Genomic DNA, 71,911 nt, shown 5'->3' on the forward strand with positions numbered 1-71,911 from the left:
TCATTGAAATTATTGTCCTGATGCTATTAAACAGTACTGTCAAACAGCTATAAAGTTTATTTGTTTGATTGTTATGATTCATTGAAATTATTGTCCTGATGCTCTTAAAAGTCAAACAGCTATAAAGTTTATTTGTTTGATTGTCATGATTCATTGAAATTATTGTCCTGATCCTATTAAATAATACTGTCAACAGCTCGTAATATTTATATATATTTGACTGATACGATTCATTCAAGTTATTGTCCTTCAAGACAAGTGCTGTAAACAATATTTATATACTTAGATTCAATAAATCTGATTTCATATAATAATTTAAAGCAAATTTCATACCAGCAAAATTTTGTCTAACAAAAAGTAAGCGAACTTTTTGTTTATATGCGGCCTTGTTCCTCATCTTTGTATTAACTCTTTTCCTCTTTGAGAAAACTTTCTATTAACTCTTAAATCAATGCGGATGGATATCCATTATCAATGAAACTTAAGCGATTATACTTAATTTTAAAGTGATTAATTAGTAATGTATGTAAAAATTAATTGAAATGTTAATAAATTTAGATTAAAAAATATAATAATTGAAAATTAATTAATTTCAGTACCCTCCTTTCAATCAGGCACCCATGATACCTTTATCTTGGAAACATAATGGAGCCTATTATGAAAATCAAAGAATATAACTATTTTATTAAGAGAGCGTTTTATTTATAATTTTTATTATAATTACTTAATTATCATAAAAATTATATAAAAATTTATTGTTTATAAATATAAATTTTATGTAAAATTTTTATAAATTTTACACAACTTTAAATTATGTTTACTTAATTATATCATAATTATTATAAGTAATATATTCTCTCTACTAAACTTTGGACCAACTCCAATATTCTTTCTTAATTAGCTTTTCCTTTTTAATTTCATATTATCATAAAAATAAAACATTAACTTAATTTACATCAGTTGTTAGTATATTTATTATTTTTATGCTGTGTTAATAATTTTTTATTTTTAAATATTATTTATGTTTTTTTTTCTTAATCTTTTGGTTTTTTTACAACTTATATATTTTCATGAAAATTGAAGTTAAAATGATATATTCTCAAAAAATTTCTGCTAACTCCCCGAACACTCCTAAACCTTTTCTCAGCTTCCTATACGCCTCCTTTTCTCTCAAATCAGTAGCTTTGCTCATTGTTTGTTCTGTGTGTCCTTCATTCTGTTCCAGAGGTCCATTTTATAGGGATTGATCAGGAGTTTCTAATCAATCTCAATTTCTCCTTGGACGAAAATTCAATCTTTGAATCCAATCTAGACTCTTCTGATTGAATTCCCATTCACAATGAGATTCTTCAACTTTCAATCACAGCCATCAAAAAAAGAAAACAAAAAAATAATAATACTAATCAGATAATCAGGAAAAAAAATCAGATAAAATTAATAGATAATTTTAAAAAAATAATAAAAAATAAAATAAGATAAACCCAAAAAAAAATAATAATGATATAATAATAAATATATAACTATATAAATAAAATACAAAAAAATAAATAAATAAATAAAGATATACATATGTTAATACATAATAATAATAATAAATAATAAAATACTTAAAATACAAAAGGAAAATAATAATAATAATACAGGATAAAAATTGAATTGGGCCTTATCCATTCAGGCCATGCCCAATTGATCTGGGCCTGGACCTAATTAGGTGTCTACAGCAATGACTCCATATCTTCTTTCATTACTTTTAACTAGTGCTCTCTATCCGGAGTAGCTTACACATCTTGAAAGCTTTCTGGCTCCCCTTCACTGATAACTAAAATAAAATCTAAACTTGGATATCTGGTAGATGGCCTGCGCTCTCTAGTAGATCTCCTGGACTGAGACCCTACATCACTTGATGTCGAAAGTAGCTCCCCCTACTTAACACTCTCAGGTAGAGAGGATTGCTCTCCCTGTTCAAAACTAATAGCATCTGGCTCATCACCAACTGTAACTGGCTCATTCATATCCTCAAGTTCTGTTTCTTGCTCATTTTTACCATCTGTGGCTCTTTCTTGTGAAATCTCTGTCGGTGTTGAAACATCACACTCAACAGTAACCTGTGTAGTCTTCTTATTTTTCTCAAAGTCTGCTATGGTTTCTTTTTCATGAAAGACCACATCTCTGCTTCTAACTGTCTTTCTCTTTACTGGATCCCATACCCTGTAGCTAAATTTCTCATCATCATATCCTACAAACACACACTGTGTAACTTTACTGTCAAGCTTTGATCTCTGCTTTTTCGGCACATACATGAATACTTTACACCCAAAAACTTTTAAGTGAGAGTATGAAGTATCTTTCCTTGTCCACACTCTTTCTGGAATGTCAAAGCCCAAAGGAACTGATGGTGACCTGTTAAGTAAATAACAAGCTGTGTTGACTGCTTCACCCCAGAATGATTTTGGTAATTTTATCATCTTTAACATACATCTGACTTTTTTCATAATGGTGCGATTCATTGTATTCTTCACCATTATCAGTTCGAATACACTTCAAGGATAATCCTGTCATCCTCTCAATCATGGCATAAAATTTTTAAAAATACTGCAGTACCTGACTTTTGTATTTCAACATATACACCTAAGTCTTACATGAAGCATTATCAATAAAAGTAACAAAATATCTGCTACCACCTAATGACTCAACTTCAATGAAACAACATACGTCAGAATAAATTAATTTCAATAAATTAATTTCAATCTATTTTCTTTTCTTTGAGAACTTTTACGAAAAGAAACTCTATGATGCTTACCAAACAAACAATAATCACATGAATCGAAAGACATACCTTTGGTCAAGGAAATGAAAAACTGTCTTGCCAAAACCTGTAACCTTTTTTCACTCATGTGTGCCAGCCTCCTGTGCCACAAGTTTGCTGAAGCATCATTTTCAACGATATTTACCTAGTATCGTTCAATTGCATCCATGTCTTATACATTATGCAGCATAATTTTCTCCTTGCAACTACCATAGATCCTTTGAGAAGCTTTCATTGTCCATTCTTTTGTCGGCTTTCATATTCCTCCTTATCAAGGACATTAATAGCTAGTAAGTTCATTCTCATATCTGAAATGTGTCTGACATCCCTCAAAGTCAACATGCAACCTGTACTAGTTTGTACAACAATATCATCAATCCCAATAATTTGTGACACACTCTTGTTTCCCATCTTGGTACAACCAAAATCTCCTACTTTGTAAGTTGTAAACAACTCTCTTAAAAATATAATGATATGCCGCTCCTATGTCAACTATCCACTCAACGTCGGGATCACTAACATGATTACAATCACCATGTGTACAAATTAAAGTAACTGAATCATTATTTGAATTCGTTGCTGTAACATTGTCATCATCTGAACTCTTATCTTTCTTATCTTTTCGCTCTTGCTTTAAGATTCTACAGTTTCGTTTTATATGACCTGCCTTACCACAATGAAAACACTTTACTTTACCTCTAGACTTGGATCTATGTTTAAACTTACCACGACCTTTTGAGTCCTGGCCTCTGTCGATATTTTTATCCCTGTTCTCTGTGACTAAAGCTTGATTTTCAAGATCTACATCTTTTCATCTTACTTCTTCATTAAGCATACTATTTTTTATCATCTCCAACGTCACCTTATAATCAGGAGCTGAATTGAGAACAGTCACAACTAGAGTATTCCAGCTGTCTGACAATGAACTCAAAAAAAATAACACCTTCATTTCATCATCTATCTTAAGCTCTATAGTAATCATCCGATTAAATATATCTTAAAAATTACTCAAGTACTCTATCCCTGTATTATAAAATTGTAAGCTTTTTAACAAGCATAACTTTATTCATACCTATTTTTCTCTTATAAAATACTGTCAATTTTTTTCAAATAATGTGAACATCTGATTCCTGCGTTACATGATAAAAATACGTTGATATTAACCCATTTTCTGATTGTAACCAACATCTTTCTACCTAACTTCTTTCAACTTTCATCTTTCATATCTGCTAGTTTAACCGAATCATCCAATACTAACTCATACAAATCTTTACAGTATAGATGATCTTCCATCATAAACTTTCAAATTGAATAATTCGATGCTGTCAATTTTATCATGAAACATGTATCACCATCCATGATCTCAAACAGAATTTACTTCTATTCTGGGTTACTTTTGTATCGATGTCTCAAAATAACCATTGCTCTGATACCACTTGTTGCACCTGAAGCAATAATTACAACAATACAAAAATAATAAATAACAATCAATAATCAAATACGCAAGAAAAATAAAACACACCAAGATTTAGTGAAAAATCTTTCAGTGTAGAGAAAAAAAATCACAGACCACCAGAAAAATCTTCACTATCAAATAATAGTTATACAAATTCTTTTCTAGCTAAAACTAAAACTAATCAATAACTAGAAAAACAATTAGAAAAATCTCACCAAATAAGTGACTCAACAAATATACCCTGAATTTATTCCTAAAGAGCTTCAAACCCGTTATTCACTGTTCAAAATGTAAAATTCTGAATCATAAATCTCTTGACAAGATTTTAACTCAATCGAAATACGGATCGACTTCCGTTCAACCAACTCTCCCTTCTCTTTTTTCTCTCTATTTTTTTTTTACTTTTTTTCTTTCTCTACTTGATTTTCGACACATACCTAAAACAATCCCACCACTTTTTTATTAAGTAACTATGGTTCTATGTAAAATAAAAAATCAAAACCCATAACCTTTACTTGATCCAAAACTACTTACATGAGATTGAATCTCATTTTCCTAACATGATGGCCATCCCACCACTTGTGCCCTAAAATTAAATGTGCCCTCAAATTTAAGTTACTAGATCATTTTAAATTTACCAAAACATTAATCATATTGGTCATACGAATGAAATAACAAAAAATTATTGGAATTCCATTCTGATTTTCCTTTATTTTTTGAATTTTATTGTAAAAAATATTATTATCAACTTTTGAGAAGGTGAATGTGGTAATACTTTTGACATTTACCAAAGTTTGGTAGCTTAGCTGTGGACTATCTTAGGCACTTTCCTGTTAAAAACTTTGAATTATTGTTTGGCTGTTAGGAAAAGTAGTAGAGATTCCACATGTTTTGTTCTTTTCCCTCTTTTTCCCGACAAACAATCGAAGCCATAAAATATCAAAATTAAACTGTTTTTTCACTTTACAAGGCCAAGATTCAATGGACACTCATCTTCTTCAATTCCAAATTAATATTCAACAATTGAAAGAAAAAAAAAACCCTAAAAACAAGAAATTAATTTCACTGAAAAATAAATTAACTGATGCATATGCAAATGCATGCTCACTTCTTGATTTCATTATTAATCAAATGAACTTTCATTCTAAAAGAAATGAAATGGAAAAAAAAAAACAAACAAAAAGACGAAAAAAAAAACAAATATTGAGAAACAAGATAACCAAGAAAAGATATGGGTAGCTTACTTTGCAGGGGGCTTTGCAGGGTCAGTACATAGAGGAGCAACAGAGCTCTTCTCCTTCATCTTCTCAGTTTCGTTCGCCATCGCCTCCTTAGTTGTTGAAAGGTTAAGCTTCAAATCAACAGTCTCCAAAAACCCTCTTTTTCCATTATTTTTGGTCGTTTCGCCATCATTTCCATTGCCTCCGGGCAACCCTCGGAGATCTTTGGTTCAGGATAATTGCCAAAAGATGTGGCTTTAACAAGCGAAATAATTAATATTTTAATAAAAATATAGATATAAAATAAAACTGAAAAAAAAAAACAAAAAGTAGTATCTCAAAACAGTGAATCCATTGAAAAAGAAAATATGTAAAAAAAAATAATAAAATGCCAATGGTGAAAAAAAGTGGATCCTACTTTCTAAAATATTTTATAATTAAATATAAAAATTAAAATTAAAAAAAATCATGACTCCTCCGATTGAAAATTTTTTATAAAAAAAATAAAATAAATAGATAAAAAATAAAAATAAATTAAAAAAATCTACAGGTGCAATTAAACAGTGCTATCAACAACTGTAATGTTTATTTATTTTATTGTCATTATTCATTGGTACTTGATTGGCATGTTTCATTGAAATTATTATCCGTGACAACAAGCACTGTCAAACAACTGTAAAATTTATTTATTTAATTGACATGATTCATTGAAATTATTGTCCTGATACTGTTAAACAGTACTATAAAACAATTGTAAAATTTATTTATTTGGTTGTTACGGTTCATTGAAATTATTATTTTTATTTGAGATTTAAACGAATCGAGTTGAGTCGAAATAATAATAAGTTTGAATTTGATTCATAATTTGGAGTTCGATTCATAATTTGAAGTTCGATACTCGATTCAAGTTTGATCGAATTTTACTTTTTAAATTCGAGTTTAATTCGTAATCGAATTCAAGTTATTCTCATTCGCTCTGAGTTAAAGAGAGAAGAGAAAGAAAAAATAAGAAAAAAACAGAAATAGGCTTTTTATAGGCCTTTCAAAACGATATCGTTTTGGATGTTTGAACCGAGTTCGACCCGCGCATGATCTGGGCGCTGACTCGAGCGTCAACCCGACCCGTTTCACAGGTTTTCCTTTTTATTTTTCTTTTTATTTTCTATTTTAATTTTGATTATATTTATTTTGTATTGATTTTTATGTTGATTTTTTTATTTTTTTATTTTTTCATGATATTATTGTTATTATTATTATTGTTATTTTATATTAATAATTCTTAAAATAAAAATAAAACTAAAATAATATAAGGACTTAAAAATATAATATAAAAAAATTAGTAATAACTTTTTTAATGAAAATAAAATTTTTATTACAAGCAAAAATATTATTTAAATTTCACCAAAGTGTTTGGATAATTTTAAAAAAAATAATTTTTGCTAAAAAAATAAATTATAAAAAATGATAAATAAAATAAAAATAAATTGTTTAAATAAATCTTTTAAATGTAATTTTAAAGAAAGCTAAAAGTGTTTAGTTTTCTTTAATTATTACAAGTAAAAATAATTTTTTTGAATTTCACCATAGAGTTGAGATAATTCAAAATTATTTTTAATAAAATAAAGATTGATTTAGACAATGTAAAACAATAATAAAAATGAAAATAAAAAATAAAAACAATTAATATTTTGAATTTTTTAAAAAAGAAATAAAAATTAAAGGAGTTCGATTTTCTTTAATACGAGTAAGATATAAATATTTAGATTTCTCTAGTGAAAGGATAATCTAATTTCTTTTTTATAATAAAAATAATTAATAAATAATAAAAAGTTTTTTTTAAATAATCATAATAAAAATTAATTAATAAATTCCTTTAATTATAAAAAAAATGATTTTATTTAAGATCTTGTCAAAAGGTTGAGGTGATTCTAAAATTTATTCAAAACTTTTAGGATTTCACCGAAGAGTCAGGATAATCTTAAAACTTGCTTAATAAATTTTAGGAACTCACCAAAGAATCAGGATGTTCTTGAAATCATTTTCGCAATAAATAAATAAAATATCTTATGACGAGATTTCAAAAATTTTGTAAATGATCAATTTTCTCAAAATATTTTTTAAATAATAATTTTTTATAAATTCCACCAAAGCGTTGAAGAATTTATAGAATACGTAATAACAATAATAATGTTGATTTCATAATAAAAATATTTTTTTAAAAAATAAATTTTAGGAAATTAAATTTAAATAAAAAAATTATATTACCAAAATTAAAGGATTATACATATTTAAGTGGTACCGTTCTTTGAACGGACGATGTGAAGGTGGTAATACATTTCTCATTCATAATCGTGTTTTCGGATTTAATCATGATTTTGTAAATCTAAACTTTTTTTAGTAAAATATTAATTAATTTTAAAATTTTTATGAAAAAATAATATTTTAAGTAATCAATCATACCTTATAAAAAATTAATGACGATTTTAAAATTTTTTTTATCAAATCTAACGTTTGAATCTTCCGAACGAAAATCATTACGACATGAATAAGTTTATGAATGTCAAATACTTAATTTTGATTGATAAAAGAATAAAAACAATATATAATGTTCAAAGAATTTTGTCGAATTAATTTGAACTAAGTCTTTGCCTATATATATTTTATTTATAAAATATATTTTTGATTATTCAATTTACATTTATTAATAAAAACATAAATATTCATAAAAAATATTCCTATAATAAAACGCGAGACACATTCTAGAATTTATTAAAAGGGACTTCCCTTCTCAAGAAGCGAAAGGAATTTTAAATTATTAAGTTGATTCATTTAATGACATTTAAAAAATAATATCAAATAGGTTTAGGTTTTAAATTCAAGTACTTACAATTTTTTTTTTATGTTTTTTTACATAAAAATAAAAATAAAATACGCTAAGCTTCCGTTTGGGTAGGAAAAAAAAATCTTTGGATAAGGACAATTGCCCCTCACATGGCCCTAACAGGCGAAACAAGTGAGCATGTTTTTCATGCATGAAAGTCCGGACACCGTTGCCCTTAAGTCTTGGTGAAAAGTCTCTGTCCAAGTTGCATGGAAAGCTCCAACTGATTTTTTTGTTTTTTTGTCCACCAAATAAAGATTCTCTGATTTCTTAAGTCTTTCTCAACCCAGTGGGGCTAAAAAAACCCAACACTGTAATTTAATGTTAGAACCTACTTGAAAGGAAAAAGAAAGGGAGATCTTTGGTTCAGGATAATTGCCAGAAGATGTGGCTTTAACAAGCGAAATAATTTAATATTTTAATAAAAATATATATAAAAAATAAAACTGAAAAAAAAAAACAAAAAGTAATATCTCAAAACAGTGAATTCATTGAAAAAGAAAATATGTAAAAAATAATAATAAAATGCCAATGGTGAAAAAAAGTTGATCCTACTTTCTAAAATATTTTATAATTAAATATAAAAATTAAAATTAAAAAAAATCATGACTCTTCCGATTGAAAATATTTTATAAAAAAATAAAATAAATAGATAAAAAAATTAAAAAAAAATCTACAGGTGCAATTAAACAGTACTATCAACAACTGTAATGTTTATTTATTTGATTGTCATTATTCATTGGTACTTGATTGGCATGTTTCATTGAAATTCTTATCCGTGACAACAAACACTGTCAAACAGCTGTAAAGTTTATTTATTTAATTGACATGATTCATTGAAATTATTGTCCTGATACTGTTAAACAGTACTATGAAACAATTGTAAAATTTATTTATTTGGTTGTTACGATCCATTGAAATTATTATTTTTGATTAAAGATATAATTGAGTCGAATCGAATAGTAATAAGTTTGAGTTCTATTTATAATTTGAGATTCGATACTCGATTTGAGTTTGGTTGAATTTTATTTTTTAAGTTCGAGTTCAATTCGTAATTAAATTCGAGTTATTTTCGCTCGTTCCATTAAACTCGATTAATATGTAAAAATAAATTCGATTCGTATACTCTATAAGAGTTCGATTATTCATGCTCGAATTCGAAATATTTTATTAATTAAAATAATAAAAATATATTTAAATATAAAAACTTGATTAAGCTCACGAGTTACTCGAGTCGAATATAAAAATACTCGAATTCAATTCGATCGATAAATCGAATTATTCGAGCTCGAACTCGACTCGAAAATAATCTAATCGAATTCAAATTTTTTTCGAATCGAATCCAAATAACTTACGAGTATTAATATATCATTTACACTTTTATTTTTGACAAAAAATATAATTAAATAATTATAAAATTTATTTACTTGATTGACATGATTCATTAAAATTATTGGCCTGATGCTATTAAATAGTACTATTCAACAGCTGTAAAGTTTATTTATTTGATTGTTATGATTCATTGAAATTCTTGTCCTGATGTTAGTAAATGTCAAACAGCTATAAAGTTTATTTGTTTGATTGTCATGATTCATTGAAATTATTGTCCTGATGCTATTAAATAATACTGTCAAACAGTTGTAAAATTTATTTGTTTGATTGTCAGGATTCATTGAAATTATTATTCTGACAATAAATACTGTCAAACAGTTGTAAAATTTATTTTTTTGATTGTCATGATTCATCGAAATTATTGTTCCGATACTGTTAAACAGTACAGTACTATGAAACAACTGTAAAATTTATTTATTTGATTATCACGATTCATTAAAATTATTATCCCTGACAATAAATACTGTTAAATAATTATAAAATTTATTTATTTGATTGACTTGATTCATTGAAATTATTGTCCTGATGCTATTAAAGTCAAACAGGTGTAAAATTTATTTATTTGATTGCCATGATTAGTTGAAATTATTATCCTTACCATAAATACTGTCAAACAGCTGTAAAATTTATTTATTTGGTAGATACAATTCATTGAAATTATTATCCTGGTGCTGTCAACAGCTTGTAATATTTATATATATTTGATTGATACGATTCATTCACGTTAAAGACAAGTGCTGTAAACAATATTTATATACTTAGATTCAATAAATCTGATTTCATATAATAATTTAAAGCAAATTTGGCAGGTTTTGGAAAGGCAAAATTATTAATCTGCATTTGGCAGTGTTTGGTGGAAGATAATGTTTTTAATTAAAAACACAAAAAAAAAAAAAAAAGTATTCATACCAGCAAAATTTTATCTAACAAAAAGTAAGCGAACTTTTTGTTTATATGCGGCCTTGTTCATTATCTTTGTATTAACTCTTTTCCTCTTTGAGAAAACTTTCTATTAACTCTTAAATCAATGCGGATGGATATCCATTATCAATGAAACTTAAGCGATTATACTTAATTTTAAAGTGATTAATTAGTAATGTATGTAAAAATTAATCAATGTCTGAAATGTTAATAAATTTAGATTAAAAAATATAATAATTGAAAATTAATTAATTTCAGTACCCTCCTTTCAATCAGGCACCCATGATACCCTTATCTTGGAAACATAATGGAGCCTATTATGAAAATCAAAGAATATAGCTATTTTATTAAGAGAGCGTTTTATTTATAATTTTTATTATAATTTTATAATTACTTAATTATCATAAAAATTATATAAAAATTTATTGTTTATAAATATAAATTTTATGTAAAATTTTTATAAATTTTACACAACTTTAAATTATGTTTACTTTATTATATCATAATTATTATAAGTAATATATTCTCTCTACTAAACTTTGGACCAACTCCAATATTTTTTCTTAATTAGCTTTTCTTTTTTAATTTCATATTATCATAAAAATAAAACATTAACTTAATTTACATCAGTTGTTAGTATATTTATTATTTTTATGCTGTGTTAATAATTTTTTATTTTTAAATATTATTTATGTTGTTTTTTTTTTTCTTAATCTTTTGGATTTTTTACAACTTATATATTTTCATGAAATTTGAAGTTAAATACATTGATAATATATTATATATTTAAATTTATATATAATATATTATCAATGTATAATATTTTACAGGTTGATAAATGACATAATAAAATGTTATTAAAAATTAATTTTAAATATGCAGTTAAGGATAAAGCATATTTGTTTTTTATTTTAAAATTAAATTTTTATAAAATATTATTATATGTTAATTGACAATGATAATACAAGAAATATAAATTCTATATATATCTTATCTTTCACTATGTTTATAACAATTACATCCTATAAATACATTAATTTCTTAAAATGACAACGGGTTAAATGCAGAGCAAAGGAATAAATAAAATAAAATAAAATAAAAAGAAAATGAAGTGTTATTGGTCAGATGATACACATGTCTCACATAATCACATGCAGTCTCCATCATCCTACTCCTAAGGACAAAGAAATTTTGGATATAAATAGGTAACGTAGGTGGTTGTGGTAAGTAGGTGGATGTTGTAAGCAAGCACAAGAGTGACAAACACCAAGAGAGCAAATTCAAAGATTTAGCGAAACATGGCTTTGGCCTTAACATTGGCATTGCCAAGGTATATCGTCCTCAAATCCAATGACAAGAGCGATTACTTGGGCTACATCCGTGATGATGGGGAGTCTAATGGGTATATCCGCTTCATGGAAACTGAGGCTGTGAGTCCATATGCAAGATTTGAAGTGGAGACTGCTAGCACTAATGGCTTGGTGCACATAAGGAGCTGTCAAAACAATAAATATTGGGTACGAACCAAAAATCTTTCCATCACTGGAAAACCAGCGGAGCAATACTGGATTACTGCAACCGCCGTCAAGCCGGAGGAAGACCAATCCAAGGAGTCGTGCACATTGTTCAAGACTATCTCTGTAGACCCTGCAACAAATACGGTTCGAATTATGCACGTCCAATCAGGATGCTATTTATGCTTATGGGGGTTAAACAATAAAAAATTTGATCGCTGCGTGTTGGCAAATTACAAAGTTTATGATCATAACAGCCTTGATATCTTCACAATTATTGATTGGCAGTCGCTGGTGATTCTCCCTAGATACGTGGCATTCAAAGGAAATAATGGTGAGTATCTGTGTCTTCGTCAGATTCAGGGTTACCCATATTTGCAGTTTTCAACTAATGATATTGGTGATTCAACCGTGCCATGCGAGGTTTTCAACACTAATGATGGAAATGTCCGCATCAAGACCATTTCTTCCGATAAATTTTGGAGGCGCAGCCCAAATTGGATTTGGGCGGACTCTAATGACATCAGTAGCAACAACAAGGACACCGTGTTTCGCCCCGTAATAGTTAACAATACGACAATTGGTCTTCTTAATTTGGGCAACAATAACTTCTGCAAGCGCCTCACAACCGAGGGAAAGACTAACTGCCTTAATGCAGCAGTCCCCAGTGTTACCAAAGAGGCCCTGCTAACGGTGGAGGAGCCTGTCTTGACAAGGGACATTTATAATGTCAAATATGGTTTTGATAATTCTAGGGTCTACGACGAAAGAGTCCTCCTTGTTGCCAAGAATACTGCAGATAACCATACCCAGCAATCTAGCACTTTAGACGTCAAGCTTTCCTACACAGATACCAAGACTAGTTCGTGGAAGACTACGTTTTCGCTAAAGTTAGGTATGAAAACCACCATCGTCATGGGCGTTCCACTCATTTTTGAGGGAAAAGTTGAATTATCCGGTGAAGTTCAATCAGCTACCGAGTGGGGAGAGACCACGACATCAACCGCTATTGTGGAAGTTGTACACAAAGTTACTGTGCCTCCAATGACTAAGGTGACGGTATATCTAATTGCAACAAATGGTACGTGTGATGTTCCCTTCACATTCATGCAAAGAGACACTCTTTATAATGGAGCCACTGTTACGACTGAAGTGCAAGGCGGCACCTTTACTGGTTCTAATTACTACAACTTCCACTTTGAAACCAAAGAAGAGAAGATCACGAACTGAGAAAATACTCAAAACTCCTCTTGGGCACAATTTGGGAATTACAAGGATTGTACGTGCTACGTCTGTGTGTGTGTGTGTGCTGTATCCACTAAATAAAATTGTGTTTCCTTGGTGGAAGCAATGCTTTTTATCTTATTATTAAACTACAATAAACATGTAAGCTGCATGCATAGCCCTGTGGCATATCATGTACTTTAATTTGAGAAAAAATAAATCTACGTGTGGTGTTATTTTATGTGATTTGGATATTATTTTGTGTTTGTCTTTTATGGTAAAGAAATAGATTAAAATTGTAAATTTAGCACATTAATATGAAATAGGTTTTAATTTGATAAAGAAGATGAAGTAAAATAATTTACAAAATCCATTACAAGTGAATAATTAAGAATTAAAATTGATATTGTTGTCCTTGAGGCTCAAACAAAATTAATTTGTATTTCCGTATTATCATGTAAAAACTTGCTATGAGTTTGGTTGAGAATATGTTACCGCTGTGGTTTTTCCCTTTAAGTTACATTTTTTTTAGAGCATTGAAAATTATTATAGAAACTATTTTATGTATATTTCCCTTATTATTTGAATTCTAAATTTTATTTTGTAACTGTTTTATTGATTCAAATTCTTCTAGACCTATGCCTATTTTTTTTAATCAAATCATATATAATATTATATTACAGCATATTCACATGCATGGTAAAGTTTGCTTGCATGTAATCTTATGTAGACAATTTATAGTATTGACACATAAATATATAATCAACTTTCACTTTAAATTATTTTTTAGTGTATAAATTAAGTTAAGAATTATAAAAAAGACTTTCTTTAATAAGTTAAATAAGATCATAAGTCAATAATAACATATAATACTTATAATTATTTTTTATTTGCATTACAATAATAATTTTTTAATGTTTTCATATGTCCTACGATATATAAAAAATAATCAAAACTAAAATAGATGAAATTAATATTTCTTATATAGATGGTGAATTTAAACTTTTGTTTGGGGTTAGGTTGACATTATGTAAATAAGATAATAATATATGACAAAATACTCATTAACCAAGTAATTAATTTTTAATTTAAATATTGATAACTTTAAAAACAAATTAAATTATTGATGTTTTTTACCATAAATATGCAAAAAGAAATAATTAAAACAAAAATATTTTCCCTAAATTTAAAATCACATATATCTCTTCTATTTTTTAAAATTTTTAAATGCTTTATTATTTTTTAAATTCAAAAAACACATATCACTTTAAGTCTATTAATAATTAATAATTTGTTCTACATCATTTTTCTCCGTATTCAATTTTCCTTTAAGATTTATATTGTTTTCGTAATTTTATTGTTTATTTTATTTAGATGGTTTCTTCTTCTAACATTATTTTTATTCAATTTTTTTTGTTTGTCATACATTTCTTGATTTATTTTTTTAATATTTTGATTAAAATCATAATTTAAAAAAAATATGTCGATACTTCTTTTATTATTTAATTGATCATTCAATATTTATGTTCTCCTAAAAAACTAATATTATATTTATATTCAATTTTTTTTTTACTTTTTGATCCATATCTAATATCTCTTATTTTTCACATTTATTTTCAACATTTTGATCAAGATAATAATAGTAAAATTTAATTTTCTTATGACATGTTAATTGAATATAGATTTATATTTTATATTTTTCATAAAATTTTAAACTTAGATATAATTGTAAGAAAAATATAAATTTTTCAGTGTAAACTCATATTTAAATAAACAAAATAATCCATGTATTGCATGGGTTACAAACTAGTAGTGTTATTATTGCACTTGTTGAAAAATTGGTGATAAATTTAGTTTATCATCTTAAATAGAGTTAAAATTTTAGCTCTCATCTCAAAATACAAAGATAGGCCTATAACTTAAATTTACATTAATTAGACCCGATAATTTTAAATTAGATATAATGATTTAATACGAAAAAAAAAAAAAAGAAAACGGTAGGGTTAAAATTAACAAAAACTTATATATAGATTTGATAAAAGCTAAAAAAATAAATTTTTTATATCTGATGTGTCAAAACAAATCGTAACTCAATAATTTTTATATTTATACAAATCAAACATAATTATATGTATATACAATTTAGTAGGACGAATAGTAATTACAAAAAATATGCAGTCATATGTAACTTAAAACATAATCCTTAAGAAAAACTGATTAATTAAATCTACTTGCTTCACAAAGTCAATCGACATTCCAATTTGGTTCACAAAATCTACTTTCAAGTTCAAATTCTTTAATGCACCCAATTAAGATATATCATGAAATTTATTTTATACGAAGCAAATATACTCCGTATTATTGATACTTTGTTTTTGCTATTTGTCTTTTGTTTTTAATTATTTTTTGTTTTCTCACAATAATTTATTCAGAAAAAAAAAATAAAAAATGAATAGCAAAAGTATCAATTGATCGAAGTCTTAATTAGTTATAAAAACATATAGTAGTATATATAGTACTTGATCATTACTTGTTGATTTTTTGCATGAAGTATATATTATCAATTTGAATCTATTTAAAATAAGTCATTTCTCTTTCAAAGCGTTATGATTGGTAAGAGCTACAGTAACAACCGAAAGGTGCTTCTTGAGAAGAAATGTCTATAGCTTAGACCATAGCTAGACTAGGCAATCATGCCAACAAGCGATAAATCCTAGTAAATTGCAATAAATCTATGTCAAGAATGTTTAGACCAACAAATTTTCCTGTAAATAGGAGATAACAAATTAATGCATGTTGTATGAAAATGTGAAATTGTTTGCTATATGCAAATTATTTTTTATGTATTGTTTTTCCTTTCAAAATTTTCAGCAAAGATTCAGAAGATTCTTTCCAGAGGGAGTAGATATGCATCGTATGTGAGTTTACACGAGAAAGCATGCATTCTATGTCAGCAACAAACAAGCCATGACATTCTTCACAATAATAGATGTGGTTTTCTGAAAATCTTTCTTCCTCGCAAATATCGTAATAATATTCTACTGATACATCCTCAACAAATGAATCCTTAATAATAAGTGGCTGAATGTGATGTTCTGCACATTCAGACGAAACCTTATGTCAGCCTCTGTGCAGAAATAGAAGGGCTCGGTACAAATTTCGAGACATCTAAACATGAAAAGCCTGTATAGATCAATTTGAATTATATACATCAAACCGAATTTGGCAACTGTCCCAAAATATAAAAATGAATTATGTGAGCATTCGAAAGTTATGTTTTAGAGGCTGACTCAAAGTATTAAGGCATGTAGGATGGAGATGTAAATGACAGTCGAAACAACTATAGCTGATGCCAACGAATTCGAAAGTGCAGGCATGGCAGATTTTGGTAGAGTGTCGACCAAATGAAGCGGGTGTGGTCATGCATCTTTTTTGGAAATCGAAGACAAGATTCATGTAAAGCATAAATGTCATCGCTTTCTAGGATAACAATAAGCCAGCCAGACCAAAGATTGTTAGTTAGCAATAACTGCAGTCCACCTTCCTTGCATTGTCAAGTATCAGCATGTGCTCATGACTGAAATGGGATAGCATTTTTTTTTTTTTTTCTCCACCTTGTCTTTTAGCCTTGGGCTTTGATTTCTAGGCGTACTGACCAATCTTGCACATTTCACATCGAGCTTGAACTAACACTCGAAGCAGATGTAAACGAAACCATCCGAAATGTCCCCCAAATTCATCGCATATAAAGCGCTTTGATTTGTTTAAAGGAGATTCAGTAGAAGGTTTAGAGGATCGGTGCTGGGGAAGAAGAGGATGAAACACCTCAGGGACAAATACAATTCAGTGCATGTTTTGTTTAGGTAATGTCCACTTTCTTTACAGATATAGGCTGGACTACAAATTTCCATCTTGGAAGCCTGGAAGCCAGGATTTTGATCATCTTCCTCAAGTACCTCATGAAAATTCAACGGGACTATGGTTGAAATGTTGAATTTGCATCTGAAATTAACACACACACACACACACACACACACGCAAAAAGAAAGAAAAAAGGAGACAGTTATTCTGTTTTGAGTTTCTATGTTTAGAAAAGAATAATAGTTTTTGTACCCAAGCATTCAACCTAAAATCAATTGAGAGGCCTACTTGATTTAAGGCAAGTGGACTGTCTCTTTAAAACAATCTAATTATTGTTGGAATTGCTCTATGCAACATAGCTTGTAAAGCCATTTTTGTACATTACAGTAGTATCATCAAATTGCCTCAAGAGTTGGGCGAAAATTATACCGTTGTCTGTGATGCTGCACCGTAAGTTGTCGATTGTTGTAAATACTAGTATCAATTTTTTCACAAACCTCAAATGAAAATTCTGGATTGCCCCGCCCTGATTCATCTTGTTCCATTACTTTCTCCACCGAAACTTCGCCATCCACCTTGTGGGAGGTCGCCGCATGGTCAAATTTCGTTTTTATACGTTATTTCTTCATGTTTTTATCCTTAACCCATAAATCTTCTTTACTTAACTCAAAATAAAAGGATATTATGCGTTTAACATCTCTTGAACTCTCATCCTCTAAAAAACTAATTAATTAGCATTTATGCTATCTAAACTAATTCTTAGTTAACCTAAACTAATCATCATATTAATAATATATATGTATAGGATACTGCCTACATTAATCTTCCGCATGTGGTCTCTAGCTTAGGTTACTGGTTTAAAATTCATCTTGCTTATCGAGAAGCCCCTTTTAATAGACATATATAACCATTACCTGAGTGTTGTACACAAGCGTAACAGCTCCATGGTTGGCACGGAAGCTTATGTCGCTGAACAATATGAAAATAAAAAATAATAGAGGGAAATTTTCTGCTTAATCTTTATAGCTTTTAATGAATTAAAATTGGAATGACGTACAAATAGGTGGTGGTTTTTTTTTTTTAAATAAATGTTGATTTTATTTACCAAGAAGTAGGGAAAATAAAATTTGCTGTCAAAAATTGTACATTCACCAATTATAAATCAGGACGAATGGATAACAACTATATTATATGTCTAACAAAACTAAATTTGTATTCGAATGTAGTATTCAATTGAGTCAAAATTATATAATCCGAATCAACAGATTTAACAATACAATAAAACACGTTTTTAATAGTTAATGTTTTCTACTTATATCTTTTAGTGTTACGTTCAATTCATATGAAATAAATGTGTACGTGTCACGGATCGAGACTTAAATTTCGAACCTGCATGATTTTAGGATTCGGACATTCATCCTTTTGGTGTCTTGAATTAGCCTACCTGTCAATGCACCTCACAAAAAAAAGGTAGTATGAACCATTTTAGACCCCAGTGACCTTCTTATTATATTTGTTAGGAAAATGGGATCCAGTCCCATGTAAGTGGTTTTGGACCAAGTAAAGGCCATGGGCCTTGATCTTTTATTTTACACAGAGCCCTAGCTACTTAATAAAAAAAGAGGTGGGGTTGTTTTGTGTGTGTGTCGAAAACCAAGCAGAGAAAGAAGAAAAGCCAGGAAAAGCAGAGAGAGAAAAAGGAGAAGGGAGAGTTGGTTGAACGGAAGTCGATCCGTGGTCCGATTGAGTTGCAACCTTGTCAGGAGGTTTATGATTCAGAGTTTGACATTCTGAACGGTGAAGATCGGGTTTGAAGCTCTCTAGGAACAAATCCAGGGTGTATTTGTTGAGTCACTTATTTGGTGAGATTTCTCCAATTGTTTCTCTAGTTGTTGATTAGCTCTAGTTTTAGCTAGAGAAGAACTTTGTATAACTATTATTTGATAGTGAAGATTTTTCTGGCGGCCCGTGGTTTTTTCCCTCTACACTGGAGGGTTTTCCACGTAAATCTTGGTGTGCTTTATTTTTCTGCGCATTTGATTATTGATTGTTGTCTATTGCTTCTGTATTGTTGTGATTATTGCTTCAGGCGCAACAATATTTGATATATGATTTAAAACTCTTCCTTAAGTCCGTGACATACGCACTAAACAATTATTTTCAAGTTAAATGGAGACGTGGGTTTCTAGAATTTAAACCTCCTTTAATGGCTTTCAAGTAAAAAAAATTATTTTATTGGAAAATTAGAGAAAGGATGTTCACGCAAACAAGGCAACTTAAAACTGAGTGAGTAAAAGATTAAGTGTGATCTGATTTTGGATCTAAACTAAGACTGATCAGAGCTACGTTAGTAGGACATTATCTCTTTGTCGTTACAATAAATAGTAAATTTTAAAAAAATTATATTAAATTTAAAAATCAATAATCAAGAGAGATTATTAAAAATGAGATCCAAATTTAAATTTTACAAAAAAAAATTGAAATTTTATCAATACAATGAGTCAAATTAAGAACATATTATCATTGTGGGCCACTTCCATTTTTTAAGTACAAAAAAAATTATTTAAAAATAAAAAATTATATTTATTAAAATTTGAATTTAAAAATAATATTTTAAAAAAATAATTATATTAATCAGCTTAAGTAAATATCAAATTTCATTCTACCCATCTAAAACAACTCTCCCAAACTTTATTATTCCCAAAGGAAATAACTGATCTTCATGCAGGTATCACCCGAAAACTCTTCCCATGCTTTGTCTCCAAAATACAACCTGACGAAATGCCGACACGTGCGTACGCTACAAAATAAGGGCAAATGCATACTCTTAAGGAAAATATGTTATACGCTTTTTTTTAATTCTTTAAAAATACTTAGTGTTTTTTAATTTAAAAAAGTATATTTATTCTTAAATTTTCAAAATATCATTTTATTTTACAAAAAATATTGTTTTGAGATCTTAATTTACATGTAATTTATATTTGATATACTATTAATGTATCAATACTATACATTATAATAGAATCACACAATGATACCTTATAAAAAATTAATTAGAAATGTATTTTAAAATTAAATTTATTTGCTTTTTAAAAATTTAAATTTTCAAAATTAATTTTAATTAAATATCATTATATTTATATGATTCATTAACTATTATAAATTTTACTGTGCATCGAATATAATGTATCAAATATAATGTTACAAATAAGTGTATATAGTACTTCCTACTCTAAATCTCTATCCTGAAGGTGTGTAGAAATTTCATACGCACGTTTCAAATGCACTCTCCATCATCCAATTCCAAAGGAGCAAGAAATTTTGGATATAAATAGCTAGCCTATGAGGTTGTGGTAAGCAATCACAAGAGTGAAACAAAGCAAGAGAGCAAACTAATAGTTACTTGGTAGAGATCATCAATTCAAATTCAAATTAAAGAAAGGGAGCTACCGAAAATGACCTTGATATTGCCAAGATTTATCGTCCTCAAATCCAATGACAAGAACGATTATCTGGGCTACATCCATGAAGATGGGGAGTCTGATGGGTATCTCAGCTTCAAGGAAACTCAAGCTGTGAGTCCCATACGCAAAATTTGAAGTGGAGATTGTTGGCAAAGATGGCTTGGTGCACATAAGCAGATGTCAGAACAACAAATACTGGGTACGAACCAAAAATCTTTCCATCAGAGGAAATCCATTGGAGCAGTACTTCTGGATTACTGCAACCGCCAACAAGGAGGAGGAAGACCAATCCGACGAGTCATGCACATTGTTCAAGTTTATCTGTGTAGACCCTGTAAAAACTACGGTTCGAATCAAGCATGTCCAATCAGGATGCTATTTATGCTTATGGCAGATTAGTAATCCAGCATTTCCTCGCCGCGTGATGGCCAACTACACGTTATATGATAGTAATAGTTGTGATATCTTCACAATCATTGATTGGGAGCCTTTGTTGATTCTGCCTAGGTACGTGGCATTCAAAGGAGATAATGATAGTTATTTATGTCTTCGTCAGATCGAGGGTCACCCATATACGCAGTTTGCAACTGATGATATTGGTGATTCAACTGTGGCATGTGAGATTTTCGTTACTGACGACAGAAACGTCCGCATCAATCCTACTTCTTCCAATAAATTTTGGAGGGCAACCCGACTTGGATTTGGTCGGATTCCGATGACACTAGCAGCAACACCAAGGACACCTTGTTTCGCCCCGTCAAAGTTGACAATAAAACAATAGGTCTTCTCAACTTGGGCAATTATAATTTCTGCAACCGCCTCACACTCGAATGAAAGACGAACTGCCTAAATGCAGCCGTCCCTTCTGTTACTAAAGAGGCCCAGCTAACAGTGGAAGAGCCTGTCTTGACGAGGAACATTTATAATGTCAAATATGATCTCGATAATTCCAGGATCTACGATGAAACAGATCTTCCTGTGGCCAAGAATTACAGTAACTATACCCAGGAATCCACCACTTTAGACGTGAAGCTTTCCTATACAGATACCAGGACTAGTACTTGGAAGACTATGTTTTCACTAAAGTTAGGCGTGACATCCACCTTCGACGTTGGCCTTCCACTCATTTTTGAGGGAAATATTGAATTATCTGGTGAAATTCAATCAGGTGTCGAGTGGGGAGAGACCAAGACGTCAACCACTGTTTTGGAAGTTGTACACAAAGTTGTTGTGCCTCCAATGACTAAGGTGACGGTACATCTTATTGCAACAAATGTTAAGTGTGATGTTCCCTTCACATACATGCAAAGGGACACTCTTTATAACGGGACTACTGTCACAAATGAGTTGCCAGGTACAATATCGACTTTCAAACGAAAGAAGAGAAGATCCCAAATTTAAGAATAAATAAATGCATCTGTGGTATGATTTTATATGATTTAGAGATTGCCTTGTATTTGTCTTATGGTAAAAAAAAAAGATTAAAATTGTAAATTTAGCAAATTAAATATGAAATAGATTAAAATCTAGTAAAGAAACGAAGTAAAATAATTTGTGCTTAGGTTCGTGGCATTCAAAGGAAATAATGATAACTATCTGTGTCTTCGTCAGATCGAGGGTCACCCATATTTGCAGTTTGCAACTGATGATATTGGCGATTCAACTGTGGCATGCGAGATTTTCGTTGTTGACGACGGAAATGTCCGCATCAAGTCCATTTCTTCCAATAAATTTTGGAAGCGCAACCCGAATTGGATTTGGGCCGAGTCTGATGACACGAGCAGCAACAACAAGGCTACCTCGCTTCGCCCCGTCAAAGTTGACAATAAGACAATAGGTCTTCTCAACTTGGGCAACAAAAATTTCTGCAAACCCTCACACTCGAAGGAAAGACGAACTGCCTTAATGCAGCCGTCTCCAATATTACTGAACAGGCCCAGCTAACGGTGGAAGAGTCTGTCTTGACGAGGAAAATTTATAATGTCAAATATGATCTTGATAATTACTACCAAAGTATCCTCTCCGTGGCCAAGAATTCTGCTAGTAACTATACCCAGAAATCCACCACTTAAGACGTGAAGCTTTCGCATACAGATACCACATTTAGAACTTGGAGGAATAGGTTTTCACTAAAGTTAGGTATGAAAACCACCTTGGACGTTGGAATTCCACTCATTTCTAATGGAGAGAGAGAATTATCAAACAGGTGTGGAGTGGGGAGAGACCAAGAGCTCGACAACTGTTCTGGAAGTTATACACAAAGTAGTTGTGCCTCCAATGACTAAGGTGACAGTGGATGTAATTGCAACAAATGGTAAGTGTGATGTTCCCTTCGCATACACACAAAGGGACACTCTTTATAACGGAACTACTGTCACAACTGAAGTGCAAGGTGACACTTACACTGGTTCTAATAACTACAACATCCACTTTCAAACCAGATCAGAGAGTATCACAAATTGAGAAAACACTCAAAACTCAACTGGTGCAAAAGCAAGGACTTACAAGGATTGTGTGCATCCACTAAATAAAATAATGTTTCCTTCATGGAAGCAATGTCCGTTTTCTTGTTATTAATCTATAATCAATAAGTATACTGCATGCATAGCCCTGTGGCATTTCATGTCCTTTAATTTGAGAATAAATAAATTCCTGTTTGATGTAAATTTATGTGTTTGGAGATCATCTTGTATTTGTCTCTGTGGTAAAGAATAAAAGAATTGATTAAAACAAAAAGAAGATTAAAATTTGAAGATTTAGCACATTAAATATAAAATAGATTAAAATGTGGTAAAGAAAATGAAGTAAAAAAATTTAGAAAATCCATTAGAAGTGAAATTGATATTAACAATTATTGTACTCGAGGCTCAAACAAAATTGATTGGTATTATCTTGTCAAAACAAGCTGAGTTTGGTTGAGATCATGCTCGCATGCAGGCGATAAATCCTTTTCTTGGAAGCAAATGTCGAATCGCTGGTTGTGGTAAAGAAAATGCTGACTTGTTTGGAGTTAGCCAACCATTGAAAGGAGGCCGAATAGACTGTTGGATTGGGCCAACCATCGAAAAATAAACCGACCCACTAGCTTTATTAAATTTGCCATTGAAGACAACATTGGAGACAACCTACAATTCAACAGTTTTGGGTAAAAAAAAATCAATTTCATTAAATTTAGGACAAGGATTTTCATTAATCATGCCAAATTTTAAGAAAAAATAATATCAAAGCATGAGTAAAATAATCATGCATCAAAATACTGAATCAAATGCTCAAATGTTTTTTATTTTTTTTTTAATCACAAGCTTACATGATAGAAAATAATCTTATTTGGTTCTTTCATCCAACCATCTGACCTTAAAGCTCATTGCAAGCAAACTTAAGCCTCCATTTCCTATCTCATATGGGGTTTTCATTTTTCTCTATCCCTTCAATAGGAAAGCAAATTATCACAACAATGATTGAAGTAGAATAGATCTGAGTAATAAATTTCATGTTAGATCAGACAACCATTATTATCAATATTTTTTTTATTTATATTCATTTCACTTGCCTGAACAAAAGGAATCTTTGAAAAATGGAGAGGACAAAACCAAATTTCTCAAATCCCAGTTTCCTGTTGGGGGATATCTTAAAGAAAGAGGCTTTTCCATCCTCCATTTCAGTTAATTAAAGCCAATAATTTCAAAGATATTTAGTTAGTTAACCATTTTTTTTCAATTAAGAAGCCTGCCTAAGAATAAATTTATATATGCTTTTGTCTTGAGCTGCTTCAAAGTCATTAGAAACCAAAATGCCAGTCAAATTTGGTTATAGAACAGGGTTCATTCACCTTATTGCAAAGACATATTTCCCACACCTCCATGTTTTGACTATCAATAGGAATGCTTTTTTTATGTTCCATTTTCTTTTTGGTTTAATGTCACTGAATTCCATGCTAAATATAATGACATTATTTTATATCTATGTACATAATTTTTTCTTGTACAAAAAAAAAATGTGTGGTGAAGCTATCTCACTTCAAGATCAAAATATATCATAGGCTTAAATTCTACAATGAATTACATTAAATTTACAAATCATTCAAAAAAAAAAAAGATAATTGGTAACGAAAATCAAATTTAAATCGTACAAGTGAAGAATTATCAATTCAATCAAAACCATTAACCTATTTACATAATTTTGATGAATCATATATATCATTTTTCAATAATTGTGTATAACTTGAGTGTTAGAAGAAAAGGAATTTTGTAGTAAATGTAATGTGTTTATATTGAAAATTCAGATTTTCAATAATTTTATATTAAATATAATAATTGACAACTTTATTCATGATTTTCAATATATTCAATGAAAATATTATTTTTATAAAAAAAAAAAAGTAATAATTGATTCTTAAATGTTTCCTTTGCACATGGCCTTGCTCCGCCTTATCACTTTGTTCATGGCTCTTGTTTATTTGTCTCCTCAACCAATTACAAAAACATTATAAAATTTATGAAAATAATAATAATAAAAAGTATACATAATTCAGAGAATCTTTTCATAAATTACATTGAAGAAAATACATGCAATAATATTACAAAATGGAGTGAAAAAAAAAAAAAAAAACACTCATGACAACTAAAAACATTAATATTTTAAAGAAATTATTAAACAAGCCATTGACAATAAAACAGGGTTACACAGAAGAAAAGCAAAGTCTTATTGATTTCCTATTATTTGATTTCTTGTCCATTAATAAATCTCCCAATATATTCCTCATAATTTTTTTTTTTTCTTCATGCTGATGAACACATTCAAACTCCCTACTCAATCCCTATATTCGAGCCGGTTTGCCGCTCTGTTTTTTATCTTTGTAACGCTTGATTTCAACTGAGATTGTTGTTTGTGAAACTGCTTCAACTTCTGTTCTTGCACTTCTCTACTGCTCTTGGAGCTGCAAATTCCATGAAAATCAAATCAATAATTAAGATTGAACAGTCATGATTATATAGAATTAATAGTTACTAACCAAGTCCAATTGCCTCAGATCCTTTCATGATTCTCAGTCGTTTGCATGAATCAACGAACATCCTATAAATTTAGCAAAAAAAATATAAATTAGTAAGATTTAATCATAAAATAAATATGCCAATTAATTAGAAAATGTAAAATTGAAGTTAAAAACTTACTCCCATGGGACATCACCAACAAGCATCCAATCTCCATCTTTGTCTTCATAAGTTGGAACATACTCAGAACCATTCAAGAGGTCTATCAATTTGCTTTCATTCATGAAATCTTTCATTCCTTGTGACCCACAGTTACCTAAAACATTAATCCCCCCAAAAATTTAATTCACATCTTCACATTAATTTGCCTAAAATTAACAAAATTGTATTTTGGGCTTATTAATTACCAATAGTAAAGGAGCTGAACATTTTGCCCAAGGAATCAGAGAGTTCTTGGTAACTCTTGTATAATTTCAAGTCCACCTTGCGTAGATAGGGTGCACCATCCATGCTGACCTTAACAAACGCTGCTGCAGTGGTGGTGTTGGTGGCAGTACTGCTGCCAGCCTTCTCGCCGGCCTCCTCCTCGGAGCTGTTCTTCTGGACGGCCATGATGTTCTTCCGGAAGGATCTGACTGGTGGCCATCCCACCACTTGTGCCCTGAAATCAAATGTGCCCTCAAATTTAAGTTACTAGATCATTTTAAATTTACCATAACATTAATCATATTGGTCATAGGAATGAAATAACATAAAATTATTGAAATTCCATTCTGATTTTCCTTTATTTTTTGGATTTTATTGTAAAAAATATTATTATCAACTTTTGAGAAGGTGAATGTGGTAATACTTTTGACATTTACCAAAGTTTGGTAGCTTAGCTGTGGACTATCTTAGGCACTTTCCTGTTAAAAACTTTGAATTATTGTTTGGTTGTTGGGAAAAGTAGTAGAGATTCCACATGTTTTGTTCTTTTCCCTCTTTTTCCCGACAAACAACCAAAGCCATCAAATATCAAAATTAAACTGTTTTTTCACTTTACAAGGCCAAGATTCAATGGACACTCATCTTCTTCAATTCCAAATTAATATTCAACAATTGAAAGAAAAAAAAAAAACCCTAAAAACAAGAAATTAATTTCACTGAAAAATAAATTAACTGATGCATATGCAAATGCATGCTCACTTCTTGATTTCATTATTAATCAAATGAACTTTCATTCTAAAGGAAATGAAATGAAAAAAAAAAACAAACAAAAAGACGGAAAAAAAAACAAATATTGAGAAACAAGATAACCAAGAAAAGATATGGGTAGCTTACTTTGCAGGGGGCTTTGCAGGGTCAGTAGATAGAGGAGCAACAGAGCTCTTCTCCTTCATCTTCTCAGTTTCGTTCGGCATCGCCTCCTTTGTTGTTGAAAGGTTAAGCTTCAAATCAACAGTCTCCAAAAACCCTCTTTTTCCATTATTTTTGGTCGTTTCGCCATCATTTCCATTGCCTCCGGGCAACCCCAAACGTAATTCCGTCTCTTCGAAATTAATCATGCTATACTTGTCACGCTCTGCGTCCATAATGCTAGTCATTATGGTAATTGCTGCACCAGATTTACGTGAAAAACTCGAAGACGATTCAACTTTAACCCTTTTCTTTCTCCCAAAATATTTCTCTTAATTTTTCTTTATTTTCTTTTTTATTTTTTTCTGTGTTTCTCTTGATAGTGTACTTGCTAGAGGAAGTGCATGCAAAGTGGGAGGGGAATGTGTGAAAAATGTAGTGAAGAAGGCAAAAAGAGGGTTTTGTGGAAAGATAATATATGGTTTTGGAATATTATGTTAGGGGATTTTCGATGGCAAGGATGATGCCACGTTGAAGGTAATGTTAGTTGGACCGTCCACGATGTGTTTGGGAAAGGTGATGTCATGGATGATGTCATATTTAGAATGATTGTGGTGAGGTGAGTGCACATTGAATGTTGGCATCGTTTGCCTTCCGTTTGTTGCCTAGGCTCCACCCAATAATGATGCCATATGCATAAAAAAAAAAAGGAAATTTGGTTTTATATTTTTAATTAATTTCATTTCCTTTATCAATTCCTAGCTTAATTACTCTTAAAAGCATGTTTGATAATGGATAAATTAATTCATTTTAAAAAATAAATATTTTTGAATTCAAAATTTAATTAATTTATATAATTATTTTTAAAAAATATTATTTAATATGTTTAAAGTTCAAATCTCAATATTTATCAATTTTATTTATTATTTTTTTTACAAAAAAATATTTTTTATTATTATTACTAAATTTTTAGCACATAAAAAGTGATAACATGAGAACAAAATTACATATACTAAAATTTTAGATTTTAAATTTATTAAATACTAATTTTTAAAAGTAACTACATAATGAAACTTTGAATTAACTATTATTACTAAGTCACAATAACCATATAACACATGCATGTTATAATTTTATTTTTTTTTGTTGAAAATATAATGGAAGTAGTGCTACTTCAAGATTACCCATTTGGAATCTTTTCATCCTTTCCATACTTATCCACACTCTCTCCACTTTGTGTGGTAACCATCAAATGCTCACCATTCATGGCCTATTTGGTGCCACCATATATTGACACAAAAATGGTAAAAAAAAAATAATAATAATTATTGAAATTTTTTTTAATTTTCACCTCCTTTAGAGACAAGTCTTAACTAGGCTAATTGTTGTAGATAACTCACCCTTACATAAATAGTTTTGATCTATATATTTTTATAATTTATTGATTACCTTTCAATTATATTTTTTATAAAAAAATATAAATATAACTATGTTTTGTCATGATTATGTAGTAGATTTTTTTTTTGTATTTAAATATTTTAAAAATTAAATCTAATAACTAAATTAAAAATTTAAAACCATATTAATAAATCACACAATTCAACAATAATTTATGCGTAAAAAAGCTAAAATTTGTCGTGTATAGCTCAACTTAGACTAATCACTTATAAATGCATGATTATCAAAAGAGTTATAAAATTGATATACAATTTGAACATAAAACTAAATCAAAATTCATTTTAGGCATGATTAATTATTTGCTTAGGACTTTCTTAAAAACAGAAAAATCAATTGTTAATCACGTAAATACCTTAATGGAAGGATTTTGAAGAAGCAAGTGGAATCATTTTAGCCCAATATTTGACTTTTTAATGCTGCGAACTTTCAAGGAATCAACTAAAGGCAGGTGGACAGTGGGGGGCCCAGAAAACATTGTACCGCGTTTGGGCAAAGTCAGCAAATCAAAACCATGCACCGTGTGATGTGTTTCAGAATTTGAGATTCGTTAATTTTATTGGGTGCGAGGGTAGCCCATTGGGACCCATTCCCCCCAACTTGGTTTTGTTGCTGTTAAGAGTTTGGACATCTTTGCATTTCTTCACCTTATCTGCTTTGCTTCACCCAAATATGAAAATCATACCATATATGCTGAGTTTATATGTGATGCCTTGCATTTTGATATATCATAGATTATCATGTAAATATTTAAAATTTTTAAAATAAATATTTTATAATTTAAATATTTAATTATGTTAAAATAAAATAGTAATTTGACCACTTATGCTATATTAATGATGTATAGTATATATATATATATATATATATTGGTAATGTATCAATAATAAATTCATATATATATATATATATATATATATATATATATACACTATTATTAATGTAATATATACATAAAATTTAGAATTTAATTTAATTGATTTATATAATCATTTTTAATTTTTAACATCCAACAAATTTAAAATTTAAATTTCAATAATTGCAACAATCATTTTTCATGTCTCTAAATTGTGATCTCTTTTATAAAAAGATAATATATATGTTTATATATATATGACATTCATTTCTTAGGAAAATTCCCAATTAGAGTATCAATTTTTTTTTTTTTTACAGCATGAGGTGTTTACCTAGCTATATCTTTCAAGCAACTAAAATGTTTTTCAATATATGTGATTTTATATTACATAGTGAAAGGTAATTCTTTTTTAGTAATAAATTTTATCGTGTTTATTTTAGGATTTACATTTGAAAAAAATACAAATTAAAATCTTAAATTTCATCTTCATCAATGGCATAGCCAAAAGTTTTTTTCTTAGTGGGATACATTAGTTATAATATATGTCTTATTTTTATTTATTTTTATTATCCAATGGCAAATACTCTAGTTGGCCAAAAAATCATAGCAAATACTCTTATTAATTTTTTATTAATTTTTATTTATTTATATATACGCGTTACTTTTTTATTTAAAAATCATGAAACATCAAATTTACAAAAATAAAATTTTTAATATAAAATACATTAAACTTATTTTTTTTAATTTCTAAAATAATTAAAATGTGACATATAAAAATGGACTAAACGAGTATTATCTTTGACAATACACAAATATATGAATGCAAAATTTAAATACATAATTTTTACATAACAACAATATTATTACAAAAAAAAAGATAAATTAATAACAAAAAATTCTATACAACATAAAGATATTCTTTCACAATTATAACAACAAGTTTTTATAATTTAAATTTATTAAATAATTGCTTTATTATCAATATTATTAAATGTATTTTATAATATATGTAATTAAACAATAATTTTTTAAATTATATCTCATTCGAATATGTAACATTTCTTTGTTATATTCATTTCAAAAATATTTTTTATACTTACAACCACAATTGGATTTTTAATAGATAAATAATATCCTTTTTTTTTATTAAATTTTTGTTAATTTTTTAAAGGATAAAAGATAAATATGTGGTTTTAACTTCTACTAACTATAAATTAATTCTCAAACCTTTTATATAATATATTGACCCCTCAAATTCATTTTTAGTGGGGTCAATTTGTAAATTACCCAATATTATACAAGGGATGTTAAATTTCAATGAGATCAAATGAACCCATCAGTTTGGCTTTGGCTACGCCCCTAATCTTCAAATGGCTCATTGGGAATATAATTAAAAACATTTATAATGTAAAGCTATATATATATATATATGTTGTAATTCAATTCACTTATGCATGCATCTTAATCATTTTATTGTTTATTATCAATAAAAATTAAAGAAAAAAGTACTACAAACAAAGAGGAGGAGAGAAACAAGTAAGAATAAGTTATAAATAATTAAACTATATTACTTGCATTAGAAAAAAAAAACTTAATTTGCATCAAGAGATAAGTAATCATTGAACTCGAAATTAATTAGTTTTATTAATTTATATAATCATTTTTAAAAAATGCTATATAATAGATTTAAATTTTAAATTTTAATATTTATAATATTTTTTATTCTCAAACTATAATTTATTTTATAAAAAAATAGTTACCAACTTTTAATTGAAGAATAAGCTTCTCCTTTCTTTTTTTTTTTATTTCTTTTTCCTCTTTACCCTTTACTTGCCCTTTGAAATTTGTAGCACTTGGACCACCCTTTGGATGTTAATTAAATTATCTTTTAGCTTAAAATTTAAAGTACTAAACATTTGCCTTTGGACCGTCAAACCATTTATTTGACTGTAATGTCCTTTTCTTACATTAAATATTCCATGTGAAAATTGCACTTTTGACTTTTAATTTGATCTTTGACTTCACCAGTGCAAAACCCTCTGTATAATGTGACAGTAACGGCTAAATTAAGTCATTAAAAGGGCCTATCATAGAGGCACTTTTAGTTTACAAGGGTTGAATTATGTCTTGAAAAACCAATTCAGACTCATTAGTGTTAAATTATCAACTAATCCCTACCCCCACGATATTAATTAAATTAAGGATTCTTGGTACATATTTTTTCTGTTACATTGAATACTTTTATTGATATTAATTTCAAATACATGACTCTAGTAGATTATGACCCCTTTCTTAATTTGTTTAATCTTGAAAACTAAATGATTCATTTATCAAAAAAATTAATTAACGGGTAATTATTTTTTATGGTATTTTTTAGTATCTTAATTGAAAAAAAATTGATGAAAGGTTAAAGATAAAGTGATCCAAACCTACAATCAAATAACATAATCAAGGGGTTCCGAAGTTGGTCTCTGATACGTATTTTAATACTCAAGTCAATGAGATGTTTCGAGTTTTTGAAAGAACGAAGAGATGAAGTATGTATAAAAAGCTTCAATGGAGGAGATGCTTAAATATTAAATTCCTAGGTATCTAGTCTTCCTTCTTACTTTATACATGAGATTAAGGTGATGACTTAATTAAGACAGTTAATAATTTATGATAAATTTATATAAAATTCAAGAAAAATTCATATAATTAATTGTAAATTATATTTAATAATTTTAAGTAAATATAAATTGTATTTAATAATTTAAGATAACCTAAAAACTAAGTGTTCGGTTTCGAAATGGAGCGTCAGTCCTTGAAGAGAGAATTCTCTGTTATAGCTGCTTTTTTCATCATGTTAGCCGGAGGAATGCAAATTGTTTTGCATACAACTTAGTTGGAGGTGATGTTATGGCCAAGATGTACATGGCATGGCTAACATGAAGCAAGATCCGAATTTCATTACCCCACAAAAGCTGACAACAGAGAACGCAAGGACGATAAGGACCAGGCTTGAGCTCCAAAACAAAAAAATAAAAAATAAGAAAAGAGAGATTTATAGAAATAAATAAAGGAGGCCCATTGCCAGCCAATCTACACTCAGAAATGTCCCCTCGTGTGGGCTATCTGGCCCACATAGCCCACTGTCACCATCCTCTGTACCCCACACGTGTGCATTCCTATCTAGTTTGGAAACCACACCCCTAAACACTGTCAACATCTCTCGGACAACACACGTTTGGCCATTTGATTTAATTTTTTTTCGTCTTCGTTTCAGTCGATTGTACAATTCCATAGATTCTTATCTTTCCAATGGGTACCAAAATTTTTCCTTTGTTTTCCGTACTGCTCTCTTTGGGAGGAAGCAAAGCTAATGAGATGACCCCAAAGCTATTGGTTCCTTTAAACCTAAAAAAGAAAAAAAAAAAAAATTATTTTATTCCATCTTTCGATTGTGCGACTACGTTTAGATAGCGATATGCCCTGTTTTGAAATGAAATAGTTTTTTTCATCTAATTTTTTTTTATAATTAGACCGTCAAATAATTTGACATTTTTCAAAGAAATTATTGTTTTGACAATAAGGTTTATGAGGTGAAGTGCTAACAATTTTTCTACAAAGGCATTCTATTGTTGGGGGAGACAATATTAAAATTTTAACCACTCCGTACATATAAGAGTTTCATGTTTTTAAAACTTTTTTTTCCAAGAGAAAAGTGGATAGAGACTTGACTTTAGAGTTTAATATACGACGGGACCACGGGGTAAAGGGAAAATATCAATGAGTTATTCCTAAAAAAAAAACATTTATATCAAATATTTAAAATTTAAATGTAGGAGAATGCTTGGCCATTGGCAAAAGCCCAAAACTTATAATTCTGTTTTGGAGCTTAGCTTTTACACAACTTTTTTAGATGTTTATCAGTATTTGTGGCGATCACATGCACGCTTCCATCTTAGCTTAATTTGTCCTTTTAATCAAGAATACCAACAAGAGCTTGGTCTTTTCAAAACTTTGGCTTTGTGAAAGGGGAAAGAGGATGGCGACTTCGCCTCCCAAAGCTTTGAAATCTTAGTCAGGTAAGTAATTGGAATGGGGACTTGGGGATAAGGATTGGTTTCATAACCAAACAAAATGTTCAACTATTGGACTTTTAAGTATTTCATCTTCCTATAATTCAATTATGGAGACTTTAAGAAGAATAAATTTTTAAAAATTAAAAGAGAAAACAAGCTTTCAACTCAAACTGTTGAATACCAACAAGAATTTATTCATATTTTAAATATCAATTTTTGAATTAAATTGTTTGTATTTTTTTCTGACGAAAATTAATATTACATGTATAAGTAAAAGCACATACAATTATAATAAAATAATTTTTTATTTGCATAAGCATAACATAACTCAGAATTTGAGACCTAAAAATTACGGTATTTTTTTATTATCATTGAAATAATCAAGAACTCATCGACAATTAATTTTTAAGCAATTAGTTGTATTTCTTAGAGGGTTTGAAGGGAAAAAATGGAATATTGTTTTCCTCTTTTTATACAATCAAAAGCGATTCTAGCCCTAGTTTTTATTGGCGAAAACCACGTATATAACTTGATAAAGCATATGCCAACAAGGTAATCAAAATATTAAATTCATGATTAAAACAACTCTCAAGTCACTTTCCAAGAACATTAGTTAGATCTCTCGTCAAGTTCCTATCATCAAAACCAACGCAAGCCTTGGCATTTAAGACCTAAACGTGGCAATATAACGATCACGAGTGAATTGTCTCCCTCGTACCCTAACAAGATTTTATTGAGAAAGGGATTGAAAATTTTAGGTACAATGAATCATAGATAATTTCTTTCATTTCCTGTCCATTCTGGTTAGGATGTCTATTAAAAATTTACAATAAAGTAGAGTTTTAATTTTTTATATAAAAGAGATTGTAACTTGAAATAAAATAAAAGATTGTAAATATTATAATTTAAATTTTAGATCAAATATCATATTTTAATTGAATTAAGTCTCATATTCGAATACTAATATTCATAATTAATTATATTTATCAACATTCAATGTATTTTTCACCCCAAGTTAAATTATACTTGTCATAATGTCTAGATCTGAGGATCTATCGTTAGATATTGACTTAAGGGAGTCGTCACCAATCTTTTTTATCTAGGTGCGATTGGTCACCTAAAAAATCTGTCCTTTCAGGGAACACCTAAGCTTAAGGGTCCCTAAAAGAATAGGTTCGGGTCTGCTAACTATAACAAGGTTCGGGAGTTCGGTTATGTGTGAGGAAGGTTATAGCACCCTCACAACGCCCATCAAAAGATGGTACCAGCTTAAATTTGTGTTATCCAAAAGCCTTAAAATCTTACAAAATAATTAATTATTGAAAATTATTCTCAATTGACTCTAATACTTTTAGCAAAAAATTGAGAAAATTCTCTCACCTCAAAAGTATGCAAGAAAAATTACTGTTTCACTTGCAGAGGCTCCATCGTCAGATTAATTAAATCAAAATCAAAATCAAAATAGAAAGTAAGGAAAGAATGATTGTTCTTGTGTAGGAAAAATTGATACTTTCAACTTTTCTCCAAAAATATTTTTTGGAAATTTAATTTTAAGGAAAATTGATACTTTCAACTTTTCCTCAAAAATATTTTTTTTGAAAATTTATTTTTAAGGAAAATTGATACTTTCAACTTTTCCTCAAAAATCCCTTTTTTTTTTAATTTATTTTTAAGGAAAATTGATACTTTCAACTTTTCCTCAAAAAAAATTTTTTTAATTTATTTTTAAGAAAAATTGATACTTTCAACTTTTCCCTAAAAATCCTTTTTTTTTTTAAATTTCTTTTTAAGGAAAATTGATACTTTCAACTTTTTCTCAAAAATATTTTTTGAAAATTTATTTTTAAGGAAAATTGATATTTTCAACTTTTCCTCAAAAATATTTTTTTTTGAAACTTTGATTTTCGAGGAAAATTGATACTTTCAACTTTTCCTCAAAAACCCTTTTTTGAAATTTATTTTTAAGAAAAATTGATACTTTCAACTTTTCCCTAAAAATATTTTTTAAAAATTTTGATTTTCAAGGAAAATTGATACTTTCAACTTTTCCTCAAAAACCCTTTTTTGAAATTTATTTTTAAGGAAAATTGATACTTTCAACTTTTCCCTAAAAATATTTTTTGGAAATTTTGATTTTCAAGGAAAATTGATACTTTCAACTTTTCCTCAAAAATATTTTTTTTTGAAACTTTGATTTTCGAGGAAAATTGATACTTTCAACTTTTCCTCAAAAACTTTTTTTTGAAATTTATTTTTTGAAATTGATCTTCTGATGCAATGTAGAGGGCACAGCTCCTGCCATGTGAATCCATGGCCTTCCTAACAGACAGCTGTAGGATGGAGAGATATCCATCACTTGAAATTTTATATTGAAAGTGCATGGCCCAATTTGTAAGGGCATCTCAATATCCCCCAGGACTTCTTTTCTGGTTCCATCAAAGGCTCTCACAATCATCTGACTGTCTTTCATATGAGAGTAATCAATGGGTAACCTTGCCAAAGTTGACATAGGCATGACATTGATGGCAGAACCATTATCGATAAGGACTTTGGCTATGATATGGCTCTTGCACTTGACTGTGATATACAGAGCCTTGGTATTTTTTTTCCTCCAAAGGAATCTCATCATCACTGAATGAAATGTGATTTGGCATAACTAGATTCCCAACCAAATGGTTCACATATTCGACAGACACGTTATGTGCCATGTATGCCTGATTCAACACTTTTAGCAAGGTATTTCGGTGTGGCTCTGAGTTCAGCAACAGTGATAATAATGAGATTCGAGCTGGCATTTTATTCAACTGTTTCATAACTAAATACTCACTATGTTTTACCAGCTTCAAAAATTCACAAACCTCCCTTTCTGATACTGGCTTTGGCTGACCTTCTTCAGGCTCTATCTCTGGATTATTTCATCTTTCTCCTTCTTTAACCTTCTCCCTTCTAGCCTTATCTAGCATTTCTAGGGTGTAACATCTACCACTTCAAGTAATACCTCTTACACTAGTAATATTGGAAGCATCGGCTTTGGAGACCTCTTTTTTCTATCCCTGAACTACAGTGTCACAGCCATATCTCCAGGGTACAGCTTTATCATCTTTATATGGGAAAAGAGTTGGGACTTTAAAAGTTACTGGCCTGGGGAAGAGTTTGTCTATGACTGACTTTGGTTTGTTCCCACACTGAATTGTCACTGGTTTAGGAAACAACTTTTCAAGCCTATCAGTCATGCATACCTCAATATTTTTCAAGCCTTCTTTTTCTTCATAGACCTCCATCTGATATGAATCCAATAGTTTTTGCACCTCTTGGTGAAACCGCTCACAGGTCTCAATGGAATGGCCCATTGCCCCACTATGATACTTACAACTAGTACCAGCTATATATGTTCCATGATAGCTGTATGGACTTACTAGTTGTATCATGTCTACTTTTCGTAAAACATCGAATAGTTGATTGAGAGGTGTCTTAATATCTGTCATTTTTTTTTTCACATGATGCTCCTATTCTTCACCTATAGCATTCACATTATGATTCGGTAAAAGATTACCACTAATATTTGGCGCAACCATCCCTTCAGTATCAAAACAGATCATCCTATCCTTGATCAACCATTGTATTTTGTGTTTCAGGGTAGTGCAATTTTCGGTAGAGTGACCAGCAATCCCATAATGGTAGTCACAGTAGGCAGTGGGATTATACCACTTGGGGTAAGGTGGCTTGAGGGATTTCAATTTACTTGAAGCAATCAGGTGACTGTTGTAGAGCTCCTTATATAATTTCATATAAGTCATGGGAATAGGATAAAAAATAGGCTTCTCACGAGTGGTTCGTTGCTCCCGCGAGCCACCAGCAGGGTTAGTTGAGCGATTTTGTGTTCTTGAGGTAGGTTGAATGTTAGGACTATACATGGTATTTTGGGGTCTATGAGAGGTTTGATAGGTTTGGAGGTATGGTGGTTGTGTAAATGGTTGGTATGGGTGAAAAAAAATGTTATTTACAGTGGGGTGATATGGCAGATATTCTGGTGGGGGGTAGGGTGAATAACCTCTAAATTATTATCTATCAAAGCTCACAGCCTGAGCTTCAGTTTCTTTTTTCTTCGGGACCCTTTTGCTAGATGCTTCATTTCCTTCTAGCTTGCCATTCTTGATGGCACTTTCAATGATTTCTCCCGAGATTACCATATCGATAAAATTCTTTGTTGCATTCCTTATCATCTTTTCATAATAGAAAGGTTTTAAAGTGCTAAAAATAGTACTGTAGTTTCTTTCTCGATCAGAGGAGGCTGTACCTGAGAAGCAATATCCTTCCACCTCTGGGCATACTCTTTAAAAGATTCGTTTGCCTTTTTCTTCAGATTCTACAAAGACAAACGATCTGGGGCCAAATCGATGATATGTCGATATTAATTGATAAAGTCATGTACCATATCACTCCAAGAGCGAATGCGAGTTCTGTCCAGTTGAACATACCATTTGGCCACATAACCAGTAAGACTGTCCTGAAAAATATGCATCAAAAATTTTTCATCATGTGCATGAGCTGTCATCTTCCTGCAATACATGGTGATGTGGGTTTTGGGGTACTTTGTACCGTTATATTTTTCAAATTTCGGTACTTTAAACTTATGGGGGATAATCACATCGGGAACTAGGCAGAGCCCAGCAGCATCAACTGACCCATAAAAGCTAAATCCTTCCACAGCCCTTAACCTTTGCTCTAGCATGCTAATCTTGAAACTTTCTTCAACTTTCACTTTTATCTTTTCCTTCTTCTTCTTTTTTAAATCATTTAGATCAAGAATTGGTTCTGCTACCTTTTCAGTGAAGACAGGATTTATATAGCTGTTATACTACCCTGGATTGAAAGTTGATGGCATTCCAGGATATGTTGGATATGCGAAGTGTTGTGGCGGGACCTCTTGAGCAGACTGGGCTTGAGGTGGGCCAAAACCTGAAAAGTACAAAGGGTCAGCCACTTCTTGCTGGCTTGTACTTCCTTCAACTCTTTTTCCTTTATTCATGTTATTAAGAGCTTCCAGAATCTTGCTTAGCTCACTTTCAATCTTCTCCTGAGCTTTTTCTATCTTTTCAAATCTTTGAAAATTTTTTTGCTCCATTTGTCTTGCTCTGAATCTTGTGTTGAATTGATGGACAGGGTTTTCGCTAAATGGAGCTATCCTGGAACCTTAAATACCATATCTCAGAATTAATAAATTTGCATGATCATCACATGGTTACTTTGTTAAGTGTAATGAATGAGAATGCGATGAATGAAAAATGCATGTATGCAAAGAACATTTGCCTTAAAACGGTATTCAACTAAAAATTTTCATTTATTCTAAAAAACTTTGATCTATATTGAGTTTATCATCCTAGAATTATAACCACAAAATTGTTTGATCTGTTCATACTGGACCTTGGCTTCTTCTATGAAGTTCAAGAGACGCTGTCCATGTTCTCCTACTGGGGCCACCACTTGTCTTAATGCTTCTGCCTCTTCCACCATCTCTCTTGCCTTACACATCTCTTTATGAATTTGGGTTGCTAAGTGTTCAATGTATTTCTGCCTTCCTAAATTCTCCCTTTTACCACACTAGACTTGGTATGATAATTCTCTATGTTCTCTAACCAATGCAGTGATGTGGTCTCCTTGTTCATCCAACCTTTGACTTAGGCTGCTCAAATAACTGTTTAGCATGTTAATTTCTGCCTGTGCTTCGGTACTTTCTTCTTCCAATTCAGCATACTCTTACTTCATCTTGTATTTTTCTCAGTCAGTTCGGCAATGGTTATCTCTTTGGCTCTTTCTCTCACACATAGCCTCTTATGCTTCTGGTGTAACCTTGCTAGATCTTCAGTAGCTGTATCTCGTTCTCTAGCAATCTTGTGAACTTTAACTTCATAATTTTCAGCTCTACCTTTTCACTGGGCTTTTTCTTCTTGAAGTTCTTAAATCTCTTTCTTTAACTTGATCTTTTCAAACTCAAATTCTTTTGTTGCCAGCTCTAACTTTGATGGTGTCTCTTCAAGTTTTTTTTCTGTTGGTGGTGAGAGATTTCATAAGTGAATGCCATTTTTTATCTTCTCTTTGTTCTCCAAACCAAGTGACTTTTTCAGTGAATGGTCCAAGACTCATTCTTTGGGGATTTTTTCATGCTTTAATCATCACATTCATCCTCTGAAATGCTTTAGGTTCACTGTAAGAGAAATCTAACTGATGAAGCCCAAAAGTCATAGGAATGAACTGTTCTCCCTCCAATTACCTTCTCACTAGGAGTGGTGCATAATTCGTCACTCCTCATAAACCCAGAAGTGGAACCACTGTACTATCCCCACATTGGTATAACATAGGCTCACGATTCATCCATAGGGCTAACCATCTCACCCTGGCACTTTCTAATTTTTGTAAAAAAGTTATCCATTCTTGTTTAGGCTTCCGCTTTGACCATCCACTTTCACAGAATTTCTTGATTGGAAAATGATTACGAATGTAAATCTTCAAGAAAGCACCATTTCCTTGTTCAAAATGCCTTTTCATCCACACGTATAATAACTGTATGCATCCAATGAAGCGTCTTCCATTTCGACGATAATAACTCAAAGATCTGATAGTCTCTGCTAATATTACCGTCGAAAGATTACAACCATTGATCACACTTTCAAAGAAATCAACCATCGCTATCTCAATATGTCCCAAAACCTTTGGAAAAATCACCAGTCCGTATATAGCCAAGGCAAATATGTCTAACCCCCGTTCTTCATTGGCATGTTGCATCAGAAACTCATGAAAGAACTTCCAATGTAGGCAAACCTGTTCTTGTTTCTTCTTTGTATGAGAATCCACAACTTCCTTATCTATCCCCATGAATTGAGCCAGACTTTTACGAAACTCTGACTTATGCTTTTTGACATATATCTTGTCAGAAGTCTTGAGATGCAAACCCAATAAGATCGAATATTCTTCTATGGTGGGAGTCATATCAGTTTCATTAAAGATGAAACACTTGTATGCAGGATCCCATAATTATGTTGCAGCTTTAATTAGTTGATCATCAACAGCCACTGCTAGAAGGTGTGCTATATGCTCATGTTTCTAGCAAAACTGCTCTTGTCTTGACGGACTCATCTTCTTCCAGATATCCACCAAATCTTTTAAATTATTCTGTTTGAGGAGGATAGATGTTTCTTGAGACAGAGTATACTCATACCTAATTGACAAGCAATCTTCCATCTTCAGTTGAGTCTTTTCTGACTGGGCCCTTACTTCATTAGGTGTCCCACAAGGTGCTAATACTGATGAAGAACAGACTAAACGTTCATTGGTATCCATGAAAAAAAATTTGTTGAAGACCATTTTTTAGGCAAATGTTCTTTATGCAACTTTATGATATGCGCATGAACCAATGCAAAAGAAAAAAAAAGGTTAGTATACCCAGAAAAAGAATAAATGACTAAGTAAATTTAAACATCACACAAAGTAAAAGGGATGAATCCTATGCTTTTGGTTAATTCTAAAAGGGAAGAGTGATGGCTCTATCTATAGGTTAGGCACTCTTAAAGTTCACTATATGCGGTTTTAGGATCAAAGTCTAAAAGTTCTCAAATTATTTCTTACATCCTTGTCCATCACAGACTAGTAAGGTACTCTAATCCTCGCCCATTACAGGCTACAAGCGAAAAAGGTTCAATTTGAGTGGGAGTATTTCACTAGCCACTGCGGAGGCATTAGACCTCACGAAAGCAATAGGTACTTTACTCCCTCCTAGAGGGACGGAGCTCGGGTGTAGAGCTCATGTTATGCACATGCATATGAATGACATGATTAACAAGGTAAATAAACATGAATGAATAATAACACATATATACAAAAAGGTTTAATTTTATTAGGCTTTTGGATAACATAAATTATTTGCTGGCCTAACTCTCAAAGTTCCCAACGAAGTCGCCAAGCTGTCATAACGTCTAGATCCGAGGATCTATCACTAGACATTGACTTAAAGGAGTCGCCACCAATATTTTTTATCTAGGTGCGATTGGCCACCTAAAGAATTTGTCTTTTCAGGGAACACCTAAGCTTAAGGATCCCTAAAAGAATAGGTTCGGGTCTACTAACCAGAACAAGGTTCGAGAGTTCGGTTACGTGTGAGGAAGGTTATAGCACCCTTATAACGCCCATCAAAAGATGGTACCAGTTTAAATTTGTGTTATCCAAAAGCCTTAAAATCTTACAAAGTAATTAATTATTGGAAATTATTCTCAATTGACTCTAATACTTTTAACAAAAAATTGAAAAAATTCTCCCATCTCAAGAGTATGCAAGAAAAACTACTGTTTAACTTGTAGAGGCTCCGTCGTCGGATTAATTAAAAAAAATCAAAATCAAAATCAAAATAGAAAGTAAGGAAAGAATGATTGTTCTTGTGTATGGAAAATTGATACTTTTAACTTTTCCCCAAAAATATTTTTTGAAAATTTATTTTTAAGGAAAATTGATACTTTCAACTTTTCCTCAAAAATATTTTTTTAGAAATTTATTTTTAAGGAAAATTGATACTTTCAACTTTTCCCTAAAAATATTTTTCGAAAATTTTGATTTTCAAAGAAAATTGATACTTTCAACTTTTCCTCAAAAATATTTTTTTTTGAAACTTTGATTTTCGAGGAAAATTGATACTTTCAACTTTTCCTCAAAAACCTTTTTTTGAAATTTATTTTTAAGGAAAATTGATACTTTCAACTTTTCCCTAAAAATATTTTTTGGAAATTTTGATTTTCAAGGAAAATTGATACTTTCAACTTTTCCTCAAAAATATTTTTTTTTGAAACTTTGATTTTCGAGGAAAATTGATACTTTCAACTTTTCCCTAAAAATATTTTTTAGAAATTTTGATTTTCAAGGAAAATTGATACTTTCAACTTTTCCCTAAAAAATTTTTTTTGGAAATTTTGATTTTATTTAAAGAAAATAGAATAATAAAAAAATAAAGAAAAACAAAAAATAAAGAAAAGTAAAACAAAAATAAAAATAAAATAGAGATAAAAAGAATATTAAATAAACCTAATCTAGTAAATAAAAAATAAAAAAAAACAAAAAACAAATAAATGAAAAAAAAATAAAAAAATTCAAAAACAAAAAACCTGGAGCGGCTCGGAGAAGCGGCTTTGGAGCTTGGCTCGGCTTGGAGGGGGTAGACACATGCGCGGGTCAGGAAGTCGGTTGACGCTCGGGTCGGGTCAGACTCGACAAAACGCGTGGATCCTTTGGGTTACTTAAGGCCAAAACGGCGTCGTTTTGAAAGGGTATAAAAGGTACTTTCCTCTGTTTTTTGACAGAACGCTCATCTCCTCTCTCTCTCTTCTTCTTTTTCCTCTCCCTTCTCTCTAAAAGGTCGAAGAACTCCGGTTGAAGATTCACTGAATTTTGGGTTTTGTCGTCGGAATCTGGGTTTTTTCGTCGGAAGTTCACCGGAAGTTGGCCGGATGATCACTGATTTCTGAGATTCTTCGTCGGAAATTGGGCAGGTCACCAAAAACTTCAAGTTGGCCGAAATTTTCACCGAAAAATTCAAACTTCGCCAAAAAATTCACCGGAATCTGGAATTTTCAGAAATTTCCAGAAAAAAAAATCGCCAAAAAACTTCAAAAAAAATTCTTCTCACTCCCAGAACACTCCTAAACCCTTTCTTATCTCTCTATACGCCCCTATTCTCTCAATCAGTAGCTTTTGCTTACTGTTTTCTGTCTCCTGCATCTGTTCCATGAGTCCTTTATATAGGGATTGGTCAGGAGTTTCTGATCAATCCCAATTCCTCTTTAGACGGGAATTCAATCTTTGAATCTAATCTGGACTCTCTTGATTGAATTCCCCTTTAAAGTGAGATTCTTCAACTTTCAATCCCAGTCCTCAAAAAAGAAAAGAAAAAAAAATAATGATAATAATCAGATAATCGGTAAAATCAGATAAAAATAAAATTAACAGATAATAAAAATAAGATAAACCCAAAAAATATTACAAGATAAAAAATAATAATAAATAAATTATAATATAATAATAAATATATAACTATATAAAAATACATCTACATATTAACAGAAAAGGAAAAATAAATAAATAAAAATATACATATAATAATAATAAATAATAAAATACAAAAGAAAAAAAAGAAAAAAAATAATATAAAGTAAAAATTGTATTAGGCTTACCCATTTGAGCCAAGCCCAATTGATCTGAGCCTGGATCCAATTGGGTATCTACAATACTAATAATTTAATCCTCTTAATTTATAATAATGTTATAATACTAATAGTTATATGATTTGTTGATAAAATATTAAATTTTTAATTTTAATAATTAAAACTTAAATAATTTAAGCCACTAATTGTTCATTACCCGATACCGCAATTAAAATATATAAATGAATCTAGGAGTCATCATATTTGGAAAATCAACGAAAATGTAAAATATTAAGAAGATGTTTCAATCTTAATTTATAGGGAATTTGATAAATAGAAGCATAATAATAAATTATGTTTACTTGTTAGGGAACAAAGGAAATTAAACAAGAAAGATATAGAGATGTTGTAAAAGAGAATATTAATCAAATTAGATAAGGCAACTAGGCAAATGATAATGAAAATTAGCTGGCGTAGGTTTTCATGGGACCCAAATTGGTGTACAGGAATAATTAGAGATGGGGTCGTGGGGGTTGGAGTAGGGACTTGATTGGCTGGCAATAACTGGAGGAGAGACCCCAGCCAGACAGCAGGGGAGAAAAGCTCATAATGTAATGATGTCATAAATCACCAAGAATTGTGGACCCTTTGTGCCTGTGGTCCTTCCAAAAGGATGAGCTTTGGCAAACCCTTTTTTTTTTTTCTAGCTTTGAAAGCTCTAAGTTGTACAGAAAGATACTTGCTAATGTCGACTGTCGTGACCATTCAAAGTCTAGTACCCTGCAACGACACACTCGTGTGCTTGCATGAAAGCAACGCGTATTTGTTATATGTATGACTGAGTTTGAACAATTGTAACCAACGATTGAGATTGGTTGTCGGTGCCGTGCACATCTTTACCATGGTTCAAAAATATATAGTTGCACTTGCATGCATGGATCTATCCTGGAGTAAAATGTCTATTGTGTAGTCTTCTTTCTTTTACTTCTTAATATTCTTTCACTCAATTAGGTTTTTTATGTTTGTCTAGTGTTTTCTTATCTAAAAAAGTTTTTGGTGAGAAAGATTTTTTTATTTTAAAATCAAAAGAGACTGTAAATTTTAAAAATAATTTCTATTAAATTTATAAATTATTCATTAAAAAAAATTACTGACAGTATGACTCAAACGTAAATCTTACAAATGAACTCTTTGAAACCTTACTAACTCAATCAATCTCATTGTAGTTTGTCTAGTGTTTTCTTCTAGCTTTCTTCGACCATATCTAGAAAGGAAGCAAAATTAGAGTAATTGAGAAGCATGTTTCCTCCTTTGTGATGAATTTTCCAAGCAATACTTTTATCTTCTTTTTTTTTTAATTACCTAGCTACTTTAACGGTATAACTAATTTTATACTGAAAGCTTATTCTTTAAGTCATCCGAAACAAGAAAAGTTTATTCTTTAGAGTTCCCATTTGTTAAACCAAATGAATTAATAGAAATTATTGAATTCATCAGTTACTGACTTAACCAAAAGTATATTTATCATTATAACTTTTTGATTATAGGTCTATTGTTGTTTGTCAAATTTCTTATCATCACAAGCAAAATTCTTAATCGTTAGTTATAACATAGAAATCACATGTCATATCATAATTATTTGGAGAATAGCAACATAAATATTTCCACCCTTTCAACCCCTGGATAGCCATATTTCTTTTCCATCTCTTTTTTAATCAAGAAAAAGATAAAATGGAGGGCCATGGACATCACTTCAAATGAAAGTGCTAGTGTCCTTTTATTCTAAAGTTGAATTATGAGACTAACAACCTTTTTATATGATATTTGATAAGGATTTTTAACTTGCCTTCACAAAAATGGGTTTTAAGATTATTATCTCATGCATTAACCATAAAAGTTTTATTTATGAAAGAACAATAAAATTTAATGATTCACAAATGAGTTTAATTTTTGTCAAGTATCCTTCTAATAGTATAGGATTTGTATATTTTATCTTTAATTATTGTATATTATCTTTAAATTAATTTTCTTTTTGAACCATTTTAAAGATACACTCCAACATCGATCATGATGATTCTTCTTAAACGGTCATGTTATTGAGAAATGGTTTCACAAGGATGACCATGCCCACATGAAAGACTAGCCATGACTATGGTTCGAATTAAAGCCCTAAATTAGACCATGTCTTGCCCCATCAACAACAACCCATGTGGACCCAACCCAAGTCACTTGGAATCTTCCCAAGGTCATCACATCCAACGCTCAAGATTTCTTCCCTTGGAAATGATCAATTCATCTGAAACTGTTTGATCTTTTCTGATCTCACAGACTTCAATAATATGGGCGGCAAAGCTTTGTCTCAACCATGTCCCTATACTTCTAAGACAACTGCCTCAATTGTGCTGTTCATTTGACAAACACATTAGCTGCCCAATGTCCAAATTCATGTACTAAAGATACCCTTTACCTATATCACCCTATGTTCCCATCTATAAAGATACCATTGAATTTTCCAAGGCCTTGACCTATATGCATATGTTCCTTAAACCTTAAGAACAGATCATCAGCTACCCTTCCTTGAATTATATATAGAAGAACATTTCCAGATATATCATCCTTACAGTTCAATCCCTTTCAAAACCTTTGTCGAAGACGCGTTTTCGACTATCACGTTCAATCAGATCATTTAATATTGCAAGCAAGAGTGTTATTGTGCAACATAGGGGAATTCAGGTATGGCATATGAGAAAGATCTTAACCTTGAGGCTACCGAGCTCCGATTAGGCCTACCGGGCACCTCTGAGGAGTCAGCTGAGAAGCAAACATCTGCAACTCTTAGGAGCAACAAAAGAGCCTTGCCTGATATGAATGAAGGATCTGTGTCTGGTGATAACCATTCTAATGTTGCAGCTGCTAAAAAATGTGACCAAGAAACTGCCTCACCCACCAAGTAAGCAATCTTTTTGCAATCAGAAATGGAAAATTTCATGTTTTCTATAGTTTAAATTTATGATTAATGGTTACTAATAGGGCTGGTGAACATGGAATATTGCAGGGCACAAGTTGTAGGGTGGCCACCGATCAGATCTTACAGAAAAAATTGCCTCCAGCCAAAGAAAACAGAGGCTGAAACTGCTAGGATCTACGTCAAAGTTAGCATGGATGGAGCTCCTTATCTCAGAAAGATAGATTTGAAGGGGTACAAGGGATACCCAGAATTGCTTAAGGCCCTGGAAGACATGTTCAAGTTCAAAGTTGGTAAGCATCGTATTTTTAAAATCATATAAATCTTTTTGATAATTAAATGAATTTAATATTTAGTCTACTTTTTTTTTTTGAATTATCAGGTGAATATTCAGAGAGGGAAGGATACAATGGTTCAGAATTTGTGCCTACTTATGAAGATAAAGATGGTGATTGGATGTTGGTTGGAGATGTACCATGGGAGTAAGTTCTTTTCTCTATTGTGCTGAAATCAGAGATTTCATTTAGTTTTCAACTGAAAAAAAGAGAAGAAGAAAGGCTTACAGACTTTTTATTTCTCAATACAGAATGTTCACCAATTCCTGCAAAAGGCTGAGGATCATGAAAGGATCAGAAGCAAGAGGGTTGGGCTGTGTTGTATGAAAAAAAAAAATAGCCCATAAATTGACAGATTCAGAGCCACTTTGCAAGTGATGAAGAATGAAATCCATTGCTCTCATGAAGAGAGAAAATCAAACCCTTCAGCTTCGGCTATCCAAGAAGAAATTAAGATCCAAAAAGCTTTCTCCTTTGTTGATTTAGCAACAGAGAAGTTTAATACTAGGATTTTGTCCGAGGCATACGAGAAAAAAAAAGAAAAAACATTTTCATGTATAGTTTGGCATGTTCTTTCCTTTTGGAATTTGTGCAAAGGAAAATATATGAAGTTCATAGCAAGGTTTTCCCTTTTGTTTTCCATATATATGTAAATGATAAATAAAATCCCCCTTTATAATTCTTCTTTCCCTTTGTTCTTTATCCATATTATCTATCAATCTTGAAAGAGAAAAGAGATGAAAACTTTGGATTTCAAAGTTCATGTAATATAACCATATAAGAGGTTTTCAAAAAGAGAAAAGTTAGTCAAGGAGAAAGAGACTAAACACTAATCTCAAATTGCAATAGTTCTAAGATATATCACATGAAAGTGTGAACCAATTGACAACAAAGTCAAATTAATTATGGTTTTTGGTCTGCCAAAGAAAAAAAGTGTAATTATTTTTCAAAATTAAATTATGCGATATAATTTAAATGACGAAAAAAATATATGTCAATTTAAAATAATCGTTTTATGCCATCCTATATCATCAATTTTCACTTTACATAACAGACAGCTTAGCTTGATTCATGCTATGGCAATTTGGCAAACTTTTATATCTGCATGTCATAACTTTGGAGAGAAAATCCTATTTCCTTTTCTCTCATTCCTCCCTTATGTTCTTTTACGTTAGAACTTTGTTTTTATTATTTATGCATGTTTCTATTCTAAAACACTGATGGATGTTGTCAATAAATAATTAATTCAATTAATTAAAATTCCTTTTATTTGATAAAAAGATTTTAAGTTTAAATGTAATCGATTGTTAAAATCATTTTAAATGTATGATTTATAATCATCTATCTTAAGTTATCAGGTGTAATATATTTTATATTTGTTTGAAAGATTAAATAATTTATTTTCGTGAATTTATCGTTAAAAAAAAAAAAAAAAGCCCGATGGATTTCACTAGGATTTTCCTGTGGTGATAAGGTGAATGACGCTTTAATCGAAGAAGGAGACTGCCCTTTGGACTCTTCTGATGGGCCTCAAACATTAAAGAAAATGCCCTTCTGAAAGAGAACCAAAACAAGATTGCCAAATTGGGCATTTCCAACCACAGTTGAAGAGAATGAAACCAACATGCTTGGTAGACTTGGTTTCTATATATATATACACATCATCAACTTTTGCATGATTATAATTTCACAAACATATCTAAAATAAAATGAAAAAATAAAAAACAAATTTAATAATTATTTATATTTAAAATTATCAAAATTTAAACTGAAATTAAGAATTCAATATTTAATCGACGGATCACCATTGCAGGCAATTTAGCAATTTCACTGTCTTGCTAGGCTGCAATAAGCTCCATTTTGCCAGGTATATCATACTATTAACCCAGAATTTGAAACTAATAAAGCTCATTTCAGCCCAACCAAAATGCCAGACTCAAGAATATGTTTCCTTTTATATTTTCTTCATAAAAAAAATCCAAGAGTCAAACTTGGGCTTCTTGAGTTAGGAAAGAACCACATCTTCACAACAAGCCCAATTCTTCATTCCAAAGTTTTTGAGCATAGCAGAACTTGGACAGTATTTCATCTAGGCCAAGTTACCAACACTTCTATTTTCGGCTTACTATTTCTTTGACTGTTAGCTGTCGATATTGGGCTACCTATTCCACTTTATTCTTTTTTTTTTATTGTTTTTATTTGAAGAATGCTACGAACGACACTTTATCAGATTCAATGTTTCGGTACTAAACAGTTCGCAATGAAGAATTTGATGCTTCTTGCACTAAGTTTCCGTTTGAATTTTCTCACGTTTTTTATGCGATATAATTAAATTTATCATATCTTTAATTAAATTTAAATATTAATTTTAATAAAATTAAATTAACATAAATTTTTTATTATAATTATAATTATAATTATTTTTATTATTATTTTCAATCTAATCGTATTTAATTTCATCAGTTATTCAAATAAAACTTAAAAATAAAAAAATAAAAAGATAGATAAAATTCAATGAAAAAGTTTGATTAACTTTTTTTATTTATATAATATTTAAGAGAAAATATTCTAAGCAACAGTGAAACTATTTATTTCACAAGTATGAACCCATTATTTTTTATTTTTTTAATATTTGAAATCCTCAAAAATTATATTTGATAATCAAATTTAAAAATTCAATATTTAATCAGTATATCTCTTATTGCATTATTTTTATACTTTAACTTAATAAAAAATCAACAATGATAACAAAATAATTTATATAAATGAAAAGATTGATCTATGTAAGGATACCATAACATTTATAAAATTAAAATTTTCATTTACAAATAATGAAAAATAAAAAATATTGGATATAAAATATGGTATTATTATTTATTATTACCAAAGGACAAAAACCAAAATTTTCTCCACTTAATATTTACTCTAACTAAAAAAAATCATTTCCAAGCTGATGTGGATTTTTTTTTTTTGTCAATTTATATTAAATTTTTTCTTTTTTTTTCTTATATCCAAAATTATCTTTTGCCTCTCTTTCTCTTCCCAAGCCAGAGAACCTAAAGAAGAGAGCTCTATCTTGCATGAGACTGAGAGACCCCAAAAGGAGAGAGAGATTGAGAGGGGCCTTCAAAAACCCTAACTTTCGTTAATTTTAAATGAAACCCAGATCCAATTCTGAGCTCTGGAATCCCTAATTAAAATCAAAATTTAAACTTTTTGGGAATTTTTTTCCTGGTTTTCAATGGCTGGGTTAGGGCAACAAACGGTTGAGTTCTCGAGTTTAGTGAGTCGAACTGCCGAGGAATCGTTTATGTCATTGAAAGAACTCGTGGATAAATCTAAATCAAGCGACCAATCGGATACGGAGAAGAAGATTAATCTCCTAAAGTATATAGTCAAGACCCAGCAACGGATGCTTAGGCTCAATGTTCTGGCTAAGTGGTGTCAGCAGGTGAGTCGAGCCGCTCATGTTTTCCTTGAGTTCATTTAGCTAACTTGTTTTCACCTTTATTCGTGGTAAAAGATTTGTGGGGTTTTTGTTGATTGGAAGAAATTGTGGTTTTTTAATAAAAAGATATGACCTTTTTTGGATAGAAGATTTATTGGTTTTGAGTTTTAAATCAGTGACTCGGTTAAACTGTAAAAGATTTGTTTTTACTTCTTTAATTAGCTTTTGAGTAGCTATTGAAATTGGAATTAATTTTTTGTTTGTTTTGGAAAATGTAAGTGTAAATGGGGTGAAATTAAGAATTTTATGTGGCACATGTTCTTTGTATCTGGCGGTGTAATTTATCTAATTTTAGTGAATTCGAATCTCTTGAAGTATAGAATCGAGGTATTGTTGTGGAATTCCGGCTTGATATTGAAAGTTGTGAGAAAAAGGAAGAAGAACTACATATGCTTGAAAAATAAGTGTGTTGAAAATTTAACCGCGAGTCAGTTATGGTTGTCATAATGTCCACTTCTGATTCAGAAAATTAGCTATGTGCTCAAATAGATTACTTGTGAGGATAAATGTGTTAGAGCTGACCTGATGATTGCTGGGCTATGATGGATATGTCCACTTTTTTATTTGCATTAAATTTTTCATGAGCTTGCAAAGCCTTTTATGACTTCAATGTTCTATGCCAAGTTGCCAACCCATTATATCATGCCATTATAGTAGTTGAACCCTGTCTAGCTCTCAATTTCCCTGGTATCATCCTTTGATGTGAGTCTAGACTCAGTGGAAGTTGAATATCGTATGCAGATTATTCCTTAACATTGTGCAGGCTTTTGTAGTATTGATTAATGTCTTTTAACCTTGTTGGTATAGGAATCAAAGTGCAAGTATTATCTGACTCAGTTAAGGAGTTTAACTGTTGTGAGGTGCTAGTACAAAATTGTGCATGAAAGTAAATATGTACCTCTGATTCTTCTATAAAATTTGATAGAGTCCTTTTCACATGGGAATCAATTGACATATTACCCATATATGCTCATATTGAGCGTTATCTTGTGATGTGCAGGTTCCACTGATACAGTATTGCCAGCAATTGGCATCTACTTTATCAAGTCACGATACATGTTTCACCCAGGCTGCAGACTCATTATTCTTCATGCACGAGGGGCTACAGCAAGCTCGTGCCCCTGTGTATGATGTTCCATCTGCTGTTGATGTCCTACTCACAGGATCATATGAGCGTTTACCAAAATGTATAGAAGATGTGGGTATGCAAAACTCATTAACTGAAGATCAGCAGAAACCAGCTTTGAAAAAGCTGGACACACTTGTACGTTCTAAATTACTTGAAGATTTGTTGCCCAAGGAAATTTCTGAAGTGAAAGTTTCCAGTGGTACAGCTCTGATTTGTGTAGATGGAGAATTTAAGGTGTTAGTTACTCTTGGTTATCGAGGAAATCTATCAATGTGGAGGATTTTGCATTTAGAGTTACTTGTTGGTGAGAGAAGTGGGCTTGTGAAACTAGAGGAGATGAGAAGGCATGCTCTTGGAGATGACTTAGAACGCAGAATGTCTGCAGCAGAGAATCCATTCGTTACCTTATACTCAGTTCTGCATGAGCTCTGTGTTGCACTTGTTATGGACACTGTTATAAGGCAAGTACAGGCACTTCGGCAAGGGAGATGGAAAGATGCTATTCGCTTTGAGATGATATCTGATGGAGGAAGTGGTGGCTCCTCACAGCTGAATCAAGATAATGAATCTGATTCAGCAAGTCTACGAACTCCAGGATTAAAACTTGTCTATTGGCTAGATTTTGATAAAAACTCAGGTGCTTCAGACTTAGCATCTTGCCCATATATAAAAATTGAACCTGGACCAGACCTGCAGATTAAATGTCAGCATAGCACATTTGTTATAGACCCATTAACTGGCAAGGAGGCAGGGTTCTCCCTTGACCAAAGTTGCATTGATGTTGAAAAGCTGCTATTAAGAGCTATATCATGCAATATATATACTCGTCTGCTGGAAATTCAGAAAGAGCTGGTGAAAAATGTGCAGATTTGCCTAGCTGCTAGTGATGTTGTTCTCCACTCGCAGGCTGATGAATCTGATAGTGAACATAAAAAGGTTGCTTTTCTTATATTATGGGTTTATTTGCTGTCAACCTATTCTGGAATGTCTTAACATAGGATCTTATCATGCATAAATGGGGATGGAGCCGAAGAACAAAGTTTTTTCCCTTTACAATCTAACTCTGAATTTAATCAGTGTTTTGTATCTCAATCCTACCTTCAATGGGGCAAAAGGAATCGACCATTTAGACTCGGTTTTTTTTCAAAAGGTTTCAATGATTCTAAGCATGTATATAAGTTGTGTCTAAAAGATCTTGTCTCTTTCTATTTTTATTTTAAAAAACTGTCACTTACATGAGAAAGTGATGGATTTCCTAATGCTACCTGCAAATTGGCCTTTTTAAAAGATTTTTGCTATTTGTTTCTATAACAACACAACCCTATACCTGGAGATAGAATGTACATGGGCAAAAACTATTGTCATGTAGTTTCATTACTTCGTCTTTAAAACCTGCTTTCCATCACTGTATTCTTTTGCTGGAATTTGTGATTATTGTATCACTGTGGTAAATTTGTGATTATGGTATCACTGATGGTACTGTGGTAAATTTGTTTTTCTCCATTTTGTGCTGTAGAAGGATGCTAAGCTTGATAATAAGGAATATGAGGGGCAGGAAGTATTGCGTGTCCGTGCTTATGGTTCATCATTTTTCACCCTTGGAATAAACATAAGGTTTTATCTTAACCCCTTCAAATAACGTATCATTTTCTTTATGTTTAATTTTCTACTTTTGTCCATTTGCTTTTCTCTACCACACTGGTACACTTGCCCTTAATTATCCATTCTCAACGGTAGGAGCCCATTAATATGAAGGAAAAAATGATGCCCATAGTGTTCCCTTCTATGATCTAGTTGATAAAGAATGTAGCATTGAGAATGAAACTCCTTGTGTTCATAAGCAATTTAATATCTAGGTGATTAGTTGTGTGTGAAACGTTGCATGCATGCTAGTTTAACCATGGAAGGATTAGGTCAAACTCCAAAAAGGGTTTCAGTGGTTCTTGTTTTAGACTGTGTTGTTGGGGAGAACTATGGTTCATGCAAGCAGATTTTAATATTGTTGCTGTTCTTTAAACTTTATGTTCTGTCTTTGATGTGAGGTTGGCTTGTCTACCAATTCAGCTTACAATATTTGCTGGGCACTTTGATGAGTGTCAGCTCTGGCTTTCACTAGCACAACAACGAGTTAACTTGTTTCTTCATTTTCCTGGGCCTAATGGATCCTTTACTTTGCCATCTTTGACTGCAGGGATTTCATTCATTACTTAAATGTACTGGTTTTGACGAGTTGGGTCCACTCTAGATTGAATAGTATCTTATATTTTATCAGAAAACTGAACAGCGGCATTATTCCTTAATTAAAAATTGGCAAGGGAATTTTCTTACTTGCTTGGTTTAGCAAGAAGCTTTTTAAAAAAATTTATGTTCAGATATATGTGCATTGTTTTCAAAATGTTTTTGAATTAGGAGAAATAATATCAAATGAAATGTTGAAAGAATTGACTTTACTGGGATCAAATCTATGAAGAAGTGTTGGTATCTTGGTTATCAGATGTATTGTTTCTGCATTTGCCACTTCAAGATTGCTCTTACCTGACTGTTGAGGATACTCTTGAGATATCTCTCTCAAAAAATACTAATTGCGGCACTTTCAGTCTTACTTGATGACTTTTATGGATGCTTCTTCACCCTGTTAATCTTTTTCTATTCCAAGATATTGAGGTGTTATTTACCTTGTTAATCATTTTCTATTGCAAGATTTTTGAAGCATCACCTTTACACTCATACATATTTGTGGTAATAAGCATTTCTTTGCCTAGTTTAGGATATCTGAAACTTTCTTTTGGATCGTAGGAATGGCTGCTTTCTTCTCCAGTCATCCCAAAATATTCTTGCACCTTCAGCATTATTAGATTGTGAAGAAGCTTTAAATCAAGGAACTGTGGCAGCAGCTGATGTTTTTGCAAGCTTGCGAAGCAAAAGTATATTACATCTATTTGCTGCTATTGGCAGATTCTTAGGCCTTGAAGTAACCAACTCCACCTTTTTCTTTTTTAATTGTTACTAAGTGCTATATAACTGCTTTTGTGTTTCATTTATTTATTTTCTATTAATAAATGAATCTGTGTTTGATTCTTGTAGGTCTATGAACATGGTTTTGCTGCAGTGAAAGTGCCCAAAAAACTTGTGAATGGTTCTGATGTATTGGTAATGGGGTTTCCAGACTGTGAGAGCTCTTATTTCCTCTTGATGGAACTTGATAAGGATTTCAAGCCTCTGTTTACACTGCTAGAGACTCAGCCATATCAGTCGGGGAAGGGTCATTCATTTATTGACTTAAGTAATGTGTTGCGCATCAAGAAAATTGACATTAGCCAGATGCAGATTCTTGAAGACGAAACAAATTTGAGCAGACTTGACTGGGGTAAATTGCTTTTGTTTTTGCCTAATGTTGGGGGTCCTAATCAGACCTCTGAACATGACCTATTCAACCTTGATGGTTCCATGCAGATTACTGGGGGTCCTTCATCAAGCTTTTCATCTATTGTCGATGAAGTTTTTGAAATTGAAAAGGGGACATCTGCAACTCCTTTGCCTTCTCAGAATTTTTCTTCATTCAGTTCATCTCCTGCTTCTCATCTTACTTCTATGCCAATGAATCTTCATAGTGTAAAAGCCGGAACACCCTCTCCAAAGTGGGAAGTGGGTTTGCAGGTCTCACAGCATAATAATGTTGCAAAAGTATCAAGTCCAGCTACTCATTATGGTGGTTTATTGTATCCATCAAGTGGTCCTAAGGGCTCTCTTCAGTCTTCTTCTTTTGGTTCATTATCTTCTGGCACAGGAAGAACCACATCTGCGAAGAAGCTACCTGCTTCAAAATCTGAGCAGGATCTGGCTTCTGTTAGATCTTCTCATTCAGTTGAGATTGGAGCATTGGATGAAGATCACTTGAGATTGCTAAGTAGTACTTCAAAGGATGCACTGTCACCAAGTCGGTCATCTCGACTATTATCTCCACCCAGACCAACTCTTCCTCGAGTCTCTGCACAAAGTGCAAAGTCTAATGGACCTAGAAGCTCATCCTCTGGAAATCTAACTACAGCTGTTAGGTTTGCTGGATCTAGTCTTTTGGCTTCACCTCCCGTATGTAAGATACTATATCTGAATTCATCTTTTTCCTGGATCTGTCTATTCAAATTTGTTTTATGGTTAGGCATATTTGACTAGCAAAATGTATCTTTTGCAGCCCAAGCAGCAGAAAGTACAATTTGTCATGCCACTTCTTGTGATGTTTCCAAACATGGCAAAAATCCACGAAAGCGTACAGTTTCAACTATTCTGAGTTTGATTCCCTCTCTCCAACGTATAGAGGCCGGTGCTGGATTTTCTAAGCGAAGGAAAGCCTCTGATGTGGCGCACACTCAGCAGCCTTCATCTCAGGTGCTTATAGCTTCAGAAATGATCTCAAAAACTGAAGCATACAGTTATGGGAATCTTATAGCTGAAGCAAATAAGGGGAATGCAGTTTCTAGCATCTATGTTTCTGCTCTTCTCCATGTGGTCAGGCATTCTTCACTTTGTATTAAACATGCCAGACTCACTAGCCAGATGGAGGAACTGGATATTCCCTATGTTGAAGAAGTGGATCTAAGAAATGCATCCTCAAACATATGGTTCCTACTTCCATCTTCTCGAGGTGATTCATGGCGACATTTATGCTTGCGACTTGGGAGGCTTGGAAGCATGTGTTGGGATGTTAAAATAAATGACCAACACTTCAGAGATTTATGGGAACTTCAGAAGGGAAGTAGTAGTACACCTTGGGGCTCTGGTGTACGTATAGCTAATACATCTGATATAGATTCTCATATTCGTTATGATTCAGATGGTGTTGTTCTGAGTTATAAATCTGTTGAGGCAGATAGTATTAAAATGTTGGTGGCAGATATACGAAGGCTCTCTAATGCTAGAATGTTTGCCCTTGGAATGCGAAAATTGCTTGGGGTTAGAGCAGATGACAAACCTGAAGAAAGCAGTGCGAACTCTGATGTTAAGGCATCAACTGGAAGCAAAGGTGCTGTTGAGGCTGCTGATAAGTTATCAGAACAGATGAGGAGGTCTTTCAGAATTGAGGCAGTAGGGTTATTGAGTTTGTGGTTTTCCTTTGGATCAGGTGTCTTAGCTCGCTTCGTTGTGGAGTGGAAATCAGGTAAAGAAGGTTGCACAATGCATGTGTCTCCTGACCAACTTTGGCCTCATACCAAGGTTAGTTTTTTTCCCCTCTTTCTTTTTAAATGAAAGTTCTTCCCCAATTCTTTTATCTCGTACTATTTTACCATGATTTTATGTTTCCTGGTATCATTTGTCAGCCACATTGGTTTCTTTGACATTTCTTTTCTTATGTAATATTACAAAAATGTCATGGCCCAGCCCATCTTTAATTTTTTTCCCCCCTAAGAACTTGACTGAGAATGCTAGATGGGCTTGAGATGGTCCCTCTTTTTCTTGAGATTTTCAGAATTACAAAGATGCCATGGTCATTACTTTGGTGCTTGGTATGGTATCATTTCTTTCCTGAGTTTTTCAGAATTGCACTGAATGAAAGGTAAAGGTTACTAGTGCTTCGGTGGTTGACTTAGATGCTTGGATGAAAGCTTTAATACCTTTTCCTTTGCTAGCTTTTGGACAAATGGTTGTTGGCTTAAAGTTGTTGCATCATTTTTTTGTGCTGAGGTAAAGGATGATAATTTATGAGCATAAGGAGTTCCCAAAACGTATCAGTAAACAAGCAACCTACATAAATGTGTTTAAGTAGGTTTCAATAAAAATTTTCCTTGAGCTACTTTATAGCAGTGTGTGATCATTTATGAGATGTGTCTTGATAAATATGTAATAGGCTAATCTCACATAAGGACCAAGGAAGGTTTTTCATTTGCAATACAAATGATAGTTTTCAATTTTGGAATATAATGTAGATTAGTTTGTATTCTCTGGATGGTGTAGGAACTTGTTTTTGGTTCAATTCTAATCTTAGTTTCAATACCCTATATGTATCATAATGCACTAATTGCTATGCTTACTTTATACAGTTTTTGGAAGATTTCATAGACGGAGCTGAAGTTGCATCCCTATTGGACTGCATTCGGCTCACTGCAGGACCTTTGCATGCTCTTGCTGCTGCAACTCGGCCTGCTCGAGCTAGTCCTGCTCCAGGAGTTCCTGGGGCATCTGCAGCTATTTCTTCTGTGCCAAAACAGTCAGGATTCATGCCATTACAGGGACTTCCAACTACAAATGGTAATCAGGCTGCTTCTGTTCCAGCAGGAAATCCTGCTGCATCTACTTCTGCAAGCTCTCTAGTGAATCATGGCCTCCATGGGGCTGCAATGTTAGCATCCGCAGGGAGAGGTGGCCCTGGCATTGTCCCCAGCTCACTGTTGCCCATTGATGTTTCTGTTGTATTACGTGGTCCATATTGGATACGAATAATATATCGCAAGCGTTTTGCAGTTGACATGCGATGTTTTGCTGGAGATCAGGTTTGGCTGCAACCAGCAACACCACCGAGGGGGGGGTCGTCTGTTGGAGGGTCCTTACCATGTCCACAGTTCAGGCCTTTCATCATGGAGCATGTTGCCCAGGAATTAAATGGATTAGATTCTGGTTTCACTGGTGGTCAACAAACAGTTGGCCTGGCAAACTCAAGCAATCCGAACTCAAATTCAGGTCCACAGTTATCATCAAATGGAAATAGAGTTAACCTTCCTAATTCCACTGCGATGTCTAGGGCAGCAAATCAGCTAGCTGGTTTAAACCGTATGGGACATGCTTTTCCAGGACCACCAAATTTGGCAGTTGTGAGTTCGGGATTGCCACTACGGCGATCGTCTGGTAGTGGTGTTCCTGCACATCTAAGGGGGGAACTGAATACAGCCATTATTGGTCTTGGTGATGATGGAGGATATGGAGGTGGATGGGTTCCTGTTGTTGCTCTTAAGAAGGTTCTTAGGGGTATTCTTAAGTACCTTGGTGTTCTATGGTTATTTGCCCAGTTACCTGATCTTTTGAAAGAGATCCTGGGACCAATCTTGAAGGACAATGAAGGTGCATTGAACTTGGATCAGGAACAGCTTGCCTTGCGTTTCTTTGTGGGGTAAGACAGTAAAAGTTCTAATTTACAGTTACAATATGTTTCACTCCAACTATCTTTTCTACATACATGAAACTTTTATCTTTAGTTCTTGTTTTCCCTGTATCTTGATGAATTCTCTTGACCTTATGTTCAAAGTACATGACTAACTTGGTTGCTTCAATTGTCCTTTGCTATATTGTCTTGCATTTTATTCCGGATAGACCATCGATTCAGTATTAGAGAGAGGAATACAGAAGGCGTTGTGGTTAATCTTGGGCTATGTTGTGTGCTGATATAACTATGGGAAGAGAGGAATGGCTTTCAGATGATAAGAGTTCACAGCTTGAAATTGTAGTATGCAATTTGACTTCCTAACTGACCACATTGTTTTCTTTCCATATGATTAATTAGTTTTTTATGATTTTAAAGATTAGAAAATAGATACGCTTCGGCAAGCATGGCTAACCAATTAAAATATGAAAATGAGATGGAAAAGTATATTATAATTGATTAAAATTCATTTAGCTAGACTTGTTGGATAATCAGACAATAAAACATAGGGTTGAATAAAGTAGCATTGTTGATTGTTTGATTTCTGTTGGAATGCTTCTTTCTTCATAGGCCAATTTTGTGTATTTTATATGGAGGAACTGTAATTAGTTGGGATAGTGATAGTGATAGTGATATGATTACATGTCTTTCTGCAGAGGCTATGTGTTTGCCATAAGTGTCCACAGAGTTCAACTACTTCTTCAGGTTCTTAGTGTGAAGCGCTTCCATCATCAGCAGCAGCAACAACAGCAACAAAACAATGCTAATGCTCAAGAGGAATTAACTCAATCTGAAATAAGCGAGATATGTGACTACTTCAGTCGCCGTGTTGCATCAGAACCCTATGATGCCTCACGTGTTGCATCATTTATTACTCTTCTCACATTACCGATAGCCGTTTTAAGAGAATTCCTGAAATTAATAGCATGGAAAAAAGGATTAGCCCAGACACAAGGTGGAGATATAGCAACTGCACAGAAACCCCGAATCGAGTTATGTCTTGAAAATCATACTGGGGTAAATGTTGATGATAGTTCTGAAAGTTTATCTACAACAAAAAGCAATATCCACTATGATCGACCTCATAACTCTGTCAATTTTGCACTGACCGTTGTACTTGATCCTGCCCATATGCCCCATATAAACACTGCTGGTGGTGCTGCTTGGCTGCCCTACTGTGTGTCGGTAAGATTAAGATATTCATTTGGTGAAAGCCTTAATGTGTCCTTTCTGGCCATGGAAGGAAGCCATGGAGGTCGTGCATGCTGGTTCCATCTAGATGACTGGGAGAAATGCAAGCAGAGGGTGGCTCGAACAGTAGAGCTTAATGGATGTTCACCAGGTGATGCCATTCAAGGAAGGTTAAGAACAGTAGCAGAACATGTACAAAGAGCTCTCATCTGTGCCTTCAAGGATTGAGAGATGGTGGTAAAGACGGATTTACAATAAAATCCATCGACTTTTTTCATAGTATCATGTAACTACATGTATAAGAGAAGTTTTAATTCTCTCTTCTGATTTGATTAGCATTTCACTGTAAATTTGATTAGTGTTAATATTAGTGTAAATTTGGTAGTATCATGTTTTGCTGTAGTTACTGGTTTTAGCAATCCTTAGCTAGTAGCCAAATAGATATTTCTTGAGAATTAAAAGGCACATTTTCTAAAAGCATAGAAGTAAAGCAGTTTTTCTTTTAACAATTATTAAGATTCTGACTTGAAGATGCTACCTCTCCTATCCTTCACAAAATGTCCAAAAATTTCACTCATTGTGTATTGAAAGTCCAATTGATTTGTTTGCTTGTCCAATCATACATGGTTTGGTAATGTAATGGTCTTCGATAAAATCAAAGCTAATGTTCAAAAAATATAACACTCACTATTAGAGGAACCCTAATTATCATGAACTCAGAAACCAAAATTCTAGATAAAAGAAAAGGGTCATTAGCTTCCCTCAGTATATGCATAAAACAAACGAGAAAAACACGGCCCTTTTGCTTCTTTCTCTCTCCAATAACTCATCCATTAAATAATCATTCACCAAAATTCAAAAAGGGAAACAAACTCACCTTATTAAAAATGTTAGCAATAAATTTTCTATACAAAAAACTTAGAATACCCCATTCCATTTCAGGGCCAGAGATTTAACTTGTTGAAAACAAGATACTTCCAACAAAACTTTATAAAATAAAAGTCCATTATAATTCCAACTTGCATTAAAATTTTCTTCAAATACATCATACAGATACCCATCCATCCCTTTTCAGTGGTCCCACTTCCCACTATCCAAGGAAAAAAAAATGGAAAAGAAAAAGAGAGAAAGCGAGTTCCCACCACCAGTGTTTTTGGTCATCCTCCACTCACCCAACTATGGAAGTAATAAGAGGAAAACTTCAATGAACCTTTGATATTTTCCCTTGACTACACCAAGGAGTAACATCAATTTGCCTTTCTAAGTTTTTCTAGCTAGGCATTGGAAATCACTCTTTTCCTTTCTTTTTTTTTCATTTTTTCTTTGCTTTTTGGACCAAAACCGGAAAAAAGATGGATTGAAAAGTTGCACTGACTTGATTGATGTTGCCGTTGAGAATTAAAGATTGGACCGAAGCAAGAATTAGCCATTGCAAGTGAGTACACAGGCGCGCTAGGAGTCATTTATGGGCACGCGCCGTCACATGTTTTGGTCTAGGAAGGGGTGTTTGATTCGGGTTTGACAATCGTTGGTGCATCAGGTTGGTGTGGTCGAAAGATGGCGGAGGCCAGTGATATAGGCATGATGCAAAGTGCCTTGGACTGAAGAAACTGCATGGCAGCTCCAATGTCTTCTTCCATCAGCTTCGCCACTTCCTGTTCAGTGCCATCATTTGACCATTTCTCCCAAGCAGGCTGGGTTCCACCTTCTCCGCCATCTCCCTATTCACAGAAAGATAAAAGTAAACTCAAGGAAAATAAAACTTAGAAAACACGGAAGATCTGAAAAAGACAGCCAACTACTTGATCCAGTTAATAGATTCATACAAAAACGACCTGTCAAATGTACACATATATAACCTAGCAAACAGCAATGCATGGGACTAAAAAATAATAAATATTTACATATTACAAGGTTACCACGGATTATGTTTTCATGCATACTCAATAGTTGCGTGCCTAATCATGGAAATTTGCATGCCAGTACTACATTCCGTATATTTTCACAGGGTAAGATTCAGAATTATGATTCTTCCATAAGCACTACCTCAATGGATGATAGGGGTACATCGGCCACGAGCTGAGCCACAGCACCTGCCGCACCAAGTCTGCTCATGCTCAGAACCTGTTCAAACATTCAACGAAATTGATGGCAGTGAAGAGAAAACAATTGATAACAGAAATTTGCTGTAAAAGAAAATAAGTAAACAGTAATCAAGTTCACATTCTTTATTATTCCAAGCAACAGTAATGCAATTCACATTCTTTACTATTCGATAATGACTTAATTTTAGCCTTGAGATTCCGAGAACCGACAAGAGTCAATTCGGTTTGACATTGTAACTACTACACATAAAGCAAGGCCTTAAGGTCTTCATAGATTGCCTAGGATTCAGCATAAGGGTCCAACCTAAGACAAGGACTTGCTAAAGATTGTTGGAAGACATTATTAGAACAAGTAATTCAAATTAGTTTAGTAATTTTATATAGTGATGATGAGTTTTTTTTTTTTTTTCCTTCTTTTATTTTTTTAAATTTTCTTGGGATTAACGAAAATGCTGCTGCAAAAGTAGCAACGAAGAATCCAATAAGTGTTCTAAAAATACATGTAGAGAATGGACTGCTTAAAAATGAAATCCGAGAAGATATTTACAACTGAAATATCTTTAAAAGGATTCCTTTCTTAACATATTGAGAAAGGCTATTCAACAACAAAAATTTAAAATTCAAAGAATATTAGTTAAGTTAAGATTCAAATCGAGATTTTAAATGTTAATACCTTGACTTGAAGCCTTAGAAATTTCACATAATCTACAATTTCGTCAAGCATGGCTGCCCTATCCGTCTGCAGAAGATTTAGTAATGCATCAGCAAATATGGAATTTGGATGTCACAAACAGATTCCCTATCATTTCATAATTGTACAGTAGCACCAACTCCTCGGATTTCATAAAAAATGGAAATATTTTCATGATCTCATCTTGCCATGTACAATTCATGCAAATGTGGAAAAACTCAGGGCGGGGGGCAAAGTACCAAAAGCAAGTGAGGTCTAGCCTTTGGCTTGTGTCAGTAAGCAATAACAATAAAAACATTCAACTCTAATCCAGAAAAACAGCAACCAGTAGGTCAGATACAAGTTGGTTTATTTTACTTTTCATGTACCAGGAAGAAGAATCAAAATGGAGCAGCAAACAAGTATACATAAAACATTTATGAATTATGCCAAGCAGAAGCAAACCTTGTTGCAGCTAGGAACCAACTCCTGTAAAGCTTTCATTCTTTCAGCGATTCTTTCTCTACGTAACTGCGTTCATATTGTCAAAAAGAAAAAAATTATTAAAGTTCATTAGTAAGAAAAGCAAAAACATGTCATATACAGAACCATTCTGAGTCATCTTGAATGAAGAGGAACTAAGCAGCAGGTAATAAAAGAGCTTCTAACACAACAGAAGCCCCATGTTACATCATTCCAAGTTCTATCAAACAGAAATCAAGCTTACCCTCTCAGCAATACTGTGGGGATCCGTTGCCTGCCCTCGCCTAGCTCGTACCCTTGGACGGATGGCAGGTGGGTGTGCAGCAGCAGCAACTGGACCTGATTTTGGCTGGCTATGAAATGGCTGCATCAGGATGTAATAGATTATGCAATCAGAATTTTCTAAAGCTGTGTAAAAAAGACAACAACAATCAGCTTCCTAATGCATCAAAAGGACACATTAAGATACAGAATACTCGGTCCTTTATTAAACAGGCAATTCTTTGCCCAAAAAAGAAAATTAAACAGGCAATTAGCTCGATAATATGATCACTAGTTGACAGCATTTGGAGAATTTGCACAGTTAAATTCAAAGAAAGAAACGGCTTAAAAGTTTTGTTAGACTCGCAACTCGTAGTGCGCATGACATATTAATCTTCATAAATAAATTAGTGAACTTCTAATCATTTTGTACAAATGGATGACTTCCTATTTCATTACACCGCATCTTCCGAGTCTAAAACAATCTGAAGGGCTGGTCAGATAAGCGCAAGCACAAAAAGCACATATGAACTAATAGTTCTCAATATCAGAAACATGAGGTAGTGAACGTATGCAGTGATTAAATTACTTCAATATACACTTTCATTTAGGATTCAAGGGATTAAATTTCAGCATCCAGTTTCCTAAAGCTGATCAAGACTTGAAACAACGCAAATCGGATCAAGGGTACTTCTATATTTTCTACAGACTAAAAAAAAAAAAAAAACATTAAACAAATCTAACAAGAACTTGCATAAGTTGGTATAATGCCACACTAAAATAACCACAACATTTACTTAAAATTTTCCAAGCCAATGAAAAAAACCCTCAACTAACTTAGGAAATCAACAAACTAATTAAAAATTTTTGTCCCCCAAAATCATGCCAAAAATCTGCAAATTAAAATTAACACAAAGATATAAAAATGGCTTAACCAAGCACTGAAGTCATCCACAAAAGTCAAAATTTTGACGTGACTCATTTCTTTAAAACTTGAAACTCAAATTGCAATTGTACACACGCGCTTGACATCAAGCACTAAAGCACGTGGAAATTTACTTCCTCACAAAGATCATCATTCATCACTACAAACGCTGAAAAGGACCACTCGAGTCTCTGACCTTTGTATTAGATGAGAATGAGATGATAATTGCAGAGCTCTACGTACGTGTGGGAAAAAGTCACACGTGCAGTAACACATTCTCTGTGTCAGTAATTATAACCCTTTCACCCCCACTCTCCCTTAGAGTGAGTGGATGTACGAACAGTAAGATAAAAATAATGGACTAACCTAATGATTAAACCCCTAGACTTTTCACAAAATATCAAATATACCCCTAACCTTAACCATAACCGTACAAAAAGGGCTAATTTACGGTACAGCCTTAAAAGAAAAAGAGCACAATCAGGTACTTCAGGTTCAATCTCAAATTTTAATTTCTTTTTGGCGTATGCTAAAACATAAATGGACAAATAACAACAGTCCCTAGCCCAAAAGTTCAAATGCTCTAGGAATAGGCTCCTTAGGAACTTTTTAAAAACCAGAGTCAAAAAATAGGAAAATGAAAATATCAAGGGTATTTTTGTCCAAAAAATTAAGTTACCTGGTGGAGCTGAGGCGGAGGAGGCTGAGGAGGAGGTGGTGTAGGGCGGATTTGCTGAGTTTGCACTTGTCCAAAGGGTGGAAACAAACTTGTCATATGCATAGTATCTCTCTCCTGCCACAAAGCAAAGTTACAAAAGACACATTATGATTGTATCACCCTTGTAATTTTTTTCATTTAAACTAATTTAAAGCATATAACCTTCCACTGAAACCATCAGGAAAAATTGTTTTTCCTTTTGTTCAAAAGGGCGCAGGTCAAAGTTAGGAGAAATCACAGTTGGAAAAAGCTGACATTAAAAAGAAAATAGGTACAAAAATGAAAATTTTCAGGTTTCAAAGCTGCTGAAATTCAGAATCCCTTGAAAAAATAATAGCCCTCCTGACCTAATATCCTATCATTTACAAATCTTGAAAAATGAAAATTTTGGTTAGATTCTACAATTCTTACATGTGATTCCATTATCCATGCAAGTGAAAAAGATATAAAGGAATTTAAAAAATGACAGAAAAAGGACAACCCAAAACTGCCAATCATGAAATAATCCGTTTCTCAAAGGACAAAATGAAATTATACTAGTACTTGTAGCCCATTTTCTGTACCCAACTTTAAAAAGAAAAGGGAAAGTAAAAGAATGCTACTACAAACAAAGAAAAAAAAAGTATTTAATTAATGGAGAGGTTGAATGTCATACACTGATTCCAGAAACATTAGAAGCGGCTGAACAAGATGCATTATTGTTGTTGTTGTTATTGTTGTTGCTGTCAACTACAACTCCGTCTCCATGTCTTAAGAACCCGTGTTCCAAATTCAAACCTAAAGGCATCATTCCCATACCTATACCAATTCCCATCCCTCTAAACCCTCCACCACCACCACCACTACCACCTCCATCAGCACCACCACCGCCACCAGCCGCACCACTAGTTGACCCTAACTGTAACACCATAGGCAAGGAGGAACCACCCACTTCGCCACCACCGCCTGCACCACCACCATAGCCTGGTGGCACCGCCAGGATCTGCTCAAAGAAATCATCACCTAACCCTTCCTGTTGATTACCTGCCATGTTTAACACTTAACAAAAAAGCAACTGCTTCCCCTCTACTACTTCTATATATACAAAAAAGACTTTGTCTTTGAGTTTTACTATATATAGAAGAAGTGTTTCTCAATGTTTTAGACAGTGGAAAGAGATTTTAAAAACAGGGTTCTCTTTTTTTTTTTGGTTTTTTTTTTCCTTAGTGGGTTTATAGAAAGTTATGGGGTTTTAACGGGGCAACCAAGAAACGTGAGGGGGTGTTGGCGAAATGGGTGGCAGATCCAGAGCCCGATAACCCGGAAAGAGAATTGTGGATTCCAAGAAGAATTTCCAAGTTATGGCCTTTTACTTGGTGTTGGTCTGCTGTCTCACCACTGTTTTTTCTTTTTTGGGTGTGTTTTTCATTGAATTGTTTTCTCGGTTCAAAACGATTGGAACTTGAGAAAGAGAAGAATTTGAGAAAGGAAACTGAACAGAAAGAGTGATTCTTTTGTGGTTTTGCTTTGGGTTTTGAGTCTTCTAACTCTGTGTTCTGTGAGAGAGACCTTTGGTTTGTGTTGTGAGCTATGGTTTTAAAGGGCGAGAAATGGGAAAGTTTTTTGTTTTAATGAACAAAAAAAAAAGAGTTGGTTTTTAGGCCCACTCGCATGAAAGAACGTGGAGGAACAAACAATCAAAGGAAAAAAAGAAATCAACTTATGTGATGATCGTAGTTTGATGAACTCCATTTTGTGTTGTATAATAAATAATATTAATTATATAATATATGATAAATTAATTACATGTGTAACACAATTTTTTATACATATTTGTAATAAGATATATATTTTACAAATAGAATGTAGATAAGAAATAATAAATTTATAAATATTTACTTTTATAATTAATTATAAAAAGTTATCTTATATATTAACAATAAATTTTATAAATTCCACCGGCTTAAAGAGTTAATAAGTATCTTAGTAGGATTTTTAATTTTACCATTCTAATAGGGTATGTTTATAAATATTAAAAATTAATTATTTAATTAATACATGTCGGTTTCTTAATTTCACTATTGATAAAAGTTTAATGTTTTTCAATATTAAAAGGTAATAAATCATAAATGTATCTTAAATGTATAAGTAATCATGATTGAACAATAATTTAATATTGTTATCTCCTTTTGTTTAAGAAAGCTGAGATATAAAGTTTAGGTCCCTTTTTCTTGCTTTAAATTGTATCAAACCAAAACCAATATCTAAATAAATTAATTTTTTTATTAGGTTTGGAAGGAAAACTTCAACTTAAAATAAAGTTTGACATTGATTTTATTTGAATAATCAATGAATTTATTCTCAAAATGATATAATATTACAAGTCATTCAAATGAAGTATTAAGCTTCTGATTAACAATAATGGTTATATATAAAATGGAGAAGCAAGCTTAGTATTTAAGAATTTTAGAAAATTTTATTAAGCAAAAGTTTTTAAAGTGGATGTTTTCATCATCAAAAGACAAACGGAAAATGGGAGAATTGGAGCAATATATTTTGTTTTTCTTTGTTGTATTGTCTTTGCATGTAATTTGTGCTAAGTGACACATTAGAATCCAAATCAAAAGAACTACCTTTTAAAGTGTGTGTTATCCATACATTACAAAATTAGAAGAAAAAGTATTAATTAATATACCACAAATTTGCCATAAATTTAAGTGCTATGATTAATTTTATTTATCTCCCTCACCTACTTGCCATGCTTAAATTGGATAATTGAAATTTCATAACTTGTTCAATTATATCCTCTAGAAGATCCACTTAGTGGCCCATTAGGGTCTAGTTCAGTGTGATTAATTAACCAATAATGCTCAATTTTTTTGTCTAATCAAAGTTTAATCCACCTATAATCCAAAAATGGGGTATCACTGTTTTTGTTCTTTAGGTAAGCTTATAATTCGAAAAGTTAAAAGATGTTTAATGCATTTCTTTGGATTTTAATCTGTTTTCTTGACACGTGATTACCAACCTAATTAAGAAAATTAAAAAATTTGTGCTTGTATGGGGGTCCATGTTAAGAAGAAACAATGGTTCTTGGCCCACCAATGAATTATTTACCGGATGAGAAAGCAAAGTCAATTTGAGTGGGCACCAGCCTCATACCACCCACCGAAGGAATATATATTATATTATATATGTCGTATTTATTTTATATCAAATAAAATATAAAAATTATTGTATTATAATTTATATTAATAAATTTAACAAACATATTTTTTTATTATTTTTTTATCAAAGTCATGGTCTTTGTTAAAAATTTAAATTATATTAATTTTATATTTTTTTATGTATCGAATTTAAAATTATGAGATCTAACTCATGCTAAAGTATAGATCATTAATCAATAACAACAGCAGTTAGCTATGACTCTTACTCTTAGACATTTTATATGAGCAACTCAACAAGCAGCATTTCCTCAAGCCCCATTCGGCTAAAACAGACATTTACAGATATTTATTTCTTTTTCCTTTTGTTTGCCTTGCAAGATGGTAGCATTACAACTCGAATCAATGATCTCGACTCTACTTCCGATGTCTCAATCATCTGTGTTAAACCTCTGATGTAGGACAAAAGTTGGGAGTAAGATTGGCAGTCCAACTTGTACCTGATACGCTCCAACTAGGTTCGACTTTATAAGATAATTTATTTTTTAAATCAGATTTTGGATCAAACCAAATAAGATATTTAAAAAAAAAAATCGAAATCAAATTTTACATACTCTTCCTCTATATTTTTTCTATTATTTATTTAATTTTATATTTATATTTAAAAAATAATATTTTATATTCAAATTTAATATTTTATTAATTTTGAGTAAAATTGAATCTATTGTGGATTTAAATATATACCAGTCAAGTCGAGCATTAAACTTATAGAGTCAGATTGGGTTCAAGATGAAAAAAACTCGTCCTTACCCAACCCGTTACTGTCTATAGGTGGGAGTGCTTGAAAATCTTAATTTCTTTAAGATGCAGCGGCAACAATGTATCAGACGATTGTCTTTCCATTTGATAAACAATCACTAACGTCACTGTTCTATGTTCAAAATTATTTGTTTTAAGCTCATAGATACCACAGATATGAATTGAGAAATTATACCCACTAGAAGATGGTTTTAAAAACCTTATACACTCTCCTTAGAGCTGGACACCTCAACATCTGGTTTCTTCTCTTCACTAACTGCTGTAGGAGTCTCCTTAGATTGTTCCGTTAGAGCCTCGGGATCCTTTTTGAGCTCAGACTCGAACTCCTTCGCAGCCTGCAAAATTTGCAGACTATCAAGTTTACTCGTACCAACCATGTAGAATGTCACCAAGGATACATCTAATTAGAAATATTACTTGAAACATCTTGGCATGCACAAAAGAAAAAAATGTTTCGGTAATTGTCAAGGCAGCTTTGTACAGACAAATTGGAAACTGAATTTATTGAAAAGTGAAATCATGTCGCATTTTCTTTAAGAGTGAACTGTTCTTTCCATACTGCAGGCAACCAAATCTGAATGGGGATCTATCTCATGAACTTGACTTGAAAGATTAACTGAAGTGACTAAAAAGTAGACAGCATGACACTCAGCATGAGCCACCAAAATTTTTCCAAGAACGATAATGCTCAACATGAGCCATACAAGAATGTCCTTGAAATTCAGTTTAAAAGGAAAGGATTCTCAGGATATCAAGATACCCACTATCACCAATCTCTAACTCACATCACTTGCTGAACAAAGAAATAACATTCCTTTTCACTGAGCAAATGAAAGGAACCTCCCTGAAATAGGAAATAATGTAAAGCAAGCCATACTTAATTCCAATTTCCAGTCATCTAGTTGCATATTTCTTCATATTTTCCCCATTAAACCTAAAATTTTGGAATGAAACAAGCACAATATGAAGAAATTATATACACCTTGACCAAAAAAAGAAAGATAATCCTTTAGCAATTGGAATTTGGAAGCCAACCAAAAAAAAGGAATAATACTGTTGAAGTTAAGATGATGACAATTGAGGTGCTTCTCAGATTAATTCACCCTAACTAATGTTTGTATTCTTCAGCAATTGGAATACAAATGGAATGGTATGATGAAGTTTGAGAATGGCACCAAATGATTCTTTCAAAAGAACTTCACTGATAGGAACTGGTGAGTATGATCCTTCTGGAAAACTAGCTAATGTCTGTTTGAATTAATATTGCGGGATATATTTTTCTCTAGGACTTGAAAAAACTGGCATCTCAAGAGAAGTTCATATATTGGGAGGGATCATCGTTTAAGCCATTCACTGAACAGGGAAATGTTTATTGCTAGCATTTGGCCAACTTTAAGTGGAAAGCAACTCCCTTGTTACCATATTGCCTTTCGTTTCAACATTAACTCATTGTGAAGCTTCCAACATAATATGTAGAGTGTCATAGTGATTCTTTTATCCCTGATAAAATTGTCCTATTTTAAATTTGTTCTCTGAAAAGCTAAGAAGAAATTGTTTCGGTAGCCCATGATTGGTTTTTCCTTAGACCCAAAGCCCCTTAAGAAAATAGAGTTCAAGAAGACTCTGAAAATAAATTACAGCACAGATATCCTATATCTCCACTCAACCTGCTCTGCCCAGGATTTGACTAGATTCTTAACGCTTTACATGTTACTCAAAAGTGGTTGTACAGAATTGTGTTTCAGGCTGGCATGTGGTCAACTTAGTGGCAGGTTCTTCTATTAGGTCGTGTAAAATAAAACTCACATTGAGATTTTACTGTCCATTTGGTTTTCCTACAGTTCCTTTCTTCTAGTGCTATTGTTGATTTCATTCTTGATATATCATTCCTATCGGTTTGCAATAAACAATTCAGGGATAACGTGCAAACCCACTATGCTATGAACTTTTGGTAGCAAATCACATGCAACACTTCTGGTAGAAGAGAGGGCTACACTCAACTGGCGACTGACAAGTACTAAAACTAGCAACCACCCAAATTTGGCTATAGTCAATCACTAGGTTTCAACAATAAGAAACTACTCCGATTATCATCCACGAAAACCTGTAAACTAACTTACCAATCCTATTTCCCATTACAAGTGCAACAGCGTTTAACTAATATTTACAATACCATGCTACCTATTTGGATAAGTTTCCTAAACACAAGGTGTGCACCATCAATAACCCATTCAAAGGTAATACCATTGCATTTATCCATCAAACATGTTAGCAAAAGAATACGAAATTTTCTAGAAAACTCTTAGTATACAAGATCAGTAGTTCTCCAATGTATTCAAGGTGGTTAGAATTAATGAATTTTACAAACAAGAATCTAAAATTGATGTCAAGAATCATTACTATTGGTCTAGAGGTTTCAAGTAACCAAGATATGTACTAAGTTTCAGTTTAATAAAATTTGAGTTAGTAATGTATTTTGAGTCCCAATCAACAGCACAACTAATTCACCTAATTAGTCACCTAATTGAACAGCAGAACAAAGCCAAAATTTCTTTCCTTTTCATTTTTCTACTAAAATTTTTCAGACACAACAGCAAAGCCTCCATTTTACAATAACCCAAATAACAAAAGAAGCATTTTTGAACAAAAGGATTTTCACTTTTTGACATATCAAGCAAAACCCAGATAAGGAAATGAACAAACCTGTTGAAAACTCTTGACAGTTTTCCCAATACTTCTCCCAACTTCGGGCAATTTCTTTGGTCCAAATACAAGAGCAGCTACTCCAGCAATAACAACAAGTTCAGGCACACCAAGACCAAACAAAGCATTGCAAGTAAAACGCTTTTTAGTAGGTTCAGCTGTTGTTCTCCTTCCTGGTTGACCAACAACAAAAACAGATTTGTTTT

The 71,911-nt window shown here is 32.0% G+C and overlaps 6 protein-coding genes and 2 pseudogenes across 8 annotated transcripts in view; 5 read left to right on the forward strand and 3 right to left on the reverse strand.

Moving 5' to 3' along the window:
* Nucleotides 1-11,891: 11,891 nt before the first annotated feature.
* LOC149518247 (uncharacterized) lies at nt 11,892-13,655 on the forward strand. The gene has a single exon (XM_089764014.1). It carries the CDS (start codon nt 11,975-11,977, stop codon nt 13,418-13,420), a length of 1,446 nt encoding a protein of 481 aa, XP_089620140.1. The 5' UTR covers nt 11,892-11,974; the 3' UTR covers nt 13,421-13,655.
* Nucleotides 13,656-20,571: 6,916 nt separating this feature from the next.
* Nucleotides 20,572-22,344, forward strand: LOC149518248 (uncharacterized; annotated as a pseudogene).
* LOC149518249 (uncharacterized) lies at nt 22,291-23,202 on the forward strand (annotated as a pseudogene).
* Nucleotides 23,203-25,353: 2,151 nt separating this feature from the next.
* LOC111277173 (auxin-responsive protein IAA16-like) lies at nt 25,354-27,511 on the reverse strand. Its single transcript, XM_022863407.2, has 5 exons — nt 27,051-27,511; nt 26,138-26,391; nt 25,911-26,046; nt 25,751-25,812; nt 25,354-25,675 (listed from the first exon to the last, which is right to left on the reverse strand). Exons 1-5 carry the CDS (start codon nt 27,311-27,313, stop codon nt 25,638-25,640), a joined length of 753 nt encoding a protein of 250 aa, XP_022719142.2. The 5' UTR covers nt 27,314-27,511; the 3' UTR covers nt 25,354-25,637.
* Nucleotides 27,512-46,120: 18,609 nt separating this feature from the next.
* LOC111277889 (auxin-responsive protein IAA4-like) lies at nt 46,121-47,610 on the forward strand. The gene is made up of 4 exons (XM_022864319.2): nt 46,121-46,571; nt 46,677-46,879; nt 46,969-47,068; nt 47,173-47,610. The coding sequence occupies exons 1-4, from the start codon at nt 46,357-46,359 to the stop codon at nt 47,246-47,248; spliced, it is 594 nt and encodes a 197-aa protein (XP_022720054.1). The 5' UTR covers nt 46,121-46,356; the 3' UTR covers nt 47,249-47,610.
* Nucleotides 47,611-49,965: 2,355 nt separating this feature from the next.
* Nucleotides 49,966-60,265, forward strand: LOC111277175 (mediator of RNA polymerase II transcription subunit 14-like). 3 transcript variants are annotated; one of them, XM_022863409.2, is made up of 8 exons: nt 49,966-50,372; nt 51,430-52,494; nt 53,075-53,172; nt 54,355-54,529; nt 54,643-55,651; nt 55,751-56,769; nt 57,594-58,657; nt 59,344-60,265. In XM_022863409.2, the coding sequence occupies exons 1-8, from the start codon at nt 50,163-50,165 to the stop codon at nt 60,104-60,106; spliced, it is 5,403 nt and encodes a 1,800-aa protein (XP_022719144.2). In that variant the 5' UTR covers nt 49,966-50,162; the 3' UTR covers nt 60,107-60,265. The 3 variants fall into 3 exon arrangements, with proteins under 3 accessions (XP_022719144.2, XP_089620144.1, XP_089620145.1); XM_089764018.1 differs by having other exon boundaries at nt 53,078-53,172; XM_089764019.1 differs by lacking the exon at nt 49,966-50,372 and adding an exon at nt 51,242-51,315.
* Nucleotides 60,266-60,865: 600 nt separating this feature from the next.
* On the reverse strand, nt 60,866-66,589 carry LOC111277176 (transcription factor UNE12-like). The gene is made up of 7 exons (XM_022863411.2): nt 65,696-66,589; nt 65,002-65,115; nt 63,381-63,500; nt 63,119-63,184; nt 62,657-62,722; nt 61,925-62,002; nt 60,866-61,599 (listed from the first exon to the last, which is right to left on the reverse strand). The coding sequence occupies exons 1-7, from the start codon at nt 66,068-66,070 to the stop codon at nt 61,372-61,374; spliced, it is 1,047 nt and encodes a 348-aa protein (XP_022719146.1). The 5' UTR covers nt 66,071-66,589; the 3' UTR covers nt 60,866-61,371.
* Nucleotides 66,590-69,062: 2,473 nt separating this feature from the next.
* LOC111277179 (sec-independent protein translocase protein TATA, chloroplastic) overlaps nt 69,063-71,911 on the reverse strand; it is a 3,072-nt gene continuing 223 nt past the window's right edge. The window contains exons 1-2 of the mRNA XM_022863416.2: nt 71,706-71,911; nt 69,063-69,337 (exon numbers count right to left, since the gene is read on the reverse strand). The exon at nt 71,706-71,911 is cut by the window's right edge and continues 223 nt beyond it. Coding sequence (XP_022719151.2) covers nt 69,203-69,337; nt 71,706-71,911 — 341 coding nt within the window. The 3' untranslated portion in view covers nt 69,063-69,202. The remainder of the gene's footprint in view (nt 69,338-71,705) is intronic.

This window comes from Durio zibethinus, chromosome 7 (assembly GCF_047325235.1).
Source record: "Durio zibethinus cultivar Kanyao isolate XHJ-2024 chromosome 7, ASM4732523v1, whole genome shotgun sequence".
In the NCBI taxonomy this organism is placed as follows: Eukaryota; Viridiplantae; Streptophyta; class Magnoliopsida; order Malvales; family Malvaceae; genus Durio; species Durio zibethinus.

What these genes read in the sequence shown, in the direction of transcription:
- LOC111277173 (XM_022863407.2), bottom strand. Translation starts at nt 27,313, where the DNA reads ATGACTAGCATTATGGACGCAGAGCGTGACAAGTATAGCATGATTAAT. An exon ending in GTTGGTGATGTCCCATGGGA is followed by an intron (nt 25,813 to 25,910) that starts GTAAGTTTTTAA and finishes CTAAATTTATAG; the next exon opens with GATGTTCGTTGATTCATGCA. An exon ending in ATCTGAGGCAATTGGACTTG is followed by an intron (nt 25,676 to 25,750) that starts GTTAGTAACTAT and finishes TGGAATTTGCAG; the next exon opens with CTCCAAGAGCAGTAGAGAAG.
- LOC111277889 (XM_022864319.2), top strand. Translation starts at nt 46,357, where the DNA reads ATGGCATATGAGAAAGATCTTAACCTTGAGGCTACCGAGCTCCGATTA. An exon ending in CATGTTCAAGTTCAAAGTTG is followed by an intron (nt 46,880 to 46,968) that starts GTAAGCATCGTA and finishes TTGAATTATCAG; the next exon opens with GTGAATATTCAGAGAGGGAA. An exon ending in GTTGGAGATGTACCATGGGA is followed by an intron (nt 47,069 to 47,172) that starts GTAAGTTCTTTT and finishes TTCTCAATACAG; the next exon opens with AATGTTCACCAATTCCTGCA.
- LOC111277175 (XM_022863409.2), top strand. Translation starts at nt 50,163, where the DNA reads ATGGCTGGGTTAGGGCAACAAACGGTTGAGTTCTCGAGTTTAGTGAGT. An exon ending in CTGATAGTGAACATAAAAAG is followed by an intron (nt 52,495 to 53,074) that starts GTTGCTTTTCTT and finishes TTTGTGCTGTAG; the next exon opens with AAGGATGCTAAGCTTGATAA. An exon ending in AACTTTGGCCTCATACCAAG is followed by an intron (nt 56,770 to 57,593) that starts GTTAGTTTTTTT and finishes TACTTTATACAG; the next exon opens with TTTTTGGAAGATTTCATAGA.
- LOC149518247 (XM_089764014.1), top strand. Translation starts at nt 11,975, where the DNA reads ATGGCTTTGGCCTTAACATTGGCATTGCCAAGGTATATCGTCCTCAAA.
- LOC111277176 (XM_022863411.2), bottom strand. Translation starts at nt 66,070, where the DNA reads ATGGCAGGTAATCAACAGGAAGGGTTAGGTGATGATTTCTTTGAGCAG. An exon ending in CTAATGTTTCTGGAATCAGT is followed by an intron (nt 65,116 to 65,695) that starts GTATGACATTCA and finishes GCTTTGTGGCAG; the next exon opens with GAGAGAGATACTATGCATAT. An exon ending in TTCTAAGGCTTCAAGTCAAG is followed by an intron (nt 62,003 to 62,656) that starts GTATTAACATTT and finishes ATGTTTGAACAG; the next exon opens with GTTCTGAGCATGAGCAGACT.